Source organism: Crotalus tigris, unplaced genomic scaffold (genome assembly GCF_016545835.1).
Source record: "Crotalus tigris isolate CLP2741 ecotype Arizona unplaced genomic scaffold, ASM1654583v1 scf7180000024119.3904262, whole genome shotgun sequence".
Lineage (NCBI taxonomy): Eukaryota > Metazoa > Chordata > Lepidosauria > Squamata > Viperidae > Crotalus > Crotalus tigris.
In genome coordinates this window covers 76,089-137,036 of record NW_024100396.1, presented here as the reverse complement: position 1 = coordinate 137,036, position 60,948 = coordinate 76,089, and the positions used below count along the sequence as shown (strand labels likewise).

Genomic DNA, 60,948 nt, shown 5'->3' with positions numbered 1-60,948 from the left:
ATCCAAATGATCTATATGATCAGAAAACTTCTGAAACACAGACGCAAGATCTTCTCTCAATTTCCTAAATTTATTTTCAATAATTTCACTTATCACTTTTTCAATCCGTCGCACACTATCTTCCAAAGCGTCCTATAAGTCTTTAGGTAAAACTGCAGGTAAAGCTGAGAAAAGTGGTGGAAATTTAGACTCAACTTGCTGAGCTATCTGCATTACCGAAGAGGAGATTGAGGCTTTAGAAACAAAAGCTCCAGAATGCTTTGAAGCCATCTTAAAAAAAAGAAAAAAAAACCTCTTAAAATCTTATAAAACCTTTAACAAAAAGAGAGAGAGAAAAAAGGAGACAGAAGGAGGGGAAAAAAGACAAAAGCCCCCTGTGTATATAAAAAAAAAGAAAAAAAAAAGAAAATCGTTACATTGTTTCAAATTGAAGTTCCAGTCCTTTCACTCTTAAAAACAACATCTCAGTGCCATTTTTCACCCCTCTCAAATGAGAAAAGAGAGAAGATGAAATCTTTTCCAGAATTAAAGTCTCAAAATAATCACAGAGACACTTCCGGTGGATTTTGCGCGCGCGATGGCGGCTACTTTGTAGCCGTCTCTCCTGGGTAAGTGTAAGAACCGCTATGAACAGCAGACACCAGCTGTTCAGCGGTTCAAAATCCCCCTCCCGGGCATAGGGGGGGGGGTAGAGAGTGTCTGAATAGTGGTAGAGCCTCTTTTGCACCCCCCAAGTTTTTTTTGGGGGGGTGAAAGGAGTGCTCCCACGGAGTTCAGACTTGTCTCCGCTTCCCAGCTGTTTTTGTCCTCAGGGACAAAACGAGCCGTTGCAAACACCTCCGTGCTTAAAGAGAACTGGTGAGGTTTTTTTTATAAACGGACAGAGCTGAGTAGAGGATGTAGTTTTTGCTTTCTTTGATTTATTTGGATTTTAAGTTTTAAGACTTGCTTCTATTTTTATTCTCTCTTTTTATTTTATTATTATTTTTTTTTTCTCTGTTGAAAGGGAAAGTAAAATGGTGATCGGCAAATCTCTCGGTGTTTTTTTTTTTTTTTGAAGTTAGAATGCTGACCGGCAGGCTTTTTGGTGTTTCTTTTTCTTTCCTTTCCCTTTCCCTTTTTATTTTCTTATGATTGGAATGGTTGTTTTTGGTATCTCTAAGTATTTTTTTTTTTGGAACGGACTTTTTCTATTTAATTATTATTATTTTTTTTTTTCTTCTCCCTTCTTTTTATTGTAATGACTCTTTTTTGAAGGACTTTTTTCTGTTTAATTTTTTGCAATTTTTAAGAAGGAGTAAAGCTTTTTTTAATTCTTTTTCTCTTCCCTTTTTTTTTTCTTTTCCCTTTTTTCTTTTTATTATAATGACCTTCTTTGGAGGGAGTTATGATTTTTGAAGGAATTTTTATAATTTTTTAAGAAGGGCTAAAGGTTTTTCTTTAAGATGGCTCCAAAGCGTCCAGGGATTTCTACAGCTTCTAAATCAACAGTTTCACCCTCTTCTGGGGGTCAGCTAATAACTATGAAGGATTTGCAAAACATGATGGGAGATGTTATAATTCAAATTAGGGCAGAAATGAAAAAGATTTTAGAGGAAAATAATAAGATCTTGAGACAATATTTTGTTTTGGCTTTAGAAGGAGTTGCTTCTGTTCTTGAAAAGGTGAACTCCCATGTGGAAGAGGTAGCTGAAAAAGTGGACATAATGGAGGGGAAAATTGAAAGTATGGAAAAAGAAATGGAAAATGAGATTCTTCTGCTTCAATATGGACAAATGGAATATGCCTTAAGAATCAGAGGCCTGGAAGAGTCTTTGCAAGAAGATTTGAAAGAAATGGTTGCAAAGGACTTTGCAATGATTTTGAATAAAGAAAAAGAGGGAATACTTAGTGAAATTGAAAAATTATTTAGGGTTAACTCTGTGGTGGCAGCACAGAAGAATCTGCCAAGAGATGTGGTAATTTACTTTGGTAAAAGATCCTTACGCAATCAAATTGTGCAAGCCTATTATAAGAAGAGATTTCAAATTGCTTCACAAGATGTCATAATTTTTAAGGAGATCCCATCTAAAATTTTAAGAAGAAGAAAGGAGTTTGCTTTTCTAGTAAATGAACTTAAAAAGAGAAAAATTCTATTCAGATGGTATATTCCGACTGGAATGGTGGTGAACTACCTGGGGACATGTCATAGACTTAATACTGTTTCTCAAGCAAAAGATTTTTATACTTCGGTCCTGGGGGTATGTGCATCGCCATCTATTAGGTCTCAACAAGTCCAGATTGAGGAGCAGAAGACAACTTGTGTAGCACATAACTCCAAAGAAAAGCAGCAACAGAATAAGGTTAAGGAAGTTTCATATTCAGCGGTCTCTGAATCTCTGGGAGATGTTGGACCTACAAAGTCTTTGGAGCAATCTTCAAGGGTGGCTCTGGGAGAAGTTAGACCTACAAAGTTTTTGGAGCAATCTTCAAGGGTGGAATTGCTGCCTGAAATCGAAATTGGGAAATTTCAGCTTGAGGGGCACCAACAAGAGAGGAACGGGCAGAGGATAACTTGTACAACTTACAACTGTGAAGATCAACACCAGGAGGAATTCACTGAGGAAGTTTTACAGGTATCGGTCCCTGAGACTTGTGCAACATATAAATGTAAAGAAAAAGTAACATATAAATGTAAAGAGAAAGACCAACAGAAGACGGAGGTTGAGGAAGTTTCACAGGTACTGATTCCTGAGCTGGTGGGTCAATCAGGACTTACAAACTCTTTGGAGCGATCTTCAAGGGCAGAATTCCACGCATTTTTTTTCGATGCTTGCGGGCAAGAGAGACCGATATGGATTGTGCTTATAGTAGATGCAACTGGCTATTAGACAGAAGATTATGGATATTGAATGAAAATTTTAGATAAGAAGTTTGTGTTTATAGTGGGTGCAACTGGTTATTGGAAAATTATGGACATTGAATGAGAATTTTAGACAAGAAGTTTACTATTGAGATTGTGGGAGAAGTAAAACTTATATCGTTTTTGGAAAGTGAGGGGATTCTAATAAATTTGTGTTTTGAAGGGAGTATAATTTGTTTAAGTTCCAAGTAAAGCTTAAATTTGGTTTTTAAATATTATTATTAATATTTCTAAGAGAAAATAATTTGTTTAATTAAATGTCTAGATTTGTTTAGGAAAGAAAGTAATGCTTAAATCTGTGTTTTTGGAGGAAGTTTATATAGAATGATGATTGTATTTAGATTTGTTTAGGATTCAAAAGTGTTTCAATTTTTTAAATATTATTATTAATATTTTTAAGAGAAAATAATTTGTTTAACTAAATGTGTCTAAATTTGTTTAGGATTTTTAAGTTTTGTTTTTTTTTTTTGGATAGGTGAGAAGATTATGAAGATTGAAGGAAATATGTATTTACTTTAAGTTTTCTAAGAGTATTTAGTTTTGATGGTATAACAAAGGTTTATATATTTATTTTTTTGTATTAGGATAAAGAAAGAGGGAGAAATTAGATTTTATATTATAGGTATAGATATTCAAAGAAAGTAATGTTTAAATTTGCGTTTTTGGAGGGAGTTTATATAGAATGATGATTGTATTTAAATTTGTTTAGGTTTTAAAAGTGTTTTAAGTTTTTTTCTCAATTAAGCCTGTACTCAGCTCTGGGAAGTCCAGGGGAGGGTTTGGGAGGTTGGGTAGGAGTGGGGTGAGGTAGGGTTGGGGGGGGTATGGGAAGGGGATTTGTTTTTGTAAAATTTAAAAATTTTCAATAAAAAAAAAAAAAAGAAAAAAAAAAAAAAGAAAATAATCACAGATATAATGTCCCTGGTCAGCTCTGTCTGCTTTAAATTTTACTCACAAGTTCATTTTGAAAGCAGATGTGTAAGCAGCGTCTAGCTTTGCCCCCCCCCCCCAAATTAGAGCAAAGACATCCTGGAATGTGGAGAACGCCTCAGACTCCGTGGGAGCTCTCACCCTCCGACCACCAAAGAAAAAAAAAACTTTGGGGTCTCTCAGGGAGCCCTGCCACTATCCGAGGGAAACTCATCTCCTCCCCTTCGCCCAGGGAGAGAGATTCCAAGCCACAAGACGGCTGTTGCTCGCTGTCTCAGTTGGCTTTGACACATTCCAGGGCGGACGGCTGAAAACAGCCGCCATTGGCGCCGCCATCACAGGAAGTCCTCATTGTGAAGATACCTTGAAGGAGGCAGCTGAGCTCTCCACGAGAGTATTTCTGGTATCCATCACGCATGCACACATGTACGAATTCCCTCTCCTGCGAGAGACAATGGCCACTGAACTTCCTGATTACAAGAAGCACCTTTTAACCCTGGCTGTGCATGTTTTCTCAGAAAATAATTTGATGCAGAAAAAGATTTGCATGAATTCCTATATAAAGAAGTTAGCGATAGTATCTTGCCTTGGTGGAGCACTGCCTGTTGTGGGTCTCTCTATAATTTGTGATATTGGAATTCTGATAGATGCACTGATATGTTCCAGGCGGGTGTTTGCCTTAGACCAGGGGTCCCTCCATTTTCTGGCACTTCAGACAGGAAAAGGGTTTGAACAGCTGAGATCAGGGATCAAGAAAAGGCCATTAGTCAAAAGAGTCAATGCAAAGCTAGTATTTTTTTTCCTGATGAAGTCTGTTCTCCTGGTTATGCCATCGTTTGTGAAATATCTGGGGACATATCCTCATGTAACTGTGTCAGTTGTGGAATTGCCTCTTTCTTTTATACCTGTTATCAGGTCTGTGTTTGGTGGAATGAGTTCATTTGCCGTCATGTATTATTTTCTGAACAAATTTCTCAACAATGCGGTGGAGGATGCCCAGAATATTCGAGAAAAGCTTCTTAAGTGATCAAAGTCCCTGCAAAAGATCCAAGGAGACATCCAGCCCCCTTTGAAAGATAGCATTTCATCCATATGAGAAGAGGACGAAAAAAACAATAAGATATAGAGCTGAGGTGGCGCAGCAGTTAGGGTGAAATACTGCAGGCCACCTTAGCTGACTGTGTTCAGCAGGTCAGCGGTTCAAATCTCACTGGCTCAAGGTTGACTCAGCCTTCCATCCTTCCGGGGTAGGTAAAATGAGGACCCAGATTGTTGGGGGGCAATGTAAATATATATATACATTGCTTACTGATGTACACCACTTAGAGAGCGTTCACACTTAAAGCGGTATATAAGTCTCACAAATAAATAAATAAATGCGTCAATGCTTTATTACCACTTTCTATTTGCTTGCTGGTTATTCTCCGATTGAAGTATGTGCTTGATCAGCCAAGGGGCAAATAAGTCTCTTTGCTTGCAAATGTCTCCATGAAAAATTATAAACTAAGTAATAATAATAATAATAATAATAATAATAATAATAATAATAATAATAATAATAATAATAGTAAAGTTGGAAGGGACCTTGGAGGTCATCTAGTCCAACCCCCTGCTCGGGCAGGAAACCCTACACCATTTCGGACAAATGGCTGTCCAGTCTCTTCTTAAAAACTTCCAGTGTTGGAGCATTTACTGCTTCTGGAGGCAAGCTGTTCCACTGATTAATTGTTGTAACTGTCTAACTGTCTATGTTGTTTCATTTGCTTTTTTCCTGTTCCACGTGCAACAATTATCACTAATAAAAGACTTGGGATGATCCTCCTCAATTTTTCGGCTTCACTTTCCTCATTCATCTGATGGCCTGCAGTGTTCAGATGTCAATGAAAAGGCCTGGCCCATCCTCCCAAACTTTCAACTTCATCTTGACCTGGTCCCAAGACCAGCTAAGGCTGGGTAAATAAGGGATCAAACAAAGGGGATCCAGAAGCTCCTAGAATGATGTTGCCATTCTTTCCATAAGAAGGAATTGCCATCTTTTCTTTGGATTCTCTTAATATACTGGCACAGATTCCTTCACAGCTACTCTGGCGACTTACTGAAAAGGGAAAACAAGGTGACCAACATGAGATGAGGCCATTTAGAAGCTGAATCAAGGATAAAGGAGTCCCCACTTGTCTCTATCAATGTTTATACCAGTTACCATAATCCCAGGTTCACCTGCTCCGTGTATGGAAGTAGAAGTTGACGTCTCCTGCTCTGCTTCCAAGGGCAGTTTGAGAACTACTCCTGGTAGAAAAGCAAATATTTCTTAAGTAGTGTCACAGGGTTCCTTTTTCAATACCCCATTCAGTGGGCTTCCCAAATTCCAGAAGCCTCCCCCCCACCCCCAGCCTTGTTTCAGCCACCGAGCCACCAGCAGACTCAGTTGCCCCAATTTGATTCTACACCCTTCCTAGATCTACAGCTGCTGTTTTACTAACAGGCATGAACACCTCCAGGTCTGGACAAACATTTGAAATGATATAGGGTTGCCTGTCTGAGCAAGGGGTTGGACTAGGTGACCTCCAAGGTCCCTTCCAATTATTCTGTATTCTGTAAGTCTCCTTTTCCCTTTGCTTCCAGTTTCACACTTGGATTAAATAATCCACATCCCCTCAGAGCCTTCATGCACCCACAAAACCAGTACACCAACAGCCATGATCAAGACAATCAGCACACACACACACACACACACACACACACACACACACACACACACACAGAGACTGGCTGGGAAGCAAGGGAGTTGAAGTCAACCCTTCTGAAAAGCTGCCAAGCTTCAGAAGCCCTATTGTTTTGCAGTCTGTGCTATTTTTAGGAAGCAAAATTGAAGACAATCCAAAGCTACTTTCGTTTTTCTATAAAGCAGTTGATTTTTCCACTGGTCTATGTAAAAAAAAAAAAAGCAAGTATATCGTAAGTAGTGTCAAGGGTTCTTTTTTACAATATCCCATTCAGCGGGCTCCCCAATTTCCAGAGGGCCATGCCAGCAGCCCCCCCCCCCAGGTACCCAGTGCACAGCAGCAGCCAAAAAAGCCAAGGCAATCCTAGGCTGCATGAATAGAGGCAGTGGTGGGATTCAAATATGGGAACAACCGGTTCTCTGTGTGGATGCTACTTGCAGAAGTCTGTTCTGGCCCTGGGCAACAAAAAATTAGCTACCGGTTCTGCAGAACTGTTGCGAACCAGCTGAATCCCACCACTGAATAGAGGGATGGAAATCAAGATCACATGGAGTGATAGTACTGCTTTGCAAAGCCTTAGTAAGACCACACTTGGAAGATTGCATCCAGTTTTGGTCAACACAACGTAAAAAAGATGTTGAGGCACTGGAAAGAGGGCAGAGAAGAGCAACAAAGATGCTTAGGGGTCTGGAGGCTAAAACATATAAAGAACAGTTGCTGGAATTGGGTATGTCTAGTTTAATGAAGAAAAGGACGAGGGGGGACATGATAGCAGAGTTCTAATATCTGAGGGGTTACCACTAAGATGAGGGGGGGGGTCAAACTATCACAGAAGGCCAAAGAAGAAACAACGGATGGAAACTAATCAAGGAGAAAAGCAATCTGGAATTAAAGAGAAATTTCCTATCTGTGAGAACAATCAACCAGTAGAATGCCTTGCCTTCAGAAATTGTGACTCCCCATTGCTGGAGGCTTTAAGAAGACACTGGACGGCCACCTCTCTGAAACTGTATAGGCTCTCCTGCTCGAGCAGGGGGTTGGAGTAGAAGACCTCCAAAGTCCCTCCCAACTCTATTATTCTATGTTGTATGTTCTGCTCTGGCTACTGTATTAAAAGGGAAAACAGGTATGAGGTGAGGCCATTTTGATATCTGATATTTTCAATGATATTTTGGTTCCCATACGTCCCCACCCAGGCTACACGAGATGCCATAATACCAGGATCACACGGTCCGTATATGGAAGACAGAACTTGACTTCACCTATTCTGTGGAGGCTTCCAAGGGCACACATTGAAATCTTCATACCACAATACAAAATTGAATGAGCAGTACAAATGCATGTTGTAGTTAGTCCTAGAGAGAGAGAATGGATGAGAATAGAATCACTAAAGAAATATAAGAGGGAAAGGTGGATAGGTCACGAGGAAGAGAAGACTGATGCAGTTGTGGTTGGATGGGGTTGATTGGATGCTGAACAAAATGAGGTGAGAAGTCCTCAAAGAATTCATAGGCAACATATAAAGCAGTGCATAGATGTTGTGGAAGCAAGGATTATTTCAGGAGAATAAACAATAGCAATAATAATAGCACTTAGACGTATGTACTGCTCCATTGTGCTTTACAACCTGTTTACGGAATCAGCATATTGCCCCCAACAATTTGGGTCCTCCTTTTATGACCTCGGAAGGATGAAAGGCTGAATCAACCTTGAGCCAGTCAGGATCAAACCTATGGCAGTTGGCTTGCAGAGTTAGCCTGCAATGCTACATTCTAACCACTGCATTACCTTGGCTCTTACAAGGGCGATGGGAGGCACAACTAGATCATATTCTGGGCACCCAGCCCCTTCATCACCCACCCCGAGACGTTCCATAATGGGTCTACTGTTATGAATGTTAAGAGATCTTTCTGAAGACGAAGCAAAAATGTCGGGGGGGGGAAGGCAAAAATGTGCAGAGTGAAATGGTGTAGTGTCTTCTGCATGAGCAGGGGGTTGGACTAGAAGACCTCCAAGGTCCCTTCCAGCTCTATTCTGATTGATTGTTTGAATCTCTCTCTAGTACTCCTTGCAGCATCATCATCATCATCATCATCATCATCATCATCATCATCCTGGACTGGACTCAAGCAGAACTAAAAGCAATGGATAGGAAAACCAGAAAAACAATGACAATGAATCACGCCCTTCATCCACGCAGTGACATTTACAGACTTTATCTACCAAGGCAAATAGGTGGGCGTGGAATGCTCCAAGTACATCACATGGTTGAAGAAGAAAAAATGGCTTTGGAAGAATATCTGAAGAATAATGATGAAGATGCACTGAAATTAGTATATCTGGAAGGCTTACTGACTACTGGAGAGACCAAACTGGCCTACAAGAAAGACCAAATGAAGAACAGAATAGAGGCATGGGAAGACAAAGCACTACATGGCCAATACATTAAAAAAATAGCTGGAAAAGCAGATATTAACAAGACCTGGCAATGGCTAAGAGCAGGAAAATTGAAGAAAGAGACCGAGGGACTAATTCTGTCTGCAGAAGACCAAGCCTTAAGGACAAATGCATATAAAGTCAAAATTGAGAAGACAGCAACAGACAGTAAGTGCTGCCTATGCAAAGAAGCTGAAGAAACAGTGGACCACCTGGTAAGCTGTTGCAAGAAAATTGCACAGACTGACTACAAGCAGTGGCATGACAAAGTAGCAACAATGGTGCATTGGAAGATCTGCAAAAAATATCATTTGCCTGTAAGCAAAAACTGGTGGGATCATAAAATAGAGAAATTCATAGAAAATGATAAAATTAAACTGCTATGGGACTTCAGAATTCAAACAGACAAGCACCTGCAACATAACACCCCAGACTTAACAATTGTCGATAAGAAAGACAAAAAAGTCTGGATAGTGGACGTGGCAGTGCCTGGAGACAGCAGAATAGAAGAGAAAGAACTGGAGAAGATAACAAAAATACAAAGACCTACAAATAGAAATAGAAAGACTGTGGCAAAAGCAAGCAAGGGTAGTACCAATAGTAATAGGCTCCTTGGGTGCAATCCCAAAACAACTGGAGCACCATTTGAACACCATTGTCATTGACAAATTCACTATTAGTCAATTGCAAAAGGCGGCCGTACTAGGAACTGCTTCCATCCTGCCATGATATCTGTAACACCATCAAACATCCACATCTGCCTATCCCAGGTCCTGGGTAAGGACTCGATAGGTAGACAAAATGCCAATTCCAGTCTGAACATCTGGCTGACTGTGTGATGATTAATAATAATAATAATGTGCGATGATCCATTATTACTACTACTACTACTACTACTACTACTACTACTACTACTATTATTATTATTATTATTATTATTATTTCACCTATTCCGTGGTGGCAAAAGTCCACACACCTGGAATATTGCTTAGTTTATACTATTTCTTTCACAGTGTCTGTCACTGTACTTGCAAAGAACGAAACTGAGGCCAGTCCAAAGATACTTTCTTTTTCCTGTAAATCAGCTGCTTTTAATGCTGAGGAAACTCAGATTTGGATAGGCAGGCAAAATGGGAGGAACATTTTTATTATTTGAAGAAACAAAAAAACAGGAAATTAGGGGGTTTATAAGAGAGATGCAGTCCGTCTGATCGGAGGAGTCTGGCTCTTTTTGAAAGAGATCAACCCCAGCCTGCCGAGAGACCTTTGAGAATTATTCCTTTTATAAAAGCAAGTAAGTAATTTGTCTAACTTTTCCCCTCTATAGGGTTAGCTATTGTGGATTCTCTACTCCTTGCTTTCAAATTCTCTGTTCTCTTTTCAGTTTCTGCTGATCTTCCTATAAAGCAGCCTTCAATAGCATTTCCTTTCTCCTAAAGATTGTGTGCATTAGGAATCTGTGAATGGCTGAAAACCCTTCAGCGTTAAGGAAATCCATGCACCCATCATCCCTCGTTTCTGGACCCCAAATTTTTGTGGGTGGCTTTGGGGAATCAGCCAAAGAAGCAACAACAAGTGTCTCTTCCCTGCATTGGGTGGTGCCTTCTTTGGGTCTACACTGGATTGTTGGGCTGGACTTTTGATATACTTAATAACTGGGTTTGCTTAGGTTTGCAAGTCTGATAGTACTTCAGAGAGGATTCTTCCTTAACTGTCTTGGGTTCAAAAGGGAGGGAGGGAGGGATTGAAATGACCATCAGGCTTCCAAGATTTGGTAACTAGAGGTTTGTAAACAGAGAGATATGAAATTCTTCACCTTCGTTTTCTTTCCCATGGCTGAAACGGCTTCAGGCAAATGGCTGACAACCCTTCAGGCTTTAGGAAATGCATGCACCCTTCGCCCCTTGTTTCTGGACCCCAAACTTTTTTGTAGGTGGCTCTGGGGAAGCAGCAGACTTTTCTCCCCTGCATTTAAAGATGGGTTTACACTGGTCTTTTGGGTGCAGTTAATAACTAGCTTGCATTACATTTGTGCCAGTGACTTTATGGAGAAGCAAGGAAGAGAATAGAATTTGTATCAAAGAAAGAAGAAACGGCCAGAGGTTTAGAGTGATCTGAAGAGGAAGGGTTCTGAGTAAGGAGAACATCTGGAAAGCTTCTTGCTCCCCTGGCTGGTTTTCACTCCACCTCACCTCTTTGGACGTTGATCCAGGCAGAATTGTGGTTGCAATTATGAAAGGCTTCATTTTTGAGCCCAGTTTTTTTTTTTTTTTTGAGGGTGGCTTTGGGGAATCAGTCAGAGAAGCATCAGACTTTTCTCCCCTGTGTTAGTTGATATCTTCTTTAGATTTAACACTGGATTTTAGGCTGGACTTTAGTGCCTGGTTTTTCATCCACCCTTCTTTGGACGTTCATCCAGGCATATTGGTGTAATTATCAAAGGCACCAGTAATAGTAATAGTATACAACTACAACTTGTCCTTGACATACAATAGAAAAAACAGACAGATGAGAAGCAACTTAGCCAGCAGTAATAAGGTAAATGGAGCAAGAGGCACAGAAGAGACCCTCTCTATTTTTTTGGTTAAAAAAAAATAGGGATTGAAAAGTGAAGTACTTCTAAGTTTGTAAGATGGATTTCAGCTTTAGCAATAGCAATAACATTTAGGCTTACATATCACCATAGTGCTTTATAGCAATCTCTTGGAGGTTTGCAATGTAGAAGCATTATTTGCATATTGACCCCAACAATTTGGGTCCCCATCTTACCAACCTTGGAAGGATGGAAAGCTGAGTCAACCTCAAACCGGTCAGGATCGAACTGCTGGCAGTGGGAATGCAGAGTTAGCAGCAACGCTGCATTCTAATCACCAGGGCTTTGGAAAGATTTAAGACCTTTAGGATTTCGACCAGATAGGAAACATGATCAGATGGCTTATGCTACTTTATTGTAAGGTTACATTAACAGAATTTTGCAAGTCTGAAAGTACTTCAGTTCCCTTCAGAGAGAAAGGGAAGATTAGAAAGAAGCTTAAACAGATTCCTCCTTAACTGTCTTGGGATCAAGAGGGAGGGAGGGAGGGGTTGATTTGTTTGATGATCCATTGGTTGGTTTTCTTGGCTGTCCACAATATTCTTGGTGATCTTCTTCAACTTCAACCCAAATTCCAAGTGCCAGACATAGCTGGTTTCCCAATGTTTCTTTTCCCTTCCAGATAATCTGCACAGAACAAAGAGCAACAATGGGCAATCTAGTTGTAAAGGATTATCTAAGGAGAGAATTTGAAGACTTAAGGAGCGATTTGAATCAGGGCAGTGTCCCCAAAGTGACAGCTGAATACCAACAATGTTTAAATGAAATGCAAAATCTGCCCCTTGATATTGCAGTTACTGGAGATGCGGGTGTTGGTAAATCCTCCTTTATCAATGCCTTCCGAGGAGTAATGGATGACGATAATGACGCAGCCGAGGTTGCAGCAGTAGAAGGAACCAAAATGCCAAAGCCGTATCCTTATCCTTCTTTTCCCAATATTAAGTTATGGGACCTTCCAGGGATCGGAACACCTAAATTTCGGGCAGCGGAATATATGAAGAAGGTCCAGTTTGAAAGATATGATGTCTTCCTTATCATTATCTCCAATCGCTTCACTGAAAATGATGCTTTGCTGGCAAAGGAAATACAAAAAATGAGGAAGAAATTTTATTACGTGCGCGCCCATATCGATGAGAGTATTAAAAATGAAAGCAGGAAAAGAGATTTCAATGAGATGGAAACCCTGTCAGCCATCAGGAAACACTGTGAAGGTGTTTTGAAAGAGGCAGCTGAGCTTTCTGAAAGAGTATTTCTGATATCCAACCATCATGCACACATGTATGATTTCCCTCTCCTACAAGAGACAATGACCGCTGAACTTCCTGACCACAAGAAACAAATTTTAACACTGGCTGTGCATATTTTCTCTGAAAATGAATTGATGAAGAAAAAAGAGCTAATGAAAGCCTATATAAAGAAGGTAGCATGGGTATCTTGTGCTTGTGGAGCGGTGCCTCTCCCGGGTCTCTCTATAGCTTGTGATGTTGGAATTTTTATAGATGTCCTGAGACGTTTCTGTCAGGTGTTTGGCTTAGACGACCGGTCCCTCCGTTTTCTGGCACTTCAGACGGGAAAAGAATTTGAAGAGTTGAGGTCGGCTATCAAGAAAACCCCGTTAGCCAATACAATAAACGCAGAGCTGGTATTTTCTCTCTTGATGAAGTCATCTGTTTGGGTAACTGTGTCAGTGGTAGAAGTGGCTCTTGAAGTTATACCTGTTCTTGGTTCTCTGTTTGGTGGAGCGAGTTCATACCTTGTCACCTGTCATTTCCTGAACAGCTTTCTTGATGATGCTGTGGAAGACGCCCAAAATGTTCGGGCAAAACTTCTTGAGTGATCAGAGTCCCAGGGAAAGTCTCAAGACAACCCCAAACCCCATTTGAAGGGGACCGTCAAGCAATTCATCAAAATGAAAGCAGGGAGAGGAAAATAATAATATGCTTCAAAGCCTTATTGGAACTATCTATCTGCTTGCTCCTTTTAGTAATTCTGTGATTGAAGTACGTGCTTTTTCACCCTAGGAGGAAGTGAGTAACTCTGTCTGCAGATATTTCCATGGGAAGTTAGAAATTAAATAATTATCCATATTGGTTTTTGAGGAATGCTTTTCTTTTCTTCTTTTCTCTCTTTGGCTTTTTTCTGTTATATTTTAGCAAAGTGGAGATTATTGTATGAAATTACAAAATTCATGATCCTTTATTTTTAAATACGAGGAAAACAACTCAACAGAGACTGTGTGGGATATGTCATTAATGTTATACTTACCATTAATAGCATAAGTACAATAATTGTTTTTGGAAATATATCTCTTCCTTAAATAAAAAGCATTTTAAAGAAAGATTCCTATTTTGTTATCCAACTATGTATCATTATCACTGCTGCCAGGAAACAGCCAAGTTCAGAATATCAAGGACCCATCATAATGCATTCAGTTCTACATACAGGTCATCTTCAGGGAGTTTTTGACTTATGACCATAACTGAGCCAGAATCTCTGCAGTTGTGAACTTAGTCACACACCTGTTAAGTGAATCTGGCTTCCCCATTGACTTTGCTTGTCAGAAGGTCACAAAAGGGGATCATGTGACCCTGGGACGCTGCAACCGTCATAAATATGAGTCACCGAGCATCTGAATTTGGATCATGTGATCACGGGGAGGTTGCAATGGTCATAAGTGTGAAAAATGATCACATGTCACTGCCACTGTCAGTTTGAATGGTCACTAAATGAAGTGTTGTAAGTTAAGGGCCTGTATTTTGGGTGACACACTTATTTTGTTTAAACCGTGCTCCCTCTGTTCAAATGTGTGGAAATATTTGGACTTTTCTCCTCTGCTGGTTTTCCCTGCCTTTTACATAAGTTGGATTGCAAGAAGCCATAGAGGAATTTTCGATTCCTGATATACACACACAAATTGCCATTCTTTTTATACAGCCAATGGATTGGGATGCTTGATAGTAGCATTGGAATTGTGGTCATCCTGGAAGGGTTGGTTCCCTCTCCCAGTCAGTTTCCCCAGCCTTACTTTCCTGTCTTCATCAGAGCCTGTTTCCACTGAAAAAGGAATCACTTCTATCCTTTTCTTTACTCCATTGGCCTGCAGACCACTTTTCTCAAGGACCCATATTGTCTGTCCGATGTCTCAACTTCATGCAGATTCTTAAAATAGGGGACGACTAGATAGCCATTTCTCAAAGAGGCTGTAAGGGGAGCCACAGATTGAACAGGGGAGGGGAGGGGAGGGAAATATTATTGAAGCAGGAGAGAAAAGGAGCTTCAATTGATTCCACTTTAACTGTCCTGGGTGCAAGAGGAGAGAGGGAGGGAAGTTCCCAGGAGGCTTTCAAGATTCAGCAACTAGATCAAGTAGAGTTCTCAGCATTGTAGTGAAATCTGTTTTTTGGCCTGGCTAACTGAGCATGCCCAGCCCCAAATTGACCCGGTTCAGTGAAGGATGGGGCAAACAGATGGGTGAGAGTACAGCCTGGCACCCTCCAGCTTGCCTGAGAACTCAGTGCAGGTGGAGGGGAATCCCCCAACCAAGCAGAAGGTGGATTTGCAAGCATCTGGGTACTCAGAAATGGGGGTGGGCAGCATTGTCCTCCCTCCTGGCTTGCCAACGCTCCTGTCCAAATACAGCAGAGGCAAGTGGCAGGTTCATCAACAGTTACATCTCATCCAGGCTGGCTAATACTGTATATTTCTGCTCCAGATGTCTTAGCTAATCCTTTGGAAACCTATGGGAGATGGAGGTAGCTGAGCATGCCTCAGGCTAATGTTCCCTAACTTCTTTTGTTGCAGAACACAATTTGGATACATCTATGCCATGGCAAGCAGGCATCCCGCTTTCTCTGATTCAAAGGGAGGGTGGGGAGTAACAGCACATTGAGACTTGCAAAATGCTGTTATTACTGAATAACCAGTCGCAATGAAAATAATTCTGGCCTTTCTGTGGAGTTGAGTCCCTGGTCTGGTTTGCCTAGCGAGCCTCAAGGACATCCGGAGAGTAGATGCAGCAAGGCTACGCCACCCCGGAAGGACAAGAAGGTTTTTATTGATTTGAGTCCTGCCCCTGAGGGTGAAGGTCTGTCTGTCTGTCTGGGAAATCCATTCTGGGTCTGGACAACAAAAAATTAGCTACCAATTCTACCAAACTGATGCGAACTGGCTGAATCCCACCTATCTATCTATCTATCTATCTATCTATCTATCTATCTACCTACCTACCTACCTACCTACCTACCTACCTACCTACCTACCTACCTTTCTTTCTTTCTTTCTTTCTTTCTTTCTTTCTTTCTTTCTTTCTTTCTTTCTTTCTTTCTATCTATCTACTTTTCAAGCTGCTCATTCCTTTGCAAATGGAGGAATGGGGCTTTGGGTGGTGTAAAGGTTCAATATCAAACCATAAAAACAACATATAAAATTTAAAAGGCAAGGATGAATTAAAATCAGTGTTCAAGTTATTTAAAAGGTGGTTGGTAGGCTTTAAGGTCATCACCAACCAACCCAACAGCTACATGCTCCTCTGTGTGGCCCAAGGTTGTTTTTACATCTTTCCAGAGAGCCATGAGATTGGGGTTTTCCACAAGGTGGGGGCAGTGCCTGAGAAAACTCTTTTCCTGGACCCCACCAATCAGAATTCTTTAGCTGACATGTCGACAACATGCCTTATTGGGTGGGATGGGCTGATGGAATGAGAAGAAGATGGTTCCATAGTTAACGTAGCCCCATCATGTAAGATAATAACTGACCCCATGAATTTGACCTGGAACCACACTGAAAAGATTGCCATTTTGCCCTATCCAGACTGGCAACCCTCAATCTAAAGCCAGTGATCTGCAGAAGGGGCACAAATACACTGCTCTATGATATGTTTAAGTTAATTACATGCTGATCAAAATGACCTCAGAAGGTGAAGTGGTCTCTTACTAAGGACTATGGTGGTTTTCGTAGGCATAGGGATTGTGAAGGGAGACATGACACAACTGAGAAAATCACAATCTCTCTCTTCATTTCCAGATAACCTGCGCAGAACAAAAAGCAACTATGGGCAATATATTTCTAAAAGATGATGTAAGGAGAGAATTTGATGATTTAAAGAGTCATTTGAATCAAGGCAATATCCCTGAAGCGGCAGCTGAATACAGAGCATATTTGAATAAAATGCAAAACCTGCCACTTAATATTGCAGTTGTTGGAAGGGCGGGTGCTGGTAAATCCTCCTTCATTAATGCCTTCCTGGGCATAAATGATGATGAGGAGGAAGCAGCCGAGGTTGGTACAGTAGAGGAAAAAACGGTGCCAAAGGCACATCCCCACCCTTCTCTTCCCAATACAACGATATGGGAGCTACCAGAGATCAGAATGCATAATTCTAAGGCAGCTGATTATCTCAAGAAGGTCCAGTTTGAAAGATATGATGTCTTTGTTTTGATTGCCACTGACTGCTTTACTGAAAACGATGCTTTCCTGGCCAAGGAAATACAAAGAAGGAGAAAGAAGTTTTACTTTGTGCGTAGCAAAATCGATATCAGTATGGAAGGTGAAAGGAGGAAAAGGAATTTCAACATGGAGCAAACCCTGGAGACCATCAGGAATTATTGTGAAGATACCTTGAAGGAGGCAGCTGAGCTCTCCACGAGAGTATTTCTGGTATCCAACACACATGCACACATGTACGAATTCCCTCTCCTGCGAGAGACAATGGCCACCGAACTTCCTGATTACAAGAAGCACCTTTTAACCCTGGCTGTGCATGTTTTCTCAGAAAATAATTTGATGAAGAAAAAGATTTGCATGAATTCCTATATAAAGAAGTTAGCGATAGTATCTTGCCTTGGTGGAGCACTGCCTGTTGTGGGTCTCTCTATAATTTGTGATATTGGAATTCTGATAGATGCACTGATATGTTTCAGGCGGGTGTTTGCCTTAGACCAGGGGTCCCTCCGTTTTCTGGCACTTCAGACAGGAAAAGGGTTTGAACAGCTGAGATCAGGGATCAAGAAAAAGCCATTAGTCAAAAGAGTTAATGCACAGCTAGCATTTTTTCTCCTGATGAAGTCTGCTCTCCTGGTTATGCCATCGTTTGTGAAATATCTGGGGACATGTCTTCGTGTAACTGTGTCAGTTGTAGAATTGCCTCTTTCTTTTATACCTGTTATCAGGTCTGTGTTTGGTGGAATGAGTTCATTTGCCGTCATGTATTATTTTCTGAACAAATTTCTCAACAATGCGGTGGAGGATGCCCAGAATATTTGAGAAAAGCTTCTTAAGTGATCAAAGTCCCTGCAAAAGATCCAAGGAGCCATCCAGCCGCCTTTGAAAGAGAGCATTTCATCCAAATTAGGAGGAAAAAATATTAATATGCTTCAATGCTTTATTACAACTTTCTATTTGCTTGCTGGTTATTCTCCGATTGAAGTATGCGCTTGATCAGCCAAGGGGCAAATAAGTCTCTTTGCTTGCAAATGTCTCCATGAGAAATTATAAACTAAGTATTTATCTATGGTGTTTCATTTGCTTTTTTCCTGTTCCAGGTGTAACAATGATCACTAATAAAAGAGTTGGGATGATCCTCCTCAATTTTTCCGGCTTCACTTTCCTCATTCATCTGATGGCCTGCAGATGTCAATGAAAAGGCCTGGCCCAGCCTCCCAAACTTTCAACTTCATCTTGACCTGGTCCCAGGACCAGCTAAGGCTGGGTAAATAAGGGATCAAACAAAGGGGATCCAGAAGCTCCTAGAATGATGTTGCCATTCTTTCCATAAGAAGGAATTGCCATCTTTTCTTTGGATTCTCTTGATACATTGGCACAGATTCCTTCACAGCTACTCTGACGACTTACTGAAAAGGGAAAACAAGGTGACCAGCATGAGATGAGGCCATTTAGAAGCTGAATCAAGGATAAAGGGGTCCCCACTTGTCTCTACCCAGGTTTACACATTACCATAATCCCAGGTTCACCTGCTCCTTGTATGGAAGTAGAAGTTGACGTCTCCTGCTCTGCTTCCAAGGGCAGTTTGAGAACTACCCCTGGTAGAAAAGCAAATATTTCTTAAGTAGTGTCACAGGGTTCCTTTTTCAATACCCCATTCAGTGGGTTCCCCAAATTCCAGAGGCCTCCCCCCCACCCCCAGCCTTGTTTCAGCCACCCAGCCACCAGCAGACCCAGTTGCCCCAATTTGATTCTACACCCTTCCTAGGTCTACAGCTGCTGTTTTACTAACAGGCGTGAAAACCTCCAGTTGTGGACAAACATTTGAAATGATATAGGGTTGCCTGTCTGAGCAAGGGGGTTGGTCTAGGTGACCTCCAAGGTCCCTTCCAATTATTCTGTATTCTGTAAGTCTCTTTTCCCTTTGCTTCCAGTTTCACACTTGGATTAAAAAATCCACATCCCCTCAGAGCCTTCATGCACCCACAAAACCAGTACACCAACAGCCATGATCAAGACAATCAGCACACACACACACACACACACACACACACACACACACAGACACAGAGAGAGACTGGCTGGGAAGCAAGGGAGTTGAAGTCAACCCTTCTGAAAAGTTGCCAAGCTTCAGAAGCCCTATTGTTTTGCAGTCTGTGCTATTTTTAGGAAGCAAAATTGAAGACAATCCAAAGCTACTTTCGTTTTTCTATAAAGCAGCTGATTTTTCTACTGGTCTATGTAAAAAAAAAAAAAAAAAGGAAAGTATATCGTAAGTAGTGTCAAGGGTTCTTTTTTACAATATCCCATTCAGTGGGCTCCCCAAATTCCAGAGGGCCCATGCCAGCATGCCCCCCCCAGGTACCCAGTGCACAGCAGCAGCCAAAAATGCCAAGGCAATCCTAGGCTTCATTAATAGAGGCAGTGGTGGGATTCCTATGGGAACAACCGGTTCTCTGTGTGGATGCTACTTGCAGAAGTCCGTTCTGGCCCTGGGCAACAAAAAATTAGCTACCGGTTCTGCAGAACTGTTGCGAACCAGCTGAATCCCACCACTGAATAGAGGGATGGAAATCAAGATCACATGGAGTGATAGTACTGCTTTGCAAACCTTAGTAAGACCACACTTGGAAGATTGCATCCAGTTTTGGTCACCACAATGTAAAAAAGATGTTGAGTCACTGGAAAGAGGGCAGAGAAGAGCAACAAAGATGCTTAGGGGTCTGTAGGCTAAAACATATAAAGAACAGTTGCTGGAATTGGGTATGTCTAGTTTAATGAAGAAAAGGACGAGGGGGGACATGATAGCAGAGTTCTAATATCTGAGGGGTTACCACTAAGATTAGGGGGTCAAACTATTTTCCAAAGGACAAGAAGGCCAAAGAAGAAACAATAGATGGAAACTAATCAAGGAGAAAAGCAACCTGGAATTAAAGAGAAATTTCCTATCTGTGAGAACAATCAACCAGTAGAATGCCTTGCCTTCAGAAATTGTGGGTCCCCATTGCTGGAGGCTTTAAGAAGAGACTGAACAGCCACCTCTCTGAAACTGTATAGGCTCTCCTGCTCAAGCAGGGGCTTGGAGGAGAAGACCTCCAAAGTCCCTTCCAACTCTTGTTATTCTATGTTGTATGTTCTGCTCTGGCTACTGTATTAAAAGGGAAAACAGGTATGAAGTGAGGCCATTTTGATATCTGATATTTTCAATGATATTTTGGTTCCCATACGTCCCCACCCAGGCTACACGAGATGCCATAATACCAGGATCACACAGTCCGTATATGGAAGATAGAACTTGACTTCACCTATTCTGTGGAGGCTTCCAAGGGCACACACTGAAGTCTTCATACCACAATAGAAGATTGAATGAGTAGCACAAATGTATGTTGTAGTTAGTCCTAGAGAGAGAGAATGGATGAGAATAGAATCACTAAAGAAATATAAGAGGGAAAGGTGGATAGGTCACGAGGAAGAGAAGACTGATGCAGTTGTGGTTGGATGGGGTTGATGGGATGCTGGAAAAAAATGAGGTGAGAAGTCCTCAAAGAATTCATAGGCAACATATAAAGCAGTGCATAGATGTTGTGGAAGCAAGGATTATTTCAGGAGAATAAACAATAGCAATAGTAATAGCACTTAGACGTATGTACTGCTCCATTGTGCTTTACAACCTGTTTACGGAATCAGCATATTGCCCCCAACAATCTGGGTCCTCCTTTTATGACCTCGGAAGGATGAAAGGCTGAATCAACCTTGAGCCAGTCAGGATCAAACCTATGGCAGTGGGCATGCAGAGTTAGCCTGCAATGCTACATTCTAACCACTGCACCACCTTGGCTCTTACAAGGGCAATGGGAGTCACAGCTAGATCATATTCTGGGCACCCAGCCCCTTCATCACCCACCCTGAGACCTTCCATAATGGGTCTACTGTTATGAATGTTAAGAGATCTTTCTGAAGACGAACCCAAATTTCAGGGGGGGGGAAGGCAAAAATGTGCAGAGTGAAATGGTGTAGTGTCTTCTGCATGAGCAGGGGTTTGGACTAGAAGACTTCCAAGGTCCCTTCCAGCTCTATTCTGATTGATTGTTTGAATCTCTCTCTAGTACTCCTTGCATCATCATCATCATCATCATCATCATCATACTGGACTGGACTCAAGCAGAACTAAAAGCAATGGATAGGAAAACCAGAAAAACAATGACAATGAATCATGCCCTTCATCCATGCAGTGACATTGACAGACTTTATCTACCAAGGCAAATAGGTGGGTGTGGAATGCTACAAGTACATCAGATGGTTGAAGAAGAAAAAATGGCTTTGGAAGAATATCTGAAGAATAATGATGAAGATGCACTGAAATTAGTATATCTGGAAGGCTTACTGACTACTGGAGAGACCAAACTGGCCTACAAGAAAGACCAAATGAAAACAGAATAGAGACATGGGAAGACAAAGCACTACATGGCCAATACATTAAAAAAATAGCTGGGAAAGCAGATATTAACAAGACCTGGCAATGGCTAAGAGCAGGAAAATTGAAGAAAGAGACCGAGAAAGCTCCTGGCTTCTGCAGAAGCATGACCAAGCCTTAAGGACAAATGCATATAAAGTCAAAATTGAGAAGACAGCAACAGACAGTAAGTGCCGCCTATGCAAAGAAGCTGAAGAAACAGTGGACCACCTGGTAAGCTGTTGCAAGAAGATTGCACAGACTGACTACAAGCAGCGGCATGACAAAGTAGCAACAATGGTGCATTGGAAGATCTGCAAAAAATATCATTTGCCTGTAAGCAAAAACTGGTGGGATCATAAAATAGAGAAAGTCATAGAAAATGATAAAATTAAACTGCTCTGGGACTTCAGAATTCAAACAGACAAGCACCTGCAACATAATACCCCAGACTTAACAATTGTCGATAAGAAAGACAAAAAAGTCTGGATAGTGGACGTGGCAGTGCCTGGAGACAGCAGAATAGACGAGAAAGAACTGGAGAAGATAACAAAATACAAAGACCTACAAATAGAAATAGAAAGACTGTGGCAAAAGCAAGCAAGGATAGTACCAATAGTAATAGGCTCCTTGGGTGCAATCCCAAAACAACTGGAGCACCACTTGAACACCATTGTCATTGACAAATTCACTATTAGTCAATTGCAAAAGGCGGCCTTACTAGGAACTGCTTCCATCCTGCCCTGTTATGTCCCGAGCCTTGCAAACGGCTCGGGCGTTTGCAGGCAGTCCCGGGCAGGTGCAAAGCTGCCCGGGACCAGACAGGCTGTCGCCAGCGCCAGGCGCATGCGCGGGTGCTGGCGCGGGAAAAGTAACACATTTACCCGGGAAGCGTCTATATAAGAAGCTGGGAGGTTTGGGGAGCTGCTGAAGCCATCTAATTGTAAGCTGAACGCTGAATAAAGGAAACTGAGAACTTCAACTGCTTCTCGTGTCTGCTTCCCGCCAAGGACTTAACACTGGCGACGAAGGTGGGATGCCTTGCACTACCTGGAAAGGAAGAAGTGTAAGCTTACCCAAGGAGTCCTGAGCGGCGGAAAGGAACAGCGTCGACTCGGCAGCTGCCCGCCAATCCGGTGCGCATTCGGGGGTAGGCTGGCTGATAGACCCATCTCCTGAAGATTTGAAGATGGCGAAAATCGGAAGGCTTTCAGAATTCGACGTCTCACATCCAGAGCGGTGGCAGTCCTACGTAGCCAGGGTGGAGAACTACTTCAAGGCAAACCAAGTGAGGGAAGAGAGCTTGAAGGCTGCCACCCTGCTTTGTGTTTGCGGTCAAGACGCCTTCGACATCGCAGAAAACCTTGCAGCACCTGTTCAAGTAGAGTCTGTCAGCTACGCAGATCTGAAGAAGCTACTGAAAGAGCACTTCCACCCCAAGATGTCCGTCATCGCATGGCGCCACACCTTCGAGCAGAGGGATCAACGGCCCGGCGAGTCGGCCAAAGAATTCATCGCCGCATTACGGAAGGCCGCCAGGCACTGCGAGTTCAAAGACCCGAAGAACGACTGAGGGACCGATTCGTGTGCGGGTTAAGGCATCGAGATCTACAACAGAGACTTTTCGCTAAAGAAGAACTGTCCTACCAAGATGCCTTAAGGGAAGTCACCGCAGAAGAAGCAGCAGGCGGCGCTATCAAGAACATGCGGCCGATCAGAAACAGTCCAGAGGTTGCATCCGTGCACCAGGAAGACACCCAAAGGAACTCCGAGGAGGATCCGGACGAGGAAGTCGACCGTCTCCACCCCACAAAGGAAGAAAAACAGAAGGGAAGCTCTTCAGCTCCGCTCAAGTGCATCGGCTGTGGAGGTCGCCACAGGAGAACCGACTGAAAGTTCCGCTCCGCTACCTGCCGGGCATGCGGCAAACAAGGACACATTGCAACTGTGTGTCTGGGCCAACGAAAGGTACAACCTCAGGAAGAACTGCGCCTGAAAGGTACCAGATTCCCCAGCCAGAATAGGGTAGGGTTTTGCGCTTCGCGAAGAAGCATCCTTAGGACAGGCACACACAAGCCAATTAAGAAAAAGCTGTCACTCAAGGTGAAGCTACAAAGGGTTCCATTATCTATGGAACTAGACACAGGGTCTGCCTTTTCAATTATCTCCTTGCATACATTTAGGAAGATTTGTTCCGGTAGTGGAACTCAGGCCAAGTTAAGGCCTTCTGACATTGTGTTAACAGATTTTCAAAATTCAAGAGTGTGTGTTAAGGGGGAGGCCACCCTTAACGTGCCATACAAGAGTTTTGAAGGTCCACTAGACTTATTAGTAGTAGGGGGTGAACGAACGAGTCTCATAGGACTCGATGGGTTTGAGGCCCTGGGGATACACGTCACAGGACTCAACAGCTTACAAACACTCGACCTACAGGAAGTCTGCAAAGAATTTGCAGATGTTTTCAGCCCCCAGCTGGGCACATTCAAAGGACCCCCTGTGTCCTTAAAGCTAGACCCCACTGTCACTCCCATTAGATTTAAAGCAAGAAGGGTCCCTTTTGCTTTAAAGAGTAAAATTGACACTGAGTTAGACAAACTGATTCAACAGGGAATCCTAGAACCTGTTGATTCCAGTCCTTGGGAGACCCACATTGTCACGCCTCTAAAGGCAAATGGGGACATTCGCATTTGTGCTGTCTACAAATGCACTCTGAATAAGGCATTGCAGCAACATGCCTATCCTGTTCCTGTGGTCAGTCATATTCTGGCCTCCCTCAAGGGGGGGGCGCGTTTTTGCAAAGCTTGACCTAGCTCAAGCGTATCAACAGCTGCCTGTTGATGATGATGCTGCTATAGCCCAGACTATTGTGACCCACAGGGGAGCCTTTAAGGTAAAAAGGCTGCAGTTTGGAGTGAATGTCGCTCCTGGAATTTTCCAAAGCGTAATGGAAAACACACTACGGGGTATACCAGGGGTTTGCCCCTACTTTGATGATGTCTTAATTGCAGGAGACTCCACACACATTCTAGCTGAAAGGCTAAGGGCTGTTCTGTTAAGATTCAGGAAGTCAGGCCTCAAGCTCAAAAAAAGACAAATGCAAGATTGGGGTGCCTTCTACTGAATTTCTGGGGTTCAAAATTGATGCTGCTGGGATTCACCCTGCTGAATCCAAACTGACAGCTATTTTAGAAGCACCTAGGCCAAAGTCCAAGGCCGAACTTCAGGCCGTCCTGGGCCTCCTGAATTTCTACAATTCTTTTCTTCCACATAAAGCTAGTGTAGCTGAGCCTCTTCACAGGCTACTAGACAAACAAGCAGTGTGGCAGTGGTCACATACACATGAGGCTTGCTTTAACAAAGTCAATGCCTTGCTCACTTCTAACAGTGTACTTGCACATTTCAACGAATCTCTTCCTGTGTGCATCGCATGTGATGCGTCCCCTTACGGGGTAGGAGCTGTCCTGAGCCACCTCAGGTCTGATGGAACTCAGGTTCCTGTTGCATATTACTCCAGAACATTGTCTTCTGCTGAGCGCAACTACACTCAGATAGACAGGGAGGCTCTGGCTGTTGTCGCTGGAATTAAAAAATTCCACGATTTTCTCTATGGCAGGCATTTCACGGTCTTTACTGACCATAAGCCTCTGCTGGGACTGTTTACCAAACGTAAGCAGACTCCCCAAATCATTTCCCCTAGAATGCTTAGGTGGTCTATTTTTCTGTCTGCATATGATTTTTCTTTACTCCACAAGCCTGGGAAAGAAATGGGCCATGCTGATGGCCTCAGTAGATTGCCTCTGCCAGTAGTAGAAGCTGACCCTGTGCCAGCTGTCAACATTATATCAATCCAAGCCTTGCCCGAGCTCCCTCTTTGTGCCAGGGATGTTGCCGCTGAAACAGGTACAGATCACACACTTTCACGTGTACGTTCCTGGGTTTTGTCCGGTTGGCCTGAGCACTGCCCTAGTCCTGAGTTTCAGAGTTTCTGGTCCAAAAGAAACGAGTTGTCCCTTTCTCAGGGTTGTCTGCTTTGGGGAAACAGAGTTGTCAGTCCCTCCTCAATGAGGACTAGGGTCTTAGAATCCCTCCACGAGGGTCATCCTGGTATTGTTCGTATGAAGGCTCTTGCACGCAGCCACTTGTGGTGGCCTGTTTTAGATAAGGATATTGAGGCTAAGGTGCATGCATGCCACCTGTGCCAACAATCTCGCCCAGAGATGCCCCAAGCTCCCGTGCATAAATGGGAGGAAACGCAGTCCCCATGGTCTAAGGTGCACATTGACTATGCTGGGCCCTTTCAGGGCCAGTTTTTCTTGGTCCTTGTTGACAGCCATTCAAAATGGCTTGAGGTTGTACCTGTCTCTTCCACCACCACTGCAAAGACTATTCAGGTACTGAGGGGGATTTTTGCTGCACACGGGCTTCCAGATGTCATCGTGTCTGACAACGGCCCTCAATTCACTTCCTCCGAATTCCAAGCTTTCTTACAGGCTAACATGATTCGTCATGCCACGTCTGCACCCTTCCACCCCGTCCACCAACGGTATGGCTGAACGTATGGTGCGCATCACCAAAGGACGCCTTGAAAGACTCACCTACGGGGACTGGCATCACAGGTTGGCTGACTTTCTCCTTTCTTATCGCACCACACCGTCCACTTCTACAGGGAGAAGTCCAGCTGAACTTCGTTGGGGGCGCCAACTTACTACTAGACTTGACCGGTTGCATCCGGACAGACTGCCTTCATCTACCTCACATCCTAGGGCACCTAGACAACTACTTGTGGGTGCCCCGGTTTGGGCTCGCAATTACGGGCCTGGTCATACCTGGGTCCCCGCTTCTATTTCCAGGGTCACAGGTCCTCTCTCCTACGAGGTTGCCCTGGACAACGGTCGTGTCCTGCATCGGCACATGATCAACTCCGCCCTAGGCGGGACTTTTCAGATGAGACTCCTGGGTCTTTTCCAGGGGGGGAGGGGGACCCTTTGGAGCAAAGGGAAGGGCACGAGCTGCTGCCCATCTCCACTGATGGAGCCACAAACGGCCCATCCCAGGGTTCCGCAATTGCTCCGAAAAGGAATTCATGAGCTTACCCACACAACAGGCACTCACGCCTACTCCAGCCAGGGAGTCACCCCGGGGGCATACTCACCTTCCACACACATCACACAGCACTCCAGTCACGGAGGATACCCGGGGGCATCCCAACAAATCATTCCCCGCAAGAGAGCTGGCACACAATCCCCCCAATGTTGGCCTGACCTTACCCCAAATCCTACAGGGGGTCAAACATACAGGGAGGTGGTCGAGGAACCAAGTCCCGACTACAACACCTCTAGCCCAAATCAGGGAGTAACTGAGTTTTGGGAAAGTACAGAACCCCACACAAGCCCGGACACAGAACGGGGTTCAGGGAATGGTCAGCCTCCTGACAGGTCTTGGACGGACCTAGGAGGTTCAACAGAGACGCCCAGCAGTGGCTATCACTTCAAGGGGCCCGAGGGTCTACAGCTAGGCAGGTCAACCAGGTCACAAAGTGACGGAAGCCCTGGCCTGACGAGCCCGGTGGGCAAGCAAGCAGGCCAGGCATTGGGGCACAGTCCTTGGAAGGCACCAAGGCAAAATAAGGAGAACAGGCTCACATCTCCCTCCAGTCAGGGAACTCATGCTAGTAACCCAGAGCTGAGAAGGTCACAGAGAGCAAGAAGTCTCCTAAATACTTAGAGGATTACATAACATTGCTGGCTAAACAACAGCCAGGTAACGATAGGAGCACTGAGAAGCAGAACACTGCATAAAATAAATGTTTATATGTTGGTAGTAGTTTTAGCCCGGGGGAAAGGGGTGTTATGTCCCGAGCCTTGCAAACGGCTCGGGCGTTTGCAGGCAGTCCCGGGCAGGTGCAAAGCTGCCCGGGACCAGACAGGCTGTCGCCAGCGCCGTGCGCATGCGCGGGTGCTGGCGCGGGAAAAGTATCACATTTACCCGGGAAGCGTCTATATAAGAAGCTGGGAGGTTTTGGGAGCTGCTGAAGACATCTACTTGTAAGCTGAACGCTGAATAAAGGAAACTGAGAACTTCAACTGCTTCTCGTGTCTGCTTCCCGCCAAGGACTCAACAATATCTGTAACACCATCAAACATCCACATCTGCCTATCCCAGGTCCTGGGTAAGGACTCGATAGGTAGACCAAATGCCAATTCCAGTCTGAACATCTGGCTGACTGTGTGATGATTAATAATAATAATAATGTGCGATGATCCATTATTATTATTATTACTACTACTACTACTACTACTACTATTATTATTATTATTATTATTATTTCACCTATTCCGTGGTGGCAAAAGTCCACACACCTGGAATATTGCTTAGTTTATACTATTTCTTTCACAGTGTCTGTCACTGTACTTGCAAAGAACGAAACTGAGGCCAGTCCAAAGATACTTTCTTTTTCCTGTAAATCAGCTGCTTTTAATGCTGAGGAAACTCAGATTTGGATAGGCAGGCAAAATGGGAGGAACATTTTTATTATTTGAAGAAACAAAAAAACAGGAAATTAGGGGGTTTATAAGAGAGATGCAGTCCGTCTGATCGGAGGAGTCTGGCTCTTTTTGAAAGAGATCAACCCCAGCCTGCCGAGAGACCTTTGAGAATTATTCCTTTTATAAAAGCAAGTAAGTAATTTGTCTAACTTTTCCCCTCTCTAGGGTTAGCTATTGTGGATTCTCTACTCCTTGCTTTCAAATTCTCTGTTCTCTTTTCAGTTTCTGCTGATCTTCCTATAAAGCAGCCTTCAATAGCATTTCCTTTCTCCTAAAGATTGTGTGCATTAGGAATCTGTGAATGGCTGAAAACCCTTCAGCGTTAAGGAAATCCATGCACCCATCATCCCTCGTTTCTGGACCCCAAATTTTTGTGGGTGGCTTTGGGGAATCAGCCAAAGAAGCAACAACAAGTGTCTCTTCCCTGCATTGGGTGGTGCCTTCTTTGGGTCTACACTGGATTGTTGGGCTGGACTTTGATATACTTAATAACTGGGTTTGCTTAGGTTTGCAAGTCTGATAGTACTTCAGAGAGGATTCTCCCTTAACTGTCTTGGGTTCAAGAGGGAGGGAGGGAGGGATTGAAATGACCATCAGGCTTCCAAGATTTGGTAACTAGAGGTTTGTAAACAGAGAGATATGAAATTCTTCACCTTCATTTTCTTTCCCATGGCTGAAACGGTTTCAGGCTTCAGGCAAATGGCTGACAACCCTTCAGGCTTTAGGAAATGCATGCACCCTTCGCCCCTCGTTTCTGGACCCCAAGCTTTTTTGTAGGTGGCTCTGGGGAAGCAGCAGACTTTCCCCCCCTGCATTTAAAGATGGGTTTACACTGGTCTTTTGGGTGCAGTTAATAATTAGCTTGCATTACATTTGTGCCAGTGACTTTATGGATAAGCAAGGAAGAGAATAGAATTTGTATCAAAAGAAAGAAGAAACGGCCAGAGGTTTAGAGTGATCTGAAGAGGAAGGGTTCTGAGTAAGGAGAACATCTGGAAAGCTTCTTGCTCCCCTGGCTGGTTTTCACTCCACCTCACCTCTTTGGACGTTGATCCAGGCAGAATTGTGGTTGCAATTATGAAAGGCTTCATTTTTGAGCCCAGTTTTTTTTTTTTTTTTTTGAGGGTGGCTTTGGGGAATCAGTCAGAGAAGCATCAGACTTTTCTCCCCTGTGTTAGTTGATATCTTCTTTAGGTTTAACACTGGATTTTAGGCTGGACTTTAGTGCCTGGTTTTTCATCCACCCTTCTTTGGACATTCATCCAGGCATATTGGTGTAATTATCAAAGGCACCAGTAATAGTAATAGTATACAACTACAACTTGTCCTTGACATACAATAGAAAAAGCAGACAGATGAAAAGCAACTTAACCAGCAGTAATAAGGTAAATGGATCAAGAGGCACAGAAGAGACCCTCTCTAGTTTTTTGGTTAAAAAAAAATAGGGATTGAAAAGTGAAGTACTTCTAAGTTTGTAAGATGAATTTCAGCTTTAGCAATAGCAATAACATTTAGGCTTACATATCACCATAGTGCTTTATAGCAGTCTCTTGGAGGTTTGCAATGTAGAAGCATTATTTGCATATTGACCCCAACAATTTGGGTCCCCATCTTACCAACCTTGGAAGGATGGAAAGCTGAGTCAACCTCAAACTGGTCAGGATTGAACTGCTGGCAATGGGAATGCAGAGTTAGCAGCAACGCTGCATTCTAATCACCGGGGCTTTGGAAGGATTTAAGACCTTTAGGATTTAGACCAGATAGGAAACATGATCAGATGGCTTATGCTACTTTATTGTAAGGTTACATTAACAGAATTTTGCAAGTCTGAAAGTACTTCAGATCCTTTCAGAGAGAAAGGGAAGATTAGAAAGAAGCTTAAACAGATTCCTCCTTAACTGTCTTGGGATCAAGAGGGACGGAGGGAGGGGTTGATTTGTTTGATGATCCATTGGTTGGTTTTCTTGGCTGTCCACAATATTCTTGGTGATCTTCTCCAACTTCAACCCAAATTCCAAGTGCCAGACATAGCTGGTTTCCCAATGTTTCTTTTCCCTTCCAGATAATCTGCACAGAACAAAGAGCAACAATGGGCAATCTAGTTGTAAAGGATTATCTAAGGAGAGAATTTGAAGACTTAAGGAGCGATTTGAATCAGGGCAGTGTCCCCAAAGTGACAGCTGAATACCAACAATGTTTAAATGAAATGCAAAATCTGCCCCTTGATATTGCAGTTACTGGAGATGCGGGTGTTGGTAAATCCTCCTTTATCAATGCCTTCCGAGGAGTAATGGATGATGATAATGACGCAGCCGAGGTTGCAGCAGTAGAAGGAACCAAAATGCCAAAGCCGTATCCTTATCCTTCTTTTCCCAATATTAAGTTATGGGACCTTCCAGGGATCGGAACACCTAAATTTCGGGCAGCGGAATATATGAAGAAGGTCCAGTTTGAAAGATATGATGTCTTCCTTATCATTATCTCCAATCGCTTCACTGAAAATGATGCTTTGCTGGCAAAGGAAATACAAAAAATGAGGAAGAAATTTTATTACGTGCGCGCCCATATCGATGAGAGTATTAAAAATGAAAGCAGGAAAAGAGATTTCAATGAGATGGAAACCCTGTCAGCCATCAGGAAACACTGTGAAGGTGTTTTGAAAGAGGCAGCTGAGCTTTCTGAAAGAGTATTTCTGATATCCAACCATCATGCACACATGTATGATTTCCCTCTCCTACAAGAGACAATGACCGCTGAACTTCCTGACCACAAGAAACAAATTTTAACACTGGCTGTGCATATTTTCTCTGAAAATGAATTGATGAAGAAAAAAGAGCTAATGAAAGCCTATATAAAGAAGGTAGCATGGGTATCTTGTGCTTGTGGAGCGGTGCCTCTCCCGGGTCTCTCTATAGCTTGTGATGTTGGAATTTTTATAGATGTCCTGAGACGTTTCTGTCAGGTGTTTGGCTTAGACGACCGGTCCCTCCGTTTTCTGGCACTTCAGACGGGAAAAGAATTTGAAGAGTTGAGGTCGGCTATCAAGAAAACCCCGTTAGCCAATACAATAAATGCAGAGCTGGTATTTTCTCTCTTGATGAAGTCATCTGTTTGGGTAACTGTGTCAGTGGTAGAAGTGGCTCTTGAAGTTATACCTGTTCTTGGTTCTCTGTTTGGTGGAGCGAGTTCATACCTTGTCACCTGTCATTTCCTGAACAGCTTTCTTGATGATGCTGTGGAAGACGCCCAAAATGTTCGGGCAAAACTTCTTGAGTGATCAGAGTCCCAGGGAAAGTCTCAAGACAACCCCAAACCCCATTTGAAGGGGACCGTCAAGCAATTCATCAAAATGAAAGCAGGGAGAGGAAAATAATAATATGCTTCAAAGCCTTATTGGAACTATCTATCTGCTTGCTCCTTTTAGTAATTCTCTGATTGAAGTACGTGCTTTTTCACCCTAGGAGGAAGTGAGTAACTCTGTCTGCAGATATTTCCATGGGAAGTTAGAAATTAAATAATTATCCATATTGGTTTTTGAGGAATGCTTTTCTTTTCTTCTTTTCTCTCTTTGGCTTTTTTCTGTTATATTTTAGCAAAGTGGAGATTATTGTATGAAATTACAAAATTCATGATCCTTTATTTTTAAATACGAGGAAAACAACTCAACAGAGACTGTGTGGGATATGTCATTAATGTTATACTTACCATTAATAGCATAAGTACAATAATTGTTTTTGGAAATATATCTCTTCCTTAAATAAAAAGCATTTTAAAGAAAGATTCCTATTTTGTTATCCAACTATGTAACATTATCACTGCTGCCAGGAAACAGCCAAGTTCAGAATATCAAGGACCCATCATAATGCATTCAGTTCTACATACAGGTCATCTTCAGGGAGTTTTTGACTTATGACCATAACTGAGCCAGAATCTCTGCAGTTGTGAACTTAGTCACACACCTGTTAAGTGAATCTGGCTTCCCCATTGACTTTGCTTGTCAGAAGGTCACAAAAGGGGATCATGTGACCCTGGGACGCTGCAACCGTCATAAATATGAGTCACCGAGCATCTGAATTTGGATCATGTGATCACGGGGAGGTTGCAATGGTCATAAGTGTGAAAAACGATCACATGTCACTGCCACTGTCAGTTTGAATGGTCACTAAATGAAGTGTTGTAAGTTAAGGGCCTGTATTTTGGGTGACACACTTATTTTGTTTAAACCGTGCTCCCTCTGTTCAAATGTGTGGAAATATTTGGACTTTTCTCCTCTGCTGGTTTTCCCTGCCTTTTACATAAGTTGGATTGCAAGAAGCCATAGAGGAATTTTCGATTCCTGATATACACACACAAATTGCCATTCTTTTTATACAGCCAATGGATTGGGATGCTTGATAGTAGCATTGGAATTGTGGTCATCCTGGAAGGGTTGGTTCCCTCTCCCAGTCAGTTTCCCCAGCCTTACTTTCCTGTCTTCATCAGAGCCTGTTTCCACTGAAAAAGGAATCACTTCTATCCTTTTCTTTACTCCATTGGCCTGCAGACCACTTTTCTCAAGGACCCATATTGTCTGTCCGATGTCTCAACTTCATGCAGATTCTTAAAATAGGGGACGACTAGATAGCCATTTCTCAAAGAGGCTGTAAGGGGAGCCACAGATTGAACAGGGGAGGGGAGGGGAGGGAAATATTATTGAAGCAGGAGAGAAAAGGAGCTTCAATTGATTCCACTTTAACTGTCCTGGGTGCAAGAGGAGAGAGGGAGGGAAGTTCCCAGGAGGCTTTCAAGATTCAGCAACTAGATCAAGTAGAGTTCTCAGCATTGTAGTGAAATCTGTTTTTTGGCCTGGCTAACTGAGCATGCCCAGCCCCAAATTGACCCGGTTCAGTGAAGGATGGGGCAAACAGATGGGTGAGAGTACAGCCTGGCACCCTCCAGCTTGCCTGAGAACTCAGTGCAGGTGGAGGGGAATCCCCCAACCAAGCAGAAGGTGGATTTGCAAGCATCTGGGTACTCAGAAATGGGGGTGGGCAGCATTGTCCTCCCTCCTGGCTTGCCAACGCTCCTGTCCAAATACAGCAGAGGCAAGTGGCAGGTTCATCAACAGTTACATCTCATCCAGGCTGGCTAATACTGTATATTTCTGCTCCAGATGTCTTAGCTAATCCTTTGGAAACCTATGGGAGATGGAGGTAGCTGAGCATGCCTCAGGCTAATGTTCCCTAACTTCTTTTGTTGCAGAACACAATTTGGATACATCTATGCCATGGCAAGCAGGCATCCCGCTTTCTCTGATTCAAAGGGAGGGTGGGGAGTAACAGCACATTGAGACTTGCAAAATGCTGTTATTACTGAATAACCAGTCGCAATGAAAATAATTCTGGCCTTTCTGTGGAGTTGATTCCCTGGTCTGGTTTGCCTAGCGAGCCTCAAGGACATCCGGAGAGTAGATGCAGCAAGGCTACGCCACCCCGGAAGGACAAGAAGGTTTTTATTGATTTGAGTCCTGCCCCTGAGGGTGAAGGTCTGTCTGTCTGTCTGGGAAATCCATTCTGGGTCTGGACAACAAAAAATTAGCTACCAATTCTACCAAACTGATGCGAACTGGCTGAATCCCACCTATCTATCTATCTATCTATCTATCTATCTATCTATCTATCTATCTATCTATCTATCTATCTATCTATCTACCTACCTACCTACCTACCTACCTACCTACCTACCTACCTACCTACCTACCTTTCTTTCTTTCTTTCTTTCTTTCTTTCTTTCTTTCTTTCTTTCTTTCTTTCTTTCTTTCTTTCTATCTATCTACTTTTCAAGCTGCTCATTCCTTTGCAAATGGAGGAATGGGGCTTTGGGTGGTGTAAAGGTTCAATATCAAACCATAAAAACAACATATAAAATTTAAAAGGCAAGGATGAATTAAAATCAGTGTTCAAGTTATTTAAAAGGTGGTTGGTAGGCTTTAAGGTCATCACCAACCAACCCAACAGCTACATGCTCCTCTGTGTGGCCCAAGGTTGTTTTTACACCTTTCCAAAGAGCCATGAGATTGGGGTTTTCCACAAGGTGGGCGCAGTGCCTGAGAAAACTCTTTTCCTGGACCCCACCAATCAGAATTCTTTAGCTGACATGTCGACAACATGCCTTATTGGGTGGGATGGGCTGATGGAATGAGAAGAAGATGGTTCCATAGTTAACGTAGCCCCATCATGTAAGATAATAACTGACCCCATGAATTTGACCTGGAACCACACTGAAAAGATTGCCATTTTGCCCTATCCAGACTGGCAACCCTCAATCTAAAGCCAGTGATCTGCAGAAGGGGCACAAATACACTGCTCTATGATATGTTTAAGTTAATTACATGCTGATCAAAATGACCTCAGAAGGTGAAGTGGTCTCTTACTAAGGACTATGGTGGTTTTCGTAGGCATAGGGATTGTGAAGGGAGACATGACACAACTGAGAAAATCACAATCTCTCTCTTCATTTCCAGATAACCTGCGCAGAAGAAAAAGCAACTATGGGCAATATATTTCTAAAAGATGATGTAAGGAGAGAATTTGATGATTTAAAGAGTCATTTGAATCAAGGCAATATCCCTGAAGCGGCAGCTGAATACAGAGGATATTTGAATAAAATGCAAAATCTGCCACTTAATATTGCAGTTGTTGGAAAGGCGGGTGCTGGTAAATCCTCCTTCATTAATGCCTTCCGGGGCATAAATGATGATGATGAGGAAGCAGCCGAGGTTGGTACAGTAGAGGAAAAAACAGTGCCAAAGGCACATCCCCACCCTTCTCTTCCCAATACAACGATATGGGAGCTACCGGAGATCAGAACATGCAATTCTAACGCAGCTGAATATCTCAAGAAAGTCCAGTTTGAAAGATATGATGTCTTTGTTTTGATTGTCACTGACCGCTTTACTGAAAATGATGCTTTCCTGGCAAAGGAAATACAAAGAAGGAGAAAGAAGTTTTACTTTGTGCGTAGCAAAATCGATATCAGTATGGAAGGTGAAAGGAGGAAAAGGAATTTCAACATGGAGCAAACCCTGGAGACCATCAGGAATTATTGTGAAGATACCTTGAAGGAGGCAGCTGAGGTCTCCACGAGAGTATTTCTGGTATCCAACACGCATGCACACATGTACGAATTCCCTCTCCTGCGAGAGACAATGGCCACCGAACTTCCTGATTACAAGAAGCACCTTTTAACCCTGGCTGTGCATGTTTTCTCAGAAAATAATTTGATGAAAAAAAAGATTTGCATGAATTCCTATATAAAGAAGTTAGCGATAGTATCTTGCCTTGGTGGAGCACTGCCTGTTGTGGGTCTCTCTATAATTTGTGATATTGGAATTCTGATAGATGCACTGATATGTTTCAGGCGGGTGTTTGCCTTAGACCAGGGGTCCCTCCATTTTCTGTCACTTCAGACAGGAAAAGGGTTTGAACAGCTGAGATCAGGGATCAAGAAAAAGCCCTTAGTCAAAAGAGTCAATGCACAGCTAGTATTTTTTCTCCTGATGAAGTCTGCTTTCCTGGTTATGCCAACGTTTGTGAAATATCTGGGGACATGTCTTCATGTAACTGTGTCGGTTGTAGAATTGCCTCTTTCTTTTATACCTGTTATCAGGTCTGTGTTTGGTGGAATGAGTTCATTTGCCGTCATGTATTATTTTCTGAACAAATTTCTCAACAATGCGGTGGAGGATGCCCAGAATATTCGAGAAAAGTTTCTTAAGTGATCAAAGTCCCTGTGAAAGGTCCAAGAAGCCGTCCAGCCCCCTTTGAAGGTGATAATTTCATCCAAATGTGGAGGAAAAATATTAATATACTTCAATGCTTTATTACAACTTTCTTTTTGCTTGCTGGTTATTCTCTGATTGAAGTATGTGCTTGATCAGCCAAGGGGCAAATAGGTCTCTTTGCTTGCAAATGTCTCCATGAGAAATTATAAACTAAATTTTTATCTATGTTGTTTCATTTGCTTTTTTTCCTGTTCCATGTGCAACAATTATCACTAATAAAAGAGTTGGGACGATCCTCCTCAATTTTTCCGGCTTCACTTTCCTCATTCATCTGATGGCCTGCAGATGTCAATGAAAAGGCCTGGCCCAGCCTCCCAAACTTTCAACTTCATCTTGACCTGGTCCCAAGACCAGCTAAGGCTGGGTAAATAAGGGATCAAACAAAGGGGATCCAGAAGCTCCTAGAATGATGTTGCCATTCTTTCCATAAGAAGGAATTGCCGTCTTTTCTTTGGATTCTCTTGATATATTGGCACAGATTCCTTCACAGCTACTCTGACGACTTACTGAAAAGGGAAAACAAGGTGACCAGCATGAGATGAGGCCATTTAGAAGCTGAATCAAGGATAAAGGGGTCCCCACTTGTCTCTACCCAGGTTTACACCAGTTACCATACTCCCAGGTTCACCTGCTTCTTGTATGGAAGTAGAAATTGACGTCTCCTGCTCTGCTTCCAAGGGCAGTTTGAGAACTACCCCTGGTAGAAAAGCAAATATTTCTTAAGTAGTGTCACAGGGTTCCTTTTTCAATACCCCATTCAGTGGGTTCCCCAAATTCCAGAGGCCTCCCCCCCACCCCAGCCTTGTTTCAGCCACCCAGCCACCAGCAGACCCAGTTGCCCCAATTTGATTCTACACCCTTCCTAGGTCTACAGCTGCTGTTTTACTAACAGGCGTGAAAACCTCCAGTTCTGGACAAACATTTGAAATGATATAGGGTTGCCTGTCTGAGCAAGGGGGTTGGTCTAGGTGACCTCCAAGGTCCCTTCCAATTATTCTGTATTCTGTAAGTCTCCTTTTCCCTTTGCTTCCAGTTTCACACTTGGATTAAAAAATCCACATCCCCTCAGAGCCTTCATGCACCTACAAAACCAGTACACCAACAGCCATGATCAAGACAATCAGCACACACACACACACACACACACACACACACACACACACACACTGGCTGGGAAGCAAGGGAGTTGAAGTCAACCCCTCTGAAAAGCTGCCAAGCTTCAGAAGCCCTACTGTTTTGCAGTCTGTGCTATTTTTAGGAAGCAAAATTGAAGACAATCCAAAGCTACTTTCGTTTTTCTATAAAGCAGCTGATTTTTCCACTGGTCTATGTAAAAAAAAAAAAAAAAGGCAAGTATATCGTAAGTAGTGTCAAGGGTTCTTTTTTACAATATCCCATTCAGTGGGCTCCCCAAATTCCAGAGGGCCCATGCCAGCGCCCCCCCCCCCAGGTACCCAGTGCACAGCAGCAGCCAAAAAAGCCAAGGCAATCCTAGGCTTCATTAATAGAGGCAGTGGTGGGATTCAAATATGGGAACAACCGGTTCTCTGTGTGGATGCTACTTGCAGAAGTCCATTCTGGCCCTGGGCAACAAAAAATTAGCTACCGGTTCTGCAGAACTGTTGCGAACCAGCTGAATCCCACCATTGAATAGAGGGATGGAAATCAAGATCACATGGAGTGATAGTACTGCTTTGCAAAGCCTTAGTAAGACCACACTTGGAAGATTGCATCCAGTTTTGGTCACCACAATGTAAAAAAGATGTTGAGGCACTGGAAAGAGGGCAGAGAAGAGCAACAAAGATGCTTAGGGGACTGGAGGCTAAAACATATAAAGAACAGTTGCTGGAATTGGGTATGTCTAGTTTAATGAAGAAAAGGACGAGGGGGGACATGATAGCAGAGTTCTAATATCTGAGGGGTTACCACTAAGATGAGGGGGGGTCAAACTATCACCAGAAGGCCAAAGAAGAAACAACGGATGGAAACTAATCAAGGAGGAAAGCAACCTGGAATTAAGAAGAAATTTCCTATCTGTGAGAACAATCAACCAGTAGAATGCCTTGCCTTCAGAAATTGTGACTTCCCATTGCTGGAGGCTTTAAGAAGAGACTGGACAGCCACCTCTCTGAAACTGTATAGGCTCTTCAGCTCGAGTAGGGGGTTGGAGTAGAAGACCTCCAAAGTCCCTTCCAACTCTGTTATTCTATGTTGTATGTTCTGCTCTGGCTACTGTATTAAAAGGGAAAACAGGTATGAGGTGAGGCCATTTTGATATCTGATGTTTTCAATGATATTTTGGTTCCCACACGTCCCCACCCAGGCTACACGAGATGCCATAATACCAGGATCACACGGTCCGTATATGGAAGACAGAACTTGACTTCACCTATTCTGTGGAGGCTTCCAAGGGCACACACTGAAGTCTTCATATCACAATACAAAATTGAATGAGCAGTACAAATGCATGTTGTAGTTAGTCCTAGAGAGAGAGAATGGATGAGAATAGAATCACTAAAGAAATATAAGAGGGAAAGGTGGATAGGTCACGAGGAAGAGAAGACTGATGCAGTTGTGGTTGGATGGGGTTGATGGGATGCTGAACAAAATGAGGTGAGAAGTCCTCAAAGAATTCATAGGCAACATATAAAGCAGTGCATAGATGTTGTGGAAGCAAGGATTATTTCAGGAGAATAAACAATAGCAATAATAATAGCACTTAGACGTATGTACTGCTCCATTGTGCTTTACAACCTGTTTACGGAATCAGCATATTGCCCCCAACAATTTGGGTCCTCCTTTTATGACCTCGGAAGGATGAAAGGCTGAATCAACCTTGAGCCAGTCAGGATCAAACCTATGGCAGTGGGCATGCAGAGTTAGCCTGCAATGCTACATTCTAACCACTGCACCACCTTGGCTCTTACAAGGGCGATGGGAAGCACAGCTAGATCATATTCTGGGCACCCAGCCCCTTCATCACCCACCCTGAGACCTTCCATAATGGGTCTACTGTTATGAATGTTAAGAGATCTTTCTGAAGACGAACCCAAATTTCAGGGGGGGGGAAGGCAAAAATGTGCAGAGTGAAATGGTGTAGTGTCTTCTGCATGAGCAGGGGTTTGGACTAGAAGACTTCCAAGGTCCCTTCCAGCTCTATTCTGATTGATTGTTTGAATCTCTCTCTAGTACTCCTTGCATCATCATCATCATCATCATCATCATCATCATCATCATCATCATACTGGACTGGACTCAAGCAGAACTAAAAGCAATGGATAGGAAAACCAGAAAAACAATGACAATGAATCATGCCCTTCATCCATGCAGTGACATTGACAGACTTTATCTACCAAGGCAAATAGGTGGGTGTGGAATGCTACAAGTACATCAGATGGTTGAAGAAGAAAAAATGGCTTTGGAAGAATATCTGAAGAATAATGATGAAGATGCACTGAAATTAGTATATCTGGAAGGCTTACTGACTACTGGAGAGACCAAACTGGCCTACAAGAAAGACCAAATGAAAACAGAATAGAGACATGGGAAGACAAAGCACTACATGGCCAATACATTAAAAAAATAGCTGGGAAAGCAGATATTAACAAGACCTGGCAATGGCTAAGAGCAGGAAAATTGAAGAAAGAGACCGAGGGACTAATTCTGTCTGCAGAAGACCAAGCCTTAAGGACAAATGCATATAAAGTCAAAATTGAGAAGACAGCAACAGACAGTAAGTGCTGCCTATGCAAAGAAGCTGAAGAAACAGTGGACCACCTGGTAAGCTGTTGCAAGAAAATTGCACAGACTGACTACAAGCAGTGGCATGACAAAGTAGCAACAATGGTGCATTGGAAGATCTGCAAAAAATATCATTTGCCTGTAAGCAAAAACTGGTGGGATCATAAAATAGAGAAAGTAATAGAAAATGATAAAATTAAACTGCTCTGGGACTTCAGAATTCAAACAGACAAGCACCTGCAACATAATACCCCAGACTTAACAATTGTCGATAAGAAAGACAAAAAAGTCTGGATAGTGGATGTGGCAGTGCCTGGAGACAGCAGAATAGAGGAGAAAGAACTGGAGAAGATAACAAAATACAAAGACCTACAAATAGAAATAGAAAGACTGTGGCAAAGGCAAGCAAGGGTAGTACCAATAGTAATAGGCTCCTTGGGTGCAATCCCCAAACAGCTGGAGCACCACTTGAACACCATTGTCATTGACAAATTCACTATTAGTCAATTGCAAAAGGCGGCCTTACTAGGAACTGCTTCCATCCTGCCATGATATCTGTAACACCATCAAACATCCACATCTGCCTATCCCAGGTCCTGGGTAAGGACTCGATAGGTAGACAAAATGCCAAATTCCAGTCTGAACATCTGGCTGACTGTGTGATGATTAATAATAATAATAATGTGCGATGATCCATTATTATACTACTACTACTACTACTACTACTACTACTACTACTACTACTATTATTATTATTATTATTATTCTCAATCATCGCACAGTCAGCCAGATGTTCAGACTGGATTTGGTATTTTGTCTACCTATCGAGTCCTTACCCAGGACCTGGGATAGGCAGATGTGGATGTTTGATGGTATTACAGGTATCGTCGCAGGATGGAAGCAGTTCCTAATAAGGCCGCCTTTTGCAATTGACTAATAGCAAATTTGTCAATGCCAATGGTGTTCAAGTGGTGCTCCAGTTGTTTTGGGATTGCACCCAAGGAGCCTATGACTATTGGTACTACCCTTGCTTGCTTTTGCCACAGTCTTTCTATTTCTATTTGTAGGTCTTTGTATTTTGTTATCTTCTCCAGTTCTTTCTCTTCTATTCTGCTATCACCAGGCACTGCCACGTCCACTATCCAGACTTTTTTGTCTTTCTTATCGACAATTGTTAAGTCTGGGGTGTTATGTTGCAGGTGCTTGTCTGTTTGAATTCTGAAGTCCCAGAGCAGTTTAATTTTATCATTTTCTATGACTTTCTCTATTTTATGATCCCACCAGTTTTTGCTTACAGGCAAATGATATTTTTTGCAGATCTTCCAATGCACCATTGTTGCTACTTTGTCATGCCGCTGCTTGTAATCAGTCTGTGCAATCTTCTTGCAACAGCTTACCAAGTGGTCCACTGTTTCTTCAGCTTCTTTGCATAGGCGGCACTTACTGTCTGTTGCTGTCTTCTCAATTTTGACTTTGTATGCATTTGTCCTTAAGGCTTGGTCTTGTGCAGCCAGAATTAGTCCCTCGGTCTCTTTCTTCAATTTTCCTGCTCTTAGCCATTGCCAGGTTTTATTATTATCTGCTTTCCCAGCTATTTTTTTAATGTATTGGCCATGTAGTGCTTTGTCTTCCCATGCCTCTATTCTGTTCTTCATTTGGTCTTTCTTGTAGGCCAGTTTGGTCTCTCCAGTAGTTAGTAAGCCTTCCTGATATACTAATTTCAGTGCATCTTCATCATTGTTCTTCAGATATTCTTCCAAAGCCATTTTTTCTTCTTCAACCATCTGATGTACTTGTAGCATTCCACGCCCACCTATTTGCCTTGGTAGATAAAGTCTATCAATGTCACTGCGTGGATGAAGGGCATGATTCATTGTCATTATTTTTCTGGTCTGCCTATCCATTGCTTTTAGTTCTGCTTGAGTCCAGTCCACTATTCCAGCTGTGTACCTAATGACTGGGATTGCCCAGGTGTTGATTGCCTTTATGGTATTTCCTCCATTGAGTTTGGATTTTAAGATCTTCTTCACTCTCTTGATGTATTCACCTCTAATCTTTTTCTTGACTTCAGTGTGCTTGATGTTGTCAGCTTGAAGGATACCCAAGTATTTGTAGTATTCTTCCTCATCCAGACTCTTAATGTTATTTTCGTGGGGCATCTTGATTCCTTCAGTTTTCACTATTTTTCCTTGTTTGATAGTAAGTGTGGCACATTTGTCCAAGCCAAACTCCATTACAATATCTTGGCTATATATACGGACAGTGTTGAGCAGCGATTCTATTTCAGACAAGCACCTGCAACATAATACCCCAGACTTAACAATTGTCGATAAGAAAGACAAAAAAGTCTGGATAGTGGATGTGGCAGTACCTGGAGACAGCAGAATAGAGGAGAAAGAACTGGAGAAGATAACAAAATACAAAGACCTACAAATAGAAATAGAAAGACTGTGGCAAAGGCAAGCAAGGGTAGTACCAATAGTAATAGGCTCCTTGGGTGCAATCCCCAAACAGCTGGAGCACCACTTGAACACCATTGTCATTGACAAATTCACTATTAGTCAATTGCAAAAGGCGGCCTTACTAGGAACTGCTTCCATCCTGCCATGATATCTGTAACACCATCAAACATCCACATCTGCCTATCCCAGGTCCTGGGTAAGGACTCGATAGGTAGACAAAATGCCAATTCCAGTCTGAACATCTGGCTGACTGTGTGATGATTAATAATAATAATAATGTGCGATGATCCATTATTATTACTACTACTACTACTACTACTACTACTACTACTACTATTATTATTATTATTATTATTATTATTATTATTATTATTATTATTATTTCACCTATTCCATGGTGGCAAAAGTCCACACACCTGGAATATTGCTTAGTTTATACTATTTCTTTCACAGTGTCTGTCACTGTACTTGCAAAGAACGAATCTGAGGCCAGTCCAAAGATACTTTCTTTTTCCTGTAAATCAGCTGCTTTTAATGCTGAGGAAACTCAGATTTGGATAGGCAGGCAAAATGGGAGGAACATTTTTATTATTTGAAGAAACAAAAAAACAGGAAATTAGGGGGTTTATAAGAGAGATGCAGTCCGTCTGATCGGAGGAGTCTGGCTCTTTTTGAAAGAGATCAACCCCAGCCTGCCGAGAGACCTTTGAGAATTATTCCTTTTATAAAAGCAAGTAAGTAATTTGTCTAACTTTTCCCCTCTATAGGGTTAGCTATTGTGGATTCTCTACTCCTTGCTTTCAAATTCTCTGTTCTCTTTTCAGTTTCTGCTGATCTTCCTATAAAGCAGCCTTCAATAGCATTTCCTTTCTCCTAAAGATTGTGTGCATTAGGAATCTGTGAATGGCTGAAAACCCTTCAGCGTTAAGGAAATCCATGCACCCATCATCCCTCGTTTCTGGACCCCAAATTTTTGTGGGTGGCTTTGGGGAATCAGCCAAAGAAGCAACAACAAGTGTCTCTTCCCTGCATTGGGTGGTGCCTTCTTTGGGTCTACACTGGATTGTTGGGCTGGACTTTTGATATACTTAATAACTGGGTTTGCTTAGGTTTGCAAGTCTGAAAGTACTTCAGAGAGGATTCTTCCTTAACTGTCTTGGGTTCAAGAGGGAGGGAGGGAGGGATTGAAATGACCATCAGGCTTCCAAGATTTGGTAACTAGAGGTTTGTAAACAGAGAGATATGAAATTCTTCACCTTCGTTTTCTTTCCCATGGCTGAAACGGCTTCAGGCAAATGGCTGACAACCCTTCAGGCTTTAGGAAATGCATGCACCCTTCGCCCCTTGTTTCTGGACCCCAAGCTTTTTTGTAGGTGGCTCTGGGGAAGCAGCAGACTTTCCCCCCCTGCATTTAAAGATGGGTTTACACTGGTCTTTTGGGTGCAGTTAATAACTAGCTTGCATTACATTTGTGCCAGTGACTTTATGGATAAGCAAGGAAGAGAATAGAATTTGTATCAAAAGAAAGAACAAACGGCCAGAGGTTTAGAGTGATCTGAAGAGGAAGGGTTCTGACTAAGGAGAACATCTGGAAAGCTTCTTGCTCCCCTGGCTGGTTTTCACTCCACCTCACCTCTTTGGACGTTGATCCAGGCAGAATTGTGGTTGCAATTATGAAAGGCTTCATTTTTGAGCCCAGTTTTTTTTTTTTTTTTGAGGGTGGCTTTGGGGAATCAGTCAGAGAAGCATCAGACTTTTCTCCCCTGTGTTAGTTGATATCTTCTTTAGATTTAACACTGGATTTTAGGCTGGACTTTAGTGCCTGGTTTTTCATCCACCCTTCTTTGGACATTCATCCAGGCATATTGGTGTAATTATCAAAGGCACCAGTAATAGTAATAGTATACAACTACAACTTGTCCTTGACATACAATAGAAAAAACAGACAGATGAAAAGCAACTTAGCCAGCAGTAATAAGGTAAATGGAGCAAGAGGCACAGAAGAGACCTTCTCTAGTTTTTTGGTTAAAAAAAAATAGGGATTGAAAAGAGAAGTACTTCTAAGTTTGTAAGATGAATTTCAGCTTTAGCAATAGCAATAACATTTAGGCTTACATATCACCATAGTGCTTTATAGCAGTCTCTTGGAGGTTTGCAATGTAGAAGCATTATTTGCATATTGACCCCAACAATTTGGGTCACCATCTTACCAACCTTGGAAGGATGGAAAGCTGAGTCAACCTCAAACTGGTCAGGATTGAACTGCTGGCAATGGGAATGCAGAGTTAGCAGCAACGCTGCATTCTAATCACCGGGGCTTTGGAAGGATTTAAGACCTTTAGGATTTCGACCAGATAGGAAACATGATCAGATGGCTTATGCTACTTTATTGTAAGGTTACATTAACAGAATTTTGCAAGTCTGAAAGTACTTCAGATCCCTTCAGAGAGAAAGGGAAGATTAGAAAGCAGCTTAAACAGATTCCTCCTTAACTGTCTTGGGATCAAGAGGGACGGAGGGAGGGGTTGATTTGTTTGATGATCCATTGGTTGGTTTTCTTGGCTGTCCACAATATTCTTGGTGATCTTCTCCAACTTCAACCCAAATTCCAAGTTCCAGACATAGCTGGTTTCCCAATGTTTCTTTTCCTTTCCAGATAATCTGCACAGAACAAAGAGCATCAATGGGCAATCTAGCTGTAAAGGATAATCTAAGGAGAGAATTTGAAGACTTAAAGAGTGATTTGAATCAGGGCAGTGTCCCCAAAGTGACAGCTGAATACCAACAATGTTTAAATGAAATGCAAAATCTGCCCCTTGATATTGCAGTTACTGGAGATGCGGGTGTTGGTAAATCCTCCTTTATCAATGCCTTCCGAGGAGTAATGGATGACGATAATGACGCAGCCGAGGTTGCAGCAGTAGAAGGAACCAAAATGCCAAAGCCGTATCCTTATCCTTCTTTTCCCAATATTAAGTTATGGGACCTTCCAGGGATCGGAACACCTAAATTTCGGGCAGCGGAATATATGAAGAAGGTCCAGTTTGAAAGATATGATGTCTTCCTTATCTTTACCTCTGATCGCTTCACTGAAAACGATGCTTTGCTGGCAAAGGAAATAAAAAGAATGAGAAAGAAATGTTATTACGTGCGCGCCCGTATTGATGAGAGTATTTTTAAAGTAGCTTATCTGGCAGAAATGGCAAAGATTTCGGCTTTCTTAAAGCAACAAACGCAAGAGAAGTTTTTTGCTGTTTGGGATAAATGGATAAAATTTATACAATTTAGATTGGGTATACAAAAATATTATATAGTTTTTTCATAAGTTTTATTTTCATATATATTATAGATAATTTTTTTATATATATAAATATAAAGTTTTTAATTTAATTTTTATTTTTATTTTTTAAGCCTATATTCTGCTCTGGGAAGCTCGGGGGGGGGGGAAGGGAGGTTTTTTTTTGTTTGTTTTTTTTTTGGGAGGGCTGGGGGATGGGGTTTTTTTTTTTTATTTTATTTAATATATGTATTGTTTAGTTTTATTTTTCTGTATATGTTGCCTTTTGTTTTGTATTATTTTTCCTTTTTTGTAAAATTTATAAAACTTTCAATAAAAAAAAAAAAAAAAAAAGAATGAAAGCAGGAAAAGGGATTTCAATGAGATGGAAACCCTGTCAGCCATCAGGAAACACTGTGAAGGTATTTTGAAAGAGGCAGCTGAGCTTTCTGAAAGAGTATTTCTGATATCCAACCATCATGCACACATGTATGATTTCCCTCTCCTGCAAGAGAGAATGGCCGCTGAACTTCCTGACCACAAGAAACAAATTTTAACACTGGCTGTGCATATTTTCTCAGAAAATGAATTGATGAAGAAAAAAGAGCTAATGAAAGCCTATATAAAGAAGTTAGCGTGGGTATCTTGTGCTTGTGGAGCGGTGCCTCTCCCGGGTCTCTCTATGGCTTCTGATGTTGGAATTTTTGTAGATGCCCTGAAACATTTCTGTCATGTGTTTGGCTTAGATGACCGGTCCCTCTGTTTTCTGGCTCATCAGACGGGAAAAGAATTTGAAGAGTTGAAGTCGGCTATCAAGAAAACCCCGTTACCCAATACAATAAATGCAGAGCTGGTATTTTCTCTCTTGATGAAGTCATCTGTTTGGGTAACTGTGTCAGTGGTGGAAGTGGCTCTTGATGTTATACCTGTTCTTGGTTCTCTGTTTGGTGGAGCGAGTTCATACGTTGTCACCTGTCATTTTCTGAACAGCTTTCTTGATGATGCTGTGGAAGACGCCCAAAATGTTCTGGCAAAACTTCTTGAGTGATCAGAGTCCCAGGGAAAGTCCCAAGACAACCCCAAACCCCATTTGAAGGGGACCATCAAGCAATTCATCAAAATGAAAGCAGGGAGAGGAAAATAATAATATGCTTCAAAGCCTTATTGGAAGTATCTATCTGCTTGCTCCTTTTAGTAATTCTCTGATTGAAGTACGTGCTTGATCACCCTAGGAGGAAGTGGGTAACTCTGTCTGCAGATATTAGAAAATAAATAATTATCCATATTGTTTTTTGAGGAATGCTTTTCTTTTCTTCTTTTCTCTCTTTGGCTTTTTTCTGTTATATTTTAGCAAAGTGGAGATTATTGTATGAAATTACAAAATTCATGATCCTTTATTTTTAAATATGAGGAAAACAACTCAATGGAGACTGTGTGGATATGTCATTAATGTTATACTTACCATTAATAGCATAAGTACAATAATTGTTTTTGGAAATATATCTCTCTCTTAAATAAAAAGCATTTTAAAGAAAGATTCCTATTTTGTTATCCAACGATGTAACATTATCACTGCTGCCAGGAAACAGCCAAGTTCAGAATATCAAGGACCCATCATAATGCATTCAGTTCTACATATAGGTCATCTTCAGGGAGTTTTTGTCTTATGACCATAACTGAGCCAGAATCTCTGTAGCTGTGAACTTAGTCACACACCTGTTAAGGGAATCTGGCTTCCCCATTGACTTTGCTTGTCAGAAGGTCTCAAAAGGGGATCATGTGATCCTGGGACGCTTCAACCGTCATAAATATGAGTCACCGAGCATCTGAATTTGGATCATGTGACCACGGGGAGGTTGCAATGGTCATAAGTGTGAAAAACGATCACATGTCACTGCCACTGTCAGTTTGAATGGTCACTAAATGAAGTGTTGTAAGTTAAGTGGCTGTATTTTGGGTGACACATTTATTTTGTTTAAACCGTGTTCCCTCTGTTCAAATGTGTGGAAATATTTGGACTTTTCTCCTCTGCTGGTTTTCCCTGCCTTTTAGATAAGTTGAATTGCAAGAAACCATAGAGGAATTTTCGATTCCTGATACACACACACAAACTGCCATTCTTTTTATACAGCCAATGGACTGGGATGCTTGATAGTAGCATTGGAATTGTGGTCATCCTGGAAGGGTTGGTTCCCTCTCCGTCAGTTTCCCCAGTCTTACTTTCCTGTCTTCATCAGAGCCTGTTTCCACTGAAAAAGGAATCACTTCTATCCTTTTCTTTACTCCAATCCCCACTTTTCTCAAGGACTTATATTGTCTTGACGTCTCAACTTCATGCAGATTCTTAAAATAGGGGATGACTAAATAGCCATTTCTCAAAGAGGCTGTAATGGGAGCCACAGATTAGACGGGGGGGGGGGGAGGGAAATTTTATTTTATTTTTTAGAACAATTTTTATTAGTTTTCCATTTTGCACCAACAGAAGCTTAAGAACCAACGTGGAGATATGGTTATCAATTACAAAAAGAAAACAATAGCATTGGACATATACAGTTCACACAATATTTCTTAAAATTTCTCTATCTATATATCATATTATAATCAAATTGATTCAAATAAAATCATTTATTAATATATCTAAATATAAATTATCTTAATCAATTAAAACTTTCAACTGCGCAGTGTCTATTCTATACAAATCTATAATTTCTCACATATTTAAACTTAAACTGAAACGCTCCGTTTATTTAAGATATATTATAATCTCATTAATACATTTCTAAAACAAATTTTCATTTATATTGCTACATATGAATTTCATTAATCAATAAATGTTTAGAAGAGCTCATTATCTATCCCCAAAATCCTGTTTTACACTTTATTAATTTTTCAGATGTTAAAATTTAAACTAACCTATATATTTGCTATTCAGGTACCCCAAGTTTCTCTTATTTAAATCTATTCTTTTTCAATAATTCTCCAATTATTAATTCCATCTCATTCCCCCAAAAAAGAACAAAGAATAAAGAGCAAAAAGAAAAAAAAGAGAGAAAAGAAGCATATTCTTGCTACATTTCAGTATTAAATTCTAAATCATTTCATAATAGCCTCCCTTTTAACAAAATCCAAATCCAAAACAATCCGAGTCGCTATAAAACCTTTACCATCCATAATTATCATCTCAAATTTAATATTTATATCTTATTCTGGGTTTCTTCCTATTCCAAATAGGTTTCCATAGTTGAGTCTCTAGTTCTGCAGATAGCTCTCCCATTCTTGCCTGCCACACTGAACACAGCAACAAGAGGTCTCTCATTGTCCCTTTTATTGGGCTGATATAAGAGTTACAGCTATTCTGAATAACTCGTGTCAGAACATCAGGGAGGGAAATTTTATTGAAGCAGGAGAGAAAGGAGCTTCAATTGATTCCACCTTAACTGTCCTGGGTGCAAGAGGGAGAGAGGGAGGGAAGTTCCCAGGAGGCTTTCAAGATTCAGCAACTAGATCAAGTAGAGTTCTCAGCATTGTAGTGAAATCTGTTTTTTGGCCTGGCTAACTGAGCATGCCCAGCCCCAAATTGGCCAGGTTTAATGAAAGGTGGGGCAAACAGGTGGGTGAGAGTACAGCCTAGCACCCTCCAGCTTGCCTGAGAACTCAGTGCAGGTGGAGGGGAATCCCCCAACCAAGCAGAAGGTGGATTTGCAAGCATCTGGGTACTCAGAAATGGGGGTGGGAAGCATTGTCCTCCCTCCTGGTTTGCCAACATTCCTTCCAAATACAGCAGACGCAAGTGGCAGGTTCATCAACAGTTACATCCCATCCAGGTTGGCTAATATGTTTCTGCTCCGGACGTACTAGCTAGTCCTTTGGAAACCTATGGGAGATAGAGGTAGCTGAGCATGCCTCAAGCTAATGTTGTCTAATGTCTTTTGCCAGCAGACCACAATTTGTGCCATGGCAAGCAGGCATCCCACTTTCTCTGATTCAAAGGGAGTGAAAGCACATTGAGACTTGCAAAATGCTGTTATTACTGAATAGCCAATCTCAATGAAAATAATTCTGGCCTTGCTGTGGAGTTGATTCCCTGGTCTGGTCTGCCTAGCGAGCCTCAAGGACATCCGGAGAGTAGAGTCAGCAAGGCAAGCCACCCCTGGAAGGACAAGAAGGTTTTTATTGATTTGAGTCCTGCCCCTGAAGGTGAAGGTCTGTCTGTCTGTTTGTCTGTCTGTCTATCTATTTATCTATCTATCATCCATCCATCATCCATCATCCATCCATCCATCCATCCATCTATCCATCCATCCATCCATCTATCCATCTATCCATCCAGTGGTGGGTTCACTATGCTGCTTCTGGAAATCCATTCTGGGTATGGACAACAAAAAATTAGCTACCAATTCTACCGAACTAGTGCGAACTGGCTGAATCCCACCACTCTATCTATCTATCTATCTATCTATCTATCTATCTATCTATCTATCTATCTATCTATCTACCTACCTACCTACCTACCTACCTACCTACCTACCTACCTACCTATCTATCTATCTATCTACTTTTCAAGCTGCCCATTCCTTTGCAAAGGTGCTCTGCGTGGTGTACAGGTTCAATTTCAAACCATAAAAACAATATATAAAATTTAAAAGGCAAGGATGGATTAAAAGCAGTGTGCAAGTTATTTAAAAGGTGGTTGGAGGGCTTTTAAGTCACCACCAACCAAACCAACAGCTATATGCTCCTCTGTGTGGCCCAAGTTTGTTTTTATACCTTTCCAGAGGGCCATGAAAGTGGGGAACTAGATCGTCTCTGAGGCACAGTTTTCCACAAGGCTGAGAAGACTCCCTCCCTGGACCCCACCAGTCAGAATTCTTTAGCTGACAGGTCGAAAACGTGCCTGCTTGGGTGGGATGGGCTGATGGAATGAAAAAAAGATAGTTCCATAGTTAATGTGGCCCCATCATGTAAGATAATAACCAACCCCATGAATTTTACCTGGAAGCAAACTGAAAAGATGGCCATTGTGCCTTATGCAGGCTGGGAACCCTCAATCTAAAGTCAGTGATCTGCAGAAGGGGCACAAATGCACTCCTCTACGATATGTCTAGGTCTGCAGCTGCTGTTTTACTAACAGGTATGAACACCTCCAGTTCTGGACAAACATTTGAAATGATATAGGGTTGCCTGCCTGAGCAAGGGGGTTGGACTAGGACAGGGCTATGCTGACTCAGGAATTCTGGGAGTTGAAGTCCATGAGTCATAAAAGAGTCAAGGTTGCCTACATCTGGACCTGGAGACCTCCAAGGTCCCTTCCAATTATTCTGTATTCTGTAATTTTCCTTTTCCCTTTGCTTCCAGTTTCCTACTTGGATTAAAAAAAACCACATCCCTCTTCTTCTGTAGTGTCTGCTATTTTTAGGAAGCGAAACTGAAGACAATCCAAAGGTACTTTCGTTTTCCTATAAAGCAGCTGATTTTCCCACTGGTCCATGTGGGGAGCGGGGTCTCTGATAGGCTGGAGCGTGTGTGATTGGAAATGGGAGGAGGGTTTTATTACTTCGAAGAAAACCTGCCCGCCGCATTTAGGCGTATGTAAGGGGCAATCGGAGCTTTCAATCTGAGGAATTTGGGTCCGTCCCAGCCTGCGTGGGGGTCTTCGACTTCTGCTCCTTTTAGAAAAGCAAGTAAGCCTTTGTTTCTACGCCTTTCCCCTCTCTCGCTTTAGCTGCTGTAGATTCTGCGTTCCTCGCTTTCAAATTCTGTTCTCTTTACAACAGTGACAGTTGATCTTCCTGTAAAGGAGCATGCAATCTCATTTTCTTTCGCGCTGAAGAATGTCTGCATTTTGCCTAGGAAGCTGCAAAGGGCTGAAAACTCTTCAGGTTTTTTTGGGGGGGGGCAAAAAAGGAGGGGGGGGGGGAAGTGAAGTATTTTCAAGTCTGCAAAACTGAGGTCAACTTAGGAGATAGACCAGATAGGAAATTCGACCGGATGAGGTCATTCCGCTTTATGATTCAATGACCCTAAGAGAATCTTGCAAATCTGGAAGAGAGGAACGTTAGAAAGAAACTTCAGCTGATTCCTCCTTAACTGGCTTTTGATGCAAAAAGGAGGGATGGAAATGGCCCCCTGGCTTCCACCGGTAGCTGGAGCTTTAGAGGCATGAGAGATAAAGGAAGACAAATGAATTTCTTCACTTGCATTTTCTTTCAAATGGCACCCTCCCTCCCTAGTCATTATTTATTCTTTAAAAATGGATTATCTGCCATTAAATAATGTTTGTCCCATAAGAGACCACATAAATAAGACAACCTTTGACACTTTTGTCTGTGAAAACAGTGGCACACATTAATAAATTAAATTTCTGATGCCTGCTCTGAAAAGAATGTGTCCGTGTGTGTGTGTGTGTGTGTGTGTGTGTGTGTGTGTGTGTGTATGTGTGTGTTTGTATTCCCTTTATATGGCATTTTCCTTCCCCATTCTGCAGATTTTCCTACAAAGATTCGTTATGATAAAAATGGACTCTTGAAAAAACAAGCTTTTTGTAACACATATTACCTGTTGTATTATTTTTTAATTTTAGATTATACACACACACACACACAAACATACATACATACACAGGATTTGGATTTATATAGATGAAATGTTATTGATGAATGTTCTGATCGATTGAATTTTATTGAAAAATACTTTAATTTGAATATATTATATTATTTGAGGAAAATAGAGAGGGAATTTCAATGTTTGGATGATTGATTACCCCATCACCACATTGTTTCTCAAGCACCTTGTTGTAAAAATAAAAAAAATCAATAAAAGTTGTTTAAAAAGAATTTCATTTTTTAATGTGTGCCATTGTTTTCACAGACAAAAGTGTCAAATGTTGTCCTTTTTATGTGGTCTCTATGGGACAAACATTATTTAATGGCAGATAATCAATTATGTGTATAATTGATTATACCACAATTTGGATACATCTGTGCCATGGCAGGCAGGCATCGTGCTCTCTCTGATTCAAAGGGAGGCTGGGGAGTCACAGCACAGTGAGACTTGCCAAATGCTGTTATTACTGAATAGCCAATCACAATGAAAATAATTCTGGCCTTGCTGTGGAGTTGATTCCCTGGTATGGTCTGCCTAGTGCGCCTAAAGGACATCCGGAGAGTAGAGGCAGCAAGACTACGCCACCCCCGGAAGGACAAGAATATTTTTATTGATTTGAGTACTGCTCCTGAGGGTGAAGTTCTGTCTGTCTGTTTGTCTGTCTGTCTGTCTGTCTGTCTGTCTATCTATCTATCTATCTATCTATCTATCTATCTATCTATCTACCTACCTACCTACCCATCCATCCATCCATCCATCCATCCATCCATCCAGTGGTGGGATTCAAATATGTGAACAACTGGTTCTCTATGCTGCTTCTGGAAATCCATTCTGGGTATGGACAACAAAAAATTAGCTACCAATTCTACCGAACTGGTGCGAACTGGCTGAATCCCACCACTCTATCTAACTATCTATCTGTCTGTCTGTCTGTCCGTCCGTCCGTCCATCCATCCATCCATCCATCCATCCATCCATCCATCCATCCATCCATCCATCCATCTATCTATCTATCTATCTATCTATCTATCTATCTATCTATCTATCTATCTATCTACTTTTCAAGCTGCCCATTCCTTTGCAAAGGGGCTCTGCATGGTGTACAGGTTCAATATCAAACCATAAAAACAATATATAAAATTTAAAAGGCAAGGATGGATTAAAAGCAGTGTGCAAGTTATTTAAAAGGTGGTTGGAGGGCTTTTAAGTCACCACCAACCAAACCAACAGCTACATGCTCCTCTGTGTGGCCCAAGTTTGTTTTTATACCTTTCCAGAGGGCCATGAAAGTGGGGAACTAGATCATCTCTTAGGCAGAGTTTTCCACAAGGCAGGGACAGTGGCTGAGAAGACGCCCTCCCTGGACCCCACCAATCAGAATTCTTTAGCTGACAGGTCGACAACGTGCCTGATTGGGTGGGATGGGCTGATGGAATGAAAAAAAGATAGTTTCATAGTTAATGTGGCCCCATCATGTAAGATAATAACCAACCCCATGAATTTGACCTGGAAGCAAACTGATAAGATTGCCATTGTGCCCTATCCAGACTGGGAACCCTCAATCTAAAGTCAGTGATCTGCAGAAGGGGCACAAAAGCACTCCTCTACAATATGTTTAAGTTAATTACCTGCTGATCAAAATGACCTCAGAAGGTGAGGTGGCCTCTTACTAAGGACTATGGTGGTTTTCGTAGGCATAGGGATTGTGAAAGGAGACATGACACAACTGAGAAAATCACAATCTCTCTCTTCATTTCCAGATAACCTGCACAGAAGAAAAAGCAACTATGGGCAATATATTTCTAAAAGATGATGTAAGGAGAGAATTTGATGATTTAAAGAGTCATTTGAATCAAGGCAATATCCCTGAAGCGGCAGCTGAATACAGAGGATATTTGAATAAAATGCAAAATCTGCCACTTAATATTGCAGTTGTTGGAAAGGCGGGTGCTGGTAAATCCTCCTTCATTAATGCCTCCCGGGGCATAAATGATGATGATGAGGAAGCAGCCGAGGTTGGTACAGTAGAGGAAAAAACGGTGCCAAAGGCACATCCCCACCCTTCTCTTCCCAATACAACGATATGGGAGCTACCGGAGATCAGAACATGCAATTCTAACGCAGCTGATTATCTCAAGAAGGTCCAGTTTGAAAGATATGATGTCTTTGTTTTGATTGTCACTGACCGCTTTACTGAAAACGATGCTTTCCTGGCCAAGGAAATACAAAGAAGGAGAAAGAAGTTTTACTTTGTGCGTAGCAAAATCGATATCAGTATGGAAGGTGAAAGGAGGAAAAGGAATTTCAACATGGAGCAAACCCTGGAGACCATCAGGAATTATTGTGAAGATACCTTGAAGGAGGCAGCTGAGCTCTCCACGAGAGTATTTCTGGTATCCAACACGCATGCACACATGTACGAATTCCCTCTCCTGCGAGAGACAATGGCCACCGAACTTCCTGATTACAAGAAGCACCTTTTAACCCTGGCTGTGCATGTTTTCTCAGAAAATAATTTGATGCAGAAAAAGATTTGCATGAATTCCTATATAAAGAAGTTAGCGATAGTATCTTGCCTTGGTGGAGCACTGCCTGTTGTGGGTCTCTCTATAATTTGTGATATTGGAATTCTGATAGATGCACTGATATGTTTCAGGCGGGTGTTTGCCTTAGACCAGGGGTCCCTCCATTTTCTGTCACTTCAGACAGGAAAAGGGTTTGAACAGCTGAGATCAGGGATCAAGAAAAGGCCATTAGTCAAAAGAGTCAATGCACAGCTAGTATTTTTTTTCCTGATGAAGTCTGCTTTCCTGGTTATGCCATCGTTTGTGAAATATCTGGGGACATATCCTCATGTAACTGTGTCAGTTGTGGAATTGCCTCTTTCTTTTATACCTGTTATCAGGTCTGTGTTTGGTGGAATGAGTTCATTTGCCGTCATGTATTATTTTCTGAACAAATTTCTCAACAATGCGGTGGAGGATGCCCAGAATATTCGAGAAAAGCTTCTTAAGTGATCAAAGTCCCTGCGAACAATCCAAGGAGACATCCAGCCCCCTTTGAAAGAGAGCATTTCATCCAAATTAGGAGGAAAATATATTAATATGCTTCAGTGCTTTATTACAACTTTCTATTTGCTTGCTGGTTATTCTCCGATTGAAGTATGTGCTTGATCAGCCAAGGGGCAAATAAGTCTCTTTGGTTGCAAATGTGTCCATGAGAAATTATAAACTAAGTATTTATCTATGGTGTTTCATTTGCTTTTTTCCTGTTCCAGGTGTAACAATGATCACTAATAAAAGGGTTGGGATGATCCTCCTCAATTTTTCCGGCTTCACTTTCCTCATTCATCTGATGGCCTGCAGATGTCAATGAAAAGGGCCTGGCCCAGCCTCCCAAACTTTCAACTTCATCTTGACCTGGTCCCAAGACAAGCTAAGGCTGGGTAAATAAGGGATCAAACAAAGGGGATCCAGAAGCTCCTAGAATGATGTTGCCATTCTTTCCATAAGAAGGAATTGCCATCTTTTCTTTGGATTCTCATGATATATTGGCACAGATTCCTTCACAGCTACTCTGACGACTTACTGAAAAGGGAAAACAAGGTGACCGGCATGAGATGAGGCCATTTAGAAGCTGAATCAAGGATAAAGGGGTCCCCACTTGTCTCTACCCAGGTTTACACCAGTTACCATAATCCCAGGTTCACCTTCTCTGTGTATGGAAGTAGAAGTTGACGTCTCCTGTTCTGCTTCCAAGGGCAGTTTGAGAACTACTCCTGGTAGAAAAGCAATTATTTCTTAAGTGGTGTCACAGGGTTCTTTTTCAATATCCCATTCAGTGGGCTCCTCAAATTCCAGAAGCCTCTCCCCCACCCCCAGCCTTGTTTCAGCTACCCAGCCACCAGCAGACCCAATTGCCCCAATTTGATTCTACACCCTTCCTAGGTCTACAGCTGCTGTTTTACTAACAGGTATGAACACCTCCAGTTCTGGACAAACATTTGAAATAATATAGGGTTGCCTGTCTGAGCAAGGGGGTTGGACTAGGACAGGGCTATGCTGACTCAGGAATTCTGGGAGTTGAAGTCCATGAGTCATAAAAGAGCCGAGGTTGCCTACATCTGCACTTGGAGACCTCCAAGGTCCCTTCCAATTATTCTGTATTCTGTAATTCTCCTTTTCCCTTTGCTTCCAGTTTCCTACTCGGATTAAAAAAATCCACATCCCTGTTTTTCTGGAGTGTCTGCTATTTTTAGGAAGCGAAACTGAACACAATCCAAAGCTACTTTCGTTTTCCTACAAACAGCTGATTTTTCCCACTGGTCCATGTGGGGAGCGGGGTCTCTGATAGGCAGGAGCGTGTGTGATTGGAAATGGGAGGAGCGTTTTATTACTTCGAAGAAAATCTGCCCGCCGCATTTAGGCGTATGTAAGGGGCAATCGGAGCTTTCAATCTGAGGAATTTGGGTCCGTCCCAGCCTGCGTGGGGGTCTTCGACTTCTGCTCCTTTTAGAAAAGCAAGTAAGCCTTTGTTTCTACGCCTTTCCCCTCTCTCGGTTTAGCTGCTGTAGATTCTGCGTTCCTCGCTTTCAAATTCTGCTCTCTTTACAACTGTCACAGTTGATCTTCCTGTAAAGGAGAATGCAATCCCATTTTCTTTAGCGCTGAAGAATGTCTGCGTTTTGCCTAGGAAGCTGCAAAGGGCTGAAAACTCTTCAGATTTTTTTTGGGGGGGGGGAAGGAGGGGGGGGAAGTGAAGTACTTTCAAGTTTGCAAAACTGAGGTCAATTTAGGAGATAGACCAGATAGGAAATGCGACCGGATGAGGTCATTCCGCTTTATGATTCAATGACCCTAAGAGAATCTTGCAAATCTGGAAGAGAGGAACGTTAGAAAGAAACTTCAGCTGATTCCTCTTTAACTGGCTTTTGATGCAAAAAGGAGGGATCGAAATGGCCCCCTGGCTTCCACCGGGAGCTGGAGCTTTAGAGGCATGAGAGATAAAGGAAGACAAATGAATTTCTTCACTTGAATTTTGTTTCAAATGGCACCCTCCCTCCCTAGTCATTATTTATTCTTTAAAAATGGATTATCTGCCATTAAATAATGTTTGTCCCATAAGAGACCACATAAATAAGACAATCTTTGACACTTTTATCTGTGAAAACAATGGCACACATTAATAAATAAAATTTCTGATGCCTGCTCTGAAAAGAATGTGTGTGTGTGTGTGTGTGTGTTTGTGTTCCCTTTATATGGCATTTTCCTTCCCCATTCTGCAGATTTTCCTACAAAGATTTGTTATTATGATAAAAACGGACTCTTCAAAAAACAAGCTTTTTGTAACACATATTACCTGTTGCATTATTTTTTAATTTAAGATTATACACACACACACATAGATACACAGGATTTGGATTTATATAGATGAAATGATTGTTATTGATGATTGTTCTGATCAATTGAATTTTATTGAAAAATACTTTAATTTGAATATATTATATTATTTGTGGGAAATAGAGAGGGAGTTTCTAACGTTTGGATGTTTGATTACCCATTGTGTGCCATTGTTTTCACAGATAAAAGTGTCAAAGGTTTATGTGGTTTCTATGGGACAAACATTATTTAATGGCAGATAATCAATATATATATATATTCTCTCTCTCTATTTCAGTGTTTCTCAACCTTGACAATTTTAAGGCATGTGGACTTTAATTCCCAGAATTCGACAGCCAGCATTGCTGGCTGTGGAATTCTGGGAGTTGAAATCCACATGCCTTAAAATTGTCAAGGTTGAGAAACACTGCTCTATTTATACACACACATATAGATACATATGTATATTAATCACAATCCATATTGTATACATAGCAGAAGAAAGAGTCTTGAGAGTTAACAAAGTTGATACTACATGGTACAAAGCTATTACAGAATCTAGTTGTTCTGCTTCGGATACCACGAAGCTTCCTCCCAAAAGGCAACAAGGAAAACAGGTCATGGACAGGTTGTGGAGAGTCCCTGACCATACTGCACACCCTGGTCAAGCATCTCGTATATGCTATGTAAATAGATTTCCTCCATGACAATCTATCCCTCACCTGTTCTTTCAAGACTCTTCATGATGCATTCATGACCACTGTATATGAGTCCATCCCCTTTGCTGCTGATCACCCCTTTCTTCTTTTCTTCCCTTCAAGTTTTCCCCCCACCAGAGCCTTCTGCAGAGAGCTGGGTCTTCACATCATGTGTCCAAAGTCAGTTCATTTGAGCCTGGACATTTGAGCCTCGGTGAGAACTCTGGGTTGATTCGTTTGATGATCCATTGGTTTGTTTTCTTGGCTGTCCACGGTATTCTCCGGGGTCTTCTCCAACTCCAAAATTCAAAGTGCCTGACATAGCTGAGAGACATCCCAGTGTCTCTTTTCCTTTCCAGATATTCTGCACACAAAAAAGCGCAAGTATGGGCAGTAGAGATCCTATAATCAGAGAATACGAAGTCTTAAAGAGTAACTCCCAAGAGAGGTTAAATGAAATGCAGTATTGGCCCCTTAGTATTGCAGTTACTGGACTGGCAGGGGCTGGTAAATCCTCCTTTGTCAACGCCTTCCGGGGTGTAAGCAACGAGGATGAGGAGGCAGCCAAGGTTGGGCCAGAAGAAAAAACCTTAGAGCCAAAGGCGTATCGTCACCCTTTTATTGCCAAAATAACAATATGGGACCTTCCAGAGATTGGAACGTGCAACTTTAATGCAGAGAAATATCTGAACGAGGTCCAGATCGACAAATACGATGTCTTTGTTATTGTTGCCTCCCACTGCTTCCTTGAAAATGAAGCTCTGCTGGCAAAGGAGATAAAAAGAAAGGGAAAAATGGTTTACTACGTGCGTACCAAAATAGACGTCTATATTGAAGGCGCAAGGAGGGAAAGGAATTTCAACGAGGAGAGAACCTTGGCGCGGATAAAGAAATATTGTGAAGATGGTTTGAGAGGGGCCGGGGACCGTTATGCAAGGGTATTTCTGATATCCAACCATCATATGCACTTGTATGATTTCCCTACCTTGAAACACAAAATAACCGCGGAACATCCAGAGCAGAAGAAGCTTATTTTAAAACTGGTTCTGCAGATCTTCTCAGAAGAAAATTTGAAACAGAAAAAAGGGAAAATGAAAGCCCGAATAAATAGGGATGCGTTTGTATCTGGCACTATTGGAGCCGTGCCTATTCCGGGTCCCTCTCTTCTTTCTGATATTGGAATTTTGCTGAATGCCCTGAGACGCATCCGCAGTGAATTTGGTCTAAACGAAAGGACCCTCCGTTTTCTGGCCCTTGAGACGGAAAAAGAATATGAAGAGCTGAGGTCAGCAGTCAGGAGAACCCCCTTAGTAATCAATAGGGAATTGGTGCTTTCTTATTTGAGTAAGTCCTCTGTTTGGATGGCTGTGTCGGTTGTGGAACTGGGTTTTGATTTTATACCCGTTGTCGGGTCTGTGTTCGGTGGAGTGAGTTCATTTGGTGTCACATATCACTTTCTGAACAAGTTTCTTGACGATGCTATGGAAGACGCCCAAAATGTTCGAGTGAAACTTGAGGAATCAGACTTCCAAGACACCCCAAGCCCGTCTTGAAGGAGACAGTCAAGCATTTCATCCAAATAAGAAGAGGGGGGAAAATAATAATAATATGCTTCAATGCCTTATTAGAACTATCTACCTGCTTCTTCTTTTAATAATTCTCCAATTGAAGAATGTGCTTGATTCTGCTAAGAGCAGTTAAGTATCTCTGTCTGCGGCTGTTCCCGTGGGAAGTCAGAAATGAAATATTTATTTATATTTTGGGGGAAATTCTTTTCCTTATCTGTTTTCTCACTTTTGCTTTTTTTGTTGTTGTTCTTTTTGTAACAATGATCAACAATAAACTAGTGGAGCTTTTGCTGCAAAATTCATAATCCTTTTTTAAAAAAATATCAAAACCAATGCAATGTACGGTCTTAATCTTATTAATCTTATATTGGTGGTACAAATTACTTTCTTAATCTTATTAATGTTATATTGAGCATTAACCGTATACGTTCAATAATGATCTGTTCACCCACATTTTTTTAGAAAAAATATCTGTTTTTTTAAATCAAAAAGAATTTTATCCAGTGCTGGAGTTGGCCAACCAAATTGAAGGGGGAACCACTAGAGAAGCTGCTAGAACAGTGGTGGCGAACCTATGACACGGGTGCCAGAGGCGGCACTCAGAGCTCTCTCTGTGGGCATGCGCGCCATCACCCCTATCCTAGGCCTTCAGCTGGGTATTATAAAACCTTTTTGCTTTAGGCCTCTGCCGCCATGTGCAAAAAAAAAAAAAAAAAGGTTCAATCAGTTAATTACAACTTCTTGCGAGGAAAGAAAAAGATCTCGCAAAGTTGGAATTGATTGATTGAACTTTTTAGTCCCACCCACTCTGCCATTACCACTGTAGCCACGCCTACCCAATGGGCCACACCCAGCCAACGGGCCACACCCACCCAGTAACCAACGATGCATAAGTGGGTTTTGGGTTGTAGTTTGGGCACTCGATCTCTAAAAGGTTCGCCATCACTGTGCTAGAAGCTACTGAACTGCATTGCAATTTATCCACTGTAATATTTGCAACTCACAAACTGAGGAACAAATAGTTGGTGAGCTTGTGAACAAAGCTGTCTGGATGTCCCTTGGCTGAGAACAGAAGGTTCAAAGGCTCTCTCAAGGCAGATAAAACAAGCTCGAATTGAAGAGAATCTTCTGTAGCTCAGGGTTGAACTTTGATCTCTCTGAGCTTGGTGTGTTGCTTGCAGACGTCTCATTACCCCACGAGGTAACATAATCAGTGCTGCAAGCAAAGAGCCAAGGTCAGAGAACACCAAGGACTCCACAGAATAAGCTCAGTTCTGCATACAGGCCCTCCTGCCATTTGTGCTGGTAAAACCTGACTTGGAGATCCCTGATTTCCCGTGAAGGAATTATTCCTGGTTTTAAAGGCATCTGATTTGTA

At 42.1% G+C, this 60,948-nt stretch overlaps 6 protein-coding genes across 11 annotated transcripts; all 6 read left to right on the top strand.

Moving 5' to 3' along the window:
- The first annotated feature begins 2,565 nt into the window (after window positions 1-2,565).
- On the top strand, window positions 2,566-18,133 carry LOC120298705 (interferon-inducible GTPase 5-like). Its single transcript, XM_039322688.1, has 2 exons — window positions 2,566-2,615; window positions 16,607-18,133. The coding sequence occupies exon 2, from the start codon at window positions 16,634-16,636 to the stop codon at window positions 17,843-17,845; it is 1,212 nt and encodes a 403-aa protein (XP_039178622.1). The 5' UTR covers window positions 2,566-2,615; window positions 16,607-16,633; the 3' UTR covers window positions 17,846-18,133.
- Window positions 10,117-13,925, top strand: LOC120298706 (interferon-inducible GTPase 5-like). Its single transcript, XM_039322689.1, has 2 exons — window positions 10,117-10,285; window positions 12,207-13,925. The coding sequence occupies exon 2, from the start codon at window positions 12,234-12,236 to the stop codon at window positions 13,419-13,421; it is 1,188 nt and encodes a 395-aa protein (XP_039178623.1). The 5' UTR covers window positions 10,117-10,285; window positions 12,207-12,233; the 3' UTR covers window positions 13,422-13,925.
- Window positions 18,134-27,896: 9,763 nt separating the features above from the next.
- Window positions 27,897-36,008, top strand: LOC120298660 (interferon-inducible GTPase 5-like). Of its 4 annotated transcripts, none has more exons than XM_039322628.1 (3): window positions 27,897-28,153; window positions 33,263-33,508; window positions 34,524-36,008. In XM_039322628.1, the coding sequence occupies exon 3, from the start codon at window positions 34,551-34,553 to the stop codon at window positions 35,778-35,780; it is 1,230 nt and encodes a 409-aa protein (XP_039178562.1). In that variant the 5' UTR covers window positions 27,897-28,153; window positions 33,263-33,508; window positions 34,524-34,550; the 3' UTR covers window positions 35,781-36,008. The 4 variants fall into 4 exon arrangements, with proteins under 4 accessions (XP_039178562.1, XP_039178561.1, XP_039178560.1 ...); XM_039322627.1 differs by having other exon boundaries at window positions 33,263-33,545; XM_039322626.1 differs by lacking the exon at window positions 33,263-33,508.
- A 6,621-nt stretch (window positions 36,009-42,629) lies between these two features.
- Window positions 42,630-46,854, top strand: LOC120298662 (interferon-inducible GTPase 5-like). Of its 2 annotated transcripts, none has more exons than XM_039322630.1 (3): window positions 42,630-42,780; window positions 44,703-45,221; window positions 45,676-46,854. In XM_039322630.1, exons 2-3 carry the CDS (start codon window positions 44,730-44,732, stop codon window positions 46,369-46,371), a joined length of 1,188 nt encoding a protein of 395 aa, XP_039178564.1. In that variant the 5' UTR covers window positions 42,630-42,780; window positions 44,703-44,729; the 3' UTR covers window positions 46,372-46,854. The 2 variants fall into 2 exon arrangements, with proteins under 2 accessions (XP_039178564.1, XP_039178565.1); XM_039322631.1 differs by having other exon boundaries at window positions 44,703-45,339; window positions 46,070-46,854.
- A 3,862-nt stretch (window positions 46,855-50,716) lies between these two features.
- Window positions 50,717-55,170, top strand: LOC120298659 (interferon-inducible GTPase 5-like). Of its 2 annotated transcripts, none has more exons than XM_039322625.1 (2): window positions 50,717-51,000; window positions 53,687-55,170. In XM_039322625.1, exon 2 carries the CDS (start codon window positions 53,714-53,716, stop codon window positions 54,941-54,943), a length of 1,230 nt encoding a protein of 409 aa, XP_039178559.1. In that variant the 5' UTR covers window positions 50,717-51,000; window positions 53,687-53,713; the 3' UTR covers window positions 54,944-55,170. The 2 variants fall into 2 exon arrangements, with proteins under 2 accessions (XP_039178559.1, XP_039178558.1); XM_039322624.1 differs by having other exon boundaries at window positions 50,717-51,004.
- Window positions 55,171-55,733: 563 nt separating this feature from the next.
- LOC120298664 (interferon-inducible GTPase 5-like) lies at window positions 55,734-59,868 on the top strand. The gene is made up of 2 exons (XM_039322633.1): window positions 55,734-56,449; window positions 58,126-59,868. The coding sequence occupies exon 2, from the start codon at window positions 58,389-58,391 to the stop codon at window positions 59,553-59,555; it is 1,167 nt and encodes a 388-aa protein (XP_039178567.1). The 5' UTR covers window positions 55,734-56,449; window positions 58,126-58,388; the 3' UTR covers window positions 59,556-59,868.
- The last annotated feature ends 1,080 nt before the right edge of the window (window positions 59,869-60,948 follow it).

Excerpts from the sequence above, each read along its gene's own strand:
- LOC120298706 (XM_039322689.1), top strand. The coding sequence starts at position 12,234 with ATGGGCAATCTAGTTGTAAAGGATTATCTAAGGAGAGAATTTGAAGAC.
- LOC120298705 (XM_039322688.1), top strand. The coding sequence starts at position 16,634 with ATGGGCAATATATTTCTAAAAGATGATGTAAGGAGAGAATTTGATGAT.
- LOC120298660 (XM_039322626.1), top strand. The coding sequence starts at position 34,551 with ATGGGCAATATATTTCTAAAAGATGATGTAAGGAGAGAATTTGATGAT.
- LOC120298662 (XM_039322630.1), top strand. The coding sequence starts at position 44,730 with ATGGGCAATCTAGCTGTAAAGGATAATCTAAGGAGAGAATTTGAAGAC. Across the intron at positions 45,222-45,675 it reads CCCGTATTGATGAGAGTATT|AAGAATGAAAGCAGGAAAAG; the intron begins TTTAAAGTAGCT and ends AAAAAAAAAAAA.
- LOC120298659 (XM_039322625.1), top strand. The coding sequence starts at position 53,714 with ATGGGCAATATATTTCTAAAAGATGATGTAAGGAGAGAATTTGATGAT.
- LOC120298664 (XM_039322633.1), top strand. The coding sequence starts at position 58,389 with ATGGGCAGTAGAGATCCTATAATCAGAGAATACGAAGTCTTAAAGAGT.